This window comes from Furipterus horrens, unplaced genomic scaffold (genome assembly GCF_987537825.1).
Source record: "Furipterus horrens unplaced genomic scaffold, mFurHor1.1.pri manual_scaffold_7, whole genome shotgun sequence".
NCBI classification, from domain to species: Eukaryota; Metazoa; Chordata; class Mammalia; order Chiroptera; family Furipteridae; genus Furipterus; species Furipterus horrens.
The window spans coordinates 109,432,260-109,503,819 of record NW_028327177.1 but is presented as its reverse complement, the minus strand read 5'-3'; the positions used below and the strand labels follow the sequence as shown (position 1 = coordinate 109,503,819).

Below are 71,560 nucleotides of genomic sequence, written 5' to 3'. Positions count from 1 at the left end.
AGCTAGCAGGAACCATGTTCTGTTCCAAGCATTTTGCATGTATTAACTTGCTTAAGCTTCACAGTGACTCAGTGGAAGAGATGCTATTTTTGCCTTCTCCTCTTTATAAAACAGGAAAATAAGAATATGATCAACCAGCTAAGAAGTGGAGAGGTAGGACTTGAACTCAGGCTGTCTGGCTGTTCTTGGTGACTCCCCTACAGAGATGCCAGTCTGCCCAGGGCTGAAGGGCAGAGGGCTGGCCTCACCAAGAGCAGCTGGTATTGCAGCCCTGCAGAGGCCTTTAGAAGTAGCTCTGCCCATGCTGCTCAGGCAAAGTACAAACTGGAAGAAATGAACATGCTATCTAAAGGAATGAATATCAAATAGGAAATGTTTAAGAATTAGTAGGGTATGCCGTGTTGGTCAGAGAACATTTCCAGGTTAAACGACCCCCTAAACAAACTAACAAAAACTAACAAATTGCCTTGACTGGTGTGAATAAGTAGATTGAGAGCCAGCCTGCAAACTGAAAAGTTGCCAGTTCGATTCCCAGTCAGAGCACATGCCTGGGTTGCGGACCAGGTCCCCAGTTGGGGATGTGGGGGAGGCAACTGATAGATGTTTCTCTCACACAGTGATGTTTCTCTCCCTCTCTTTCTACCCCCCCTTTAAAAAATTAAATAAAATTAAAACAAAAATCTAACAAACCAAACTAAATGAAATTAAATATAAACAATAAAACCCCACAGAAAACCACCAGCAGGCGATCACCTCTTCTGCTTGTGGATAAAACTGACAGTTCTAGAAATAAAGGGAGAGAGATAGACAGGATTTCAAAGTATGGAAATGAGTTTTGTTTTTCATTTAATGCCAGGTTTCAAAGAAGGAAGAATATGTCTGTCACTGTTACACAATCATTCTGTTTGAAGCCCATCCAGATGCCTTAACAGGCTTTCTCAGGAGTAGGAGGGTCCCCACATTTGCTTCTCAAAGCCAATTAAGAACTCTTCAGTGGGAGTGTGGGGCAGGTCCCCTCACGGCCTTCACTTCTTTTTGAACACCTGATGGCACACCTGGTCACAGCACGTCAGCTCCTGCAACACCAGAAAGTAGATGAGTGACTGGGCCTTCCTTCTGCCCCACCCCTGGCCCTCTTGGTGTCTGTGATTTGGGTGGGGAGGGGAGGGGGCGTTATAATAAAGCAGACACTTATTCTGGGCAAAGTGCATCTCACAGACTCAATCAGCTGGCATGCCCTGCAGGTAGCAGTAATTTGATTTTGACACTTGAATTGAACAACTATAAAAATGAAAAATTCAAAGAAATTACCCTCTTGGGTGAAATTTTCTACTTTCGTGATTAAAGCAGTATTGTCTACTTTATAAAAGGCAGCAATGCCAAGAAGAAAAGGATCTAGTGGGGAGAAGAGTCCAGAAGACAAGAGCCTAGGGAGATGCTGGCTGGTGAGCTGTGTCCCTCCACCCCGTGGGCTTTCTGATCTCAGGAGATTAGAAAGTTGGTTGGTGGTAGCCCAGGTAATGAACGAGTGTGGGCTGCAGAAGGGCCCCCCAGGCCTGCCTGTGCAGGCAAGATGCTGTTTTCCATCCAGGCAGAGGAAGCCCCCAGGCTTTATGTGTGCCTCATGACCCTTTGAGGGAGGAGAGAAAAACATGAGTGTGGGGACCACCATGAAATCATTGCAGTTGACAATGAATCCATTGTCTCACCACAGGGACAGCTGGGTATGGTACTACAATTAAAAAGAGTCATCATCCAAACCAGAGCAAGTAGGGAAAATAGTCAATGGAAAACAAGGTGAATGCCTTCAATTTATCATCAGTTGTGACATTGCCTCTGAAAGAAAGATCTCAGGTGAGGCAAGCATGGCTCTGAAGGGTACCATGGTGACCTGAATACTGACATTGGAGCTAGGTACCTGTCTGACACCACAGATGAATGAATGAATGAATGAATGAATGAATGAAGAGCCATTCGTTGAAGGAACAATTCATTTAACAAATGAGCGAATGCAGGAAGGAAAGAATAAAAGATATTTTCGTTGTTTGAATGTTTGATCCATAAATTGCCTTAAAGATTGAAGAATCAAAAATTAAGCTACTTCTACAGATATAGTTTAAGGATATCAGCAATGGCCCCTACCACTGTTCTAGTACTGAAGAGCCTAAAATATGTGGGCATCAGGTGGACATACCTTATAATAAGAGGCCAATGCCTGTGGTCTGCCAGCAGTGCACAAGTCCAGCTGCCCTCCGGCCATTCCACCTGCACACCACTCCCTCTTTTTCCAGGCTAACATCACTGTGAGGAGGCCTGGTCCTACCTGCTTTTGAGACATCTTAATTCTGTGCCTCACATTTCTCCCCAGCTGGTCTTTAATAGGTCCCCTGCATTTCTCCACGGGTCTCAGCTCAGCTCCCTAACTCAGCATTTTGAACTTTCATTTTAATTGTAGCCATTCACAGAAACAGTCATATAAATTTCTTCCTGGAGTCATCTGAGCCAGATAGGAATGGCTTTCTGACTCTATGACAACACACAGTTGGCTGGAGCTCAGGGGAGGAGGGCAGAGCAATTTCTCTTGCCAAACTGCCTGGTTAGACGAACAGGCAGTTCGTGTGACCACAGTGGAAGGGAGCTGGGCAGACCCTGGGACTTACCAGGTGTAGCTTGTCCCCTTCAACCCACTGCTTCCAGCCACGGTTCTCCTTCTCCCCTTTCTGCACACACACAAGGACATTGCCATCCCAGGTGATCAGCGACTGCAATGACAAGTTCCCAAGCAAATCAACTATATGGTCTTGATTGGGACTGAACCAACCTGAACCTGCCACTGCAGCCCTGTTCCCGGGCTCCTGCTTGTCCACCAGGCAGAGCCCTCAGTCTCGGTCAAGATCTGTCCAGGCTCATTTTCCACGTACGCCTGCCATTGTGGCTCATTGTGGCTGGTTCCGTCTTCTTTTAAAGAATTCTACTCTTCCATTTTATCACATGGTAAAGATAGCATTCCAAATCAAAAGGGGGAAAGATGATAAATTTGACTGTATAATGATGTAAAATTTCTAGAAGGGGAAAATACCTGAGAGTCAACAGATGAATAACAAACTGGGAAAAGTAATTGTAACATGTGCCAGACAAAGACCTGATTCCCTTATATAAGGGGCTCCTATAAATCAGTAAGAAAAAGATCGTTAACCTAATAGGAAATTCAACAAAGAACACCAACCAACAGCTTATAAGGGAATAAAAATACAACCCTAGCAGATGGCTTTTAAACATAAGAAAAGATATTCAACTTCACTCATTATAAGGGAAATGCAAATGAAGGCTGTTTGTTTTTTAGATACAATTCATCTCACAGTCAAAGATAAAAGTGATAACACACTGCAGAGAAGCAGGCGCCCTCCTACATAGCTGGTGGGTATTCAATCAGTATTAATGTTATATTACCTTTCAAAATATAATATTACATATACTAGAAATTCTACTTCTGGGAATTTTCCCTACAGAAATCACATTGTGAGGACTGCGACCTGTCTACCTAATTTGCAAGGGCCAGACTTGTCATCCAGAAGTAGGAGGGTAGACCCGCTCCTGGTCCTGGGTTTCCTCCAGGCAGCAATGCCGACTGGTTAGTATCACAGGGACCTGTGCTGGCTGACCAGCAGGCTGGAGAAGCCACAAACCTACTAAACCCCAAGCGGCTCAAATCCCTGTACACATATTTACAAATCACACATCCCCCCAACTCTTTCTCTGTTCCCCCTTTTACCTCTCCTAGGGTGTGCATGGGACAACCTGTACTACCCATAGGTGCAGGGACACCCACTTCTGTGCCAGAGTTAGGCTTGCACCTGTGTCTCCTGAGATGATGGTGCCATTCCCATCCAAGCAGTGGTTTTGTGGGGTGCAATCCTCCCTTGGGGATGACCTTAATGCTAGTCGGTTTTCTTCCAAGTAGGTGCAAACCACACTCCCCTTCTATGAACAATATTAGGCTAAGGACCAGATGTTTGCTTTTTTTCTGTATCTCGTAAACCCAGTTGGTGATAAACTGAACTGTGCTTTTATATTTACTGTCCTTGCACAGTCAGGTCTGTTTTTTGGTATACATCTGTTTTCTACAGATTGTTTAAGTCTAGCTATTTCTCAAATAATATCTGACCTTGATCATATTATATATTTTTCAAACAATTTTTCCCTCACATTACTCGTCAACACATTGCAGCATTGTTTGTTACAGCAAAAGGCTGGAAGCCTCATAAATTCCGTCAGTGGGCGGGGTGGTTCATTCCTGCTCTGCAGCCCTTGAAAGAAGGAGGTGGTTCTATACTTATGGAGAAGAGCAGTCTCCATAGTGTGTAGTTGAAGTTTAAAAAGCCACAAGCAGGGCCATGTGCATAAACCAAGAGGGGCTATCTATGTATGTGTACATGTGTATGGGTGCATGTGTATGCATACATGTGTATGTGTGCATGTGTATGTGTATGTGTGCATGTGTTTGCACAGGTTCCTGAAAGGAGGTAGAACAACCCTTAACAGTGACTGTCCCTGGGGAGCAAACTGAGAGGCTGGGGGCCAAGGTGGGCAGAAAATTTTAGTTTTTATTCTTTAAATTCTTTTAAACTATCTGTATATATTAATAGTCCCCAAACTAACTTAACAATGAAATTCTACATGCTTTCTAAAGCCTCATATCTTGGAATGCCTTGGAGAAGCTTAATACACAGGTTGTTCTCCTAGATCTTTTGGGAGGGAGATGTTGGCTGGAACATTCCAAAGTCCCCTTCCAAATAGAAGAGAAAGAAATTTACATTTATTGTCCCCCATACTTAGTCTTGGACTCAGTCCCTTCCCAAATAGACAAGAAAGGACTCATGTCTTCTCTTCGGGCAAGAATTATATCTTCTAATCCCCTCTGTCCATATTGCCTTACACATCATGGACACCTAATACATGTTGATTGAATTAGTGTCTGTCTCCCCTAATAGAAAATAAGCTCCATGGAAGAAGAGGCCATGTCAGCTGTTCATTTCTGGAGCCCCAGACTCAGCACAGGCACCAGTGCATAGGAGGTGCTGGAGAAGCCTTGTTGAATGCATCTGTGTCTTATTTTGTTAAATGGAATCTTGAGGTGAACTCACATAGGGGAATAAATGAGCATGTGCATTCTTCCTTGATGATAGTTCTTGACAATGACTCAGTCAGCCCACCTTCTTGCCTTAGTTTCTGTGGTACCACCAGAATACACATATGTCCATCCATCTGGACACTGGATGGCATTGTCCATCTACTTGTCTACTTTCGTGAAGCTAGGAGATCTTTGAGGGCAGAAAAGGGGGTCTGATCTATCACTTCATCAATAGTTCCTGACCTGGGGCTTCACAAATTTGTAATAAAAACAAAGGAGAAAGATGTTGGTGCATGAGGACCCGTCCTAATATTTTCTTTCAATAACTCATATTGGGCAGCAAGATTAAAAGTTATTCTAACCCTAGAGCACATTGATTATTAATGAATCATGTAACACCTACATGTTACAGCCTTACTTTTACATAAAAGATACAATAGTTGGTGTCCTTTATCCCAGTACTAGAGGATGCTTTTAAAAGAGACTCAATTGCCTTAAAAGATCTTGAGGTTGAAGAATTGAATATAAGTGAGGAAAACCATTGCTTCTGAGGGCGGGGCAGGTGAATGGAAGAGAGGGGGAGGGGTGGGAGAGGGAGAGTGTTCAATGAGGATGAAGAGGATGCACCTGCAGTGAATTAAAGAAGAAAGTTGAGGCCATGCTGTGATTTCACTACCACAGTGTCCACAGTTAATATCATTAAAAACAGCTCTTTGTGGTAAATTAGATGTAGGTACTATATCAATGTTAAATTTATAAAAATTGATGACTATACTGTGGTTATATAAGAAAACATCCTAATTCTTAGAAAATACACACTGAATTATTTAAGGGTAGCACAACAGATTGTTCAGAAAAATATACATGTAATAGAAAGAGAGTATATACAAAAAATAAAGCAATCAGAGCAAGATGGTAATAATAGGTAAATCTTGGTAAAGAATGTAAGGATGGTCTTTGTCATATTCTTGAAACTTTTCTGTAGATTTTAAACACTCCCAAATAAGTGTTGTTGTTTTTTAAAGAAAAATATTGAGCACTGAAGAACACTATTAACATGTTTAAACCCTCCCTGGTGTACTTGCCCCCATGTGAGAGTTATTCCTGCAGGGCCCACCTTCCTCTCTGGCAGTCTCTGTGGTGAGGGACCCTCCTGGAGGTTGCTATTTCTCTTGGGCTCTTGGGTGACATTATTGGTTCTATTGGTTCTAATTGCTATCATTTTTATCTGCTTTTCCCTGTCCCAATTACTTATATTTTTTAATTGAGATATAATTCACATATAAAATTCACCCATCTAAAGTATATAATTCAGTCATTTTTAATATATTCACAAGGCTGCAAAACCATCACCACCATCTAAATCCAGAATATTTTCACTGCCCCCAAAGGAAACCCTGAACCTGTTAGTAGTCACTACCCATCCGTCTGCCCCTGGCAACCACGTTCTCTTCGTATGGATTTGCCTGTACTGAATATTTCATAAAAATCATACAATCTGTGGCCTTTTGAGTCTGACTTCTCTCACTTAGCATAATGTTTTCCAAGTTTATCCATGTTGTTGTAGGAATCAGTACTTCATTCCTTTTTTGCCTGCATGATATTCTGTTGAATAAATATCAATTACCTCTTTTAAAATCAATTTTATTTTGGGTAGCTTGTATATTTTTGAAAGGGACTTTAAATCCTCTTAGAAATAAGTCATGGCTGGCAGGGAGAAATACATATGACCCACAGGAAGGAAGAAGGGGGTCCCTGAGCCCCTTAGACAGGAGTCAACCCCATGATCAGTGTGGTTTTATTACTTTTGCTCTGGGCTGGCAAATAAATGGGCACTTTAGGGCCCTAGTGAACCTCTGCTGCAACCTGCCCCTATACCTCTCCTTCAAACTGCTGAGTGGGAGATTTTTGGAGGGTGTCATGGAGGTGACCAAGGAGTTGAGAAGTGGGACCCTGGAGAATAGGAGCATGGGGAGCACTACATAAACACACACATGTGCACACACACATACATACACATGTGTGCACAGACACACAGTTTGTGTCTGCACTCAAGAGTACCACCCACTCCCTGTTGCCCCTTTCTAGCTTAAGGGTTCCAGTCAAGTTACAGAAAGTAGGTAGTCCCAAGGGCAACTGCTCTGTGCTGTGATTCTCTTGGGAACAGCCCTTAGCTGGATACTGAGCAAACTCTATTGTGGGTACTTCTTTGCCCCCGCTAGAGTGAAAGTGAGTGAGGAATGAGAGAGAGAGAGAGAGTGAGCGCAGGCCCTAACTTTTTGCCATGGACAAGAAGAAACATAAGGTGGGAAAGGGGGTTCTCTCTCTGCAGGGCTAAGAACTAATCCTGGGAGCAGATGGGGTCTGAGGAAAAGGAGAGTGAAAAGCAGAGAGGCAGAAGAAAGTTAACAGACGGAATCCTTTAAGAGTCAGAAAGGGCCAAAAGAACATGATTTATTTCAGGAAGAGTGAGTTCTCTACCATCCAAGTTGATAAGAGAACAAGTCAGAGTGAACAGGCTTGTTTTCCAGCCCAAAACGGAAAGACCAGGGAAAATAAATCATTGTGAACTGATTAGGTTAGGACAGAAGAGTAATGCAAAAATTCTGAGCAAATTTTCTTATGAATTCTAGTGTCTGATGAATTGGCTTTCTAGCCACACAGTTCAGAAAAGCCCTGTCGATCCATCAACCTCTCAGGGAGGGATTCATAAGTGGCCATTCCAGGGCTTGGAAGCTTAGATTCTCATGCCAAGTCTGCTCTGATGGAAGCATTTCCAAAGTGCTTTTCATTTCCTACTTTTCTTTAGCAAGGAGCACTAAATATACTTCAACCTTGACGTGATGGCTGAGATTATCAATGCTGCAGGACAACTTGAGAAATAAAATGTGTCCTGTTCTCTTGGTTTTGGAAGTCAATAGCAAAGAATGATTACAACTTTTTCTTCCAAACCCAGGAGAGGTGCCAGAGCTCATGTCCCTTGTTTTGGGGGAAGAGCTGAGACCTCCGACTTTGAAAGAGCTCCTGGAAGCACGAGAGAAGAGGGACTCTGGGGAGAGTGGGGTTCATGGTGAACTGGGAAGGCCCAAGTGGAGGGTCCTGCTTCCTTTGGCACTCCAAGGGGCTGGCCTCTGCTGGGGGTGAGAGCACTAGTACCTGGGGACAGGATACCCAGCCTCACTGTCCCCGGCTTGGGAGCCAGGACAGAGGTCCTGGTGGCTGCATTGGCACAGATGGGGTGGGTGCTACCAATATTCAAGCTGTCTACCCTTATGTAAACTGTACGGGTACCAGCAGTGAGTGGTCAAGGGCAACCATGCTAAATGACAAACCAGAAAGCCATTCCCAGACAGTGTGACTCTTGGGGTTCTTGTATGATGCTAAGATTGGGGTGGGAGAATCGTTAAATCTGACTGAGATTGAATTTCTCCCCATTCCTATTTGCCAGGACTGACAAGGTGTGATTTGGAAAACCAAAGACAGGTACATTCAGTGTGAGTGTGGGCACTGTAACAGTTGGTCACTAGGCTACGACACCACATGGTGACGCTGGAGGAGAGGGGGCCTGCTGTTACCCCCACCTTCTCCACCACCTCACTCCTCCCTGCTGCTTCCACTCTCTGCCTTATTTACACACTGCTCCTCTGGGTGAGGGCCTGCTGCTTTCGAACTCCAGTCTTGGTCTGTGAGATAGCTCCCCTCAGGTGCACTCAGGCTTGTCTGCTCACTTTCAGAATCTTACCTATACCCAAACCGTTCAAGTGATTGGCAGTCTGGCCTTCTGAAGAATGGCAGGTTTCCTCCATTACGTCCTGTGAGTTCAGGGGATTTTGACACAGAAGCCACAAACTTGCCAGAGATTTCTGTAAGTTACTAGTACTGGAGAAACCTTGACTTCATTTATATAGCATACTGAATTTTTTGTTTGCTTTACATTGCATTTTAAAAAATCAGTGAGGATCATCTACAATCGAGATATTTCATATAAAAACATATAGTCTCAACATCTCTGGAAAAAGAAAAAATATATACTGACATAAGGTATCAGTCTTTCATGGAAATGTGTGGCTGGTGCTGAGCAGGGCTGCCCCTCTGACGAAGCTACACTATTGAGCTCACACAGCTGAGTCCTCCCTATGATATGCCACCTCTCCCTTTTCTCTTTGCCTGCCAGCCCATGTCAGACCCTGGAGAGGCCAGCATCCTTTAATCTCTCCTTTGCTTATAAGCTCAGTGCAGACACCAGCTTGCCTCTTCCTACCTAAAATAATGATGCTTATTGCCAGCATTATTAAGTTCATTCTGGTCCCCCTTTCCAGGTTGTTTCTGTCATTTTTTCTTTGTGAGGCCAAATAGCCAGCCCTTACAAAGTGTACGAGGGAAAAACGCCCACCAAAGTCAGTACCTTAACAGTCCGGTTGTCCAGGCCCTTCGTGTGCTCATCAAACTCCACTCCCACAGTGAAATCCAAGTCATAGTTGCGGAAGGTGCTGTTGGTTTTCGTCTTGAAGTTATCACCATCTTGAACAATGATCTTCGTCTGATTCAGGCGTACTGCGATCTTGCGGGTTGCAAAATCAATATCTGTTGGCAAAGGGAGTTGTGGAGGTTCTGATGTGCTCGACCAGACTCACTCATTTCCTTAACAAAGCCAAGCAATCAAGACTAGAGACACAGATTGGGGCAGGCCACATTTCTTTGCTTAAGTGGGAAACGAAAGTTGTCTTACACATGACCAGTATGAGCATCTCAGCCAATTGTTGGGGACCCTAGGGTTTCTCATGCTTTATCAGGAGCCCTGGTGGCAGGGGGAGGTAGCAGGCAGGGCTCGAACCTGAGCTGCAACTCTCCAATATGTGTTCATGTACACATGTGTATGCACACACACACACACACACCCCTCCAACCACAGCATCTCCATTCTATTTATTTGACATATTGGGTGTTTTTTTGAGTTTGCTGAACATAAGACTTCATATTTAAAAAAGAAAAAGGACTTTAAAAATAACCGGTCTAGATCGCGGGTAAAGATGGATTTTGTTAATGTCCACAGCAGGGAAGAATGCATACAGACTTCCATTTTTAAAGCAGAGTAGGGGCTTAGCTAGGCTGTGTTCCCTCGCTCATCAGACCCCAGGACAGCTTTAGGCATAGCCCAGACACTTAATAAACACTTGCTTAGAGATTTGTTTTGTTGTTTTCAAGGAAAAGATGGGCATTTGTTCATATCTTTATTGTGAAAAATTTCAAACAAACAACAGTAGAGAGGAGAGTACAAGGAACTCTGTATTTATCACCCGAGTTCAACAATTATCAAGATTTTGCTGCATTTAATCTATCTACAGCTTTTCTTTGTCTTGATACTTTAAAGGAAATCTTATTTATCTCTTAGAGACCATTAGTAAGTAAAAGGAAGTATGCCCTTTAATGGAGTGTTTCATTTCCCGCGATTTGCATCTTACAGTAAAAAGCTAAGTGCTGAGCTCACCTCCTTCCTAACCTCTGGTTATACGTAAAACACCCCCTGGGCCAAAAAGGCGCTATCCTGTGGAATAAACCTAGAAACAGAATTATTCTGGAACTACTAAATTTCTATTCTTGCTATTAACATCATTAAGCTCTTGGTCACTAGCCAAAATTATATTTGACCCCCTTTATGCCTGTAAATTCTCCAGATAGCTTTGGATACCAAACTAAGTCTTTAAAAAAAAATCCACCTAGAAGATTTCAAAAACAATGAGATTGATTCTATTATATCCCAAGGGTAACCTCAAGGGTAAGGACAGTTCCGATTTATTGAGTGCTGTTTCTCTGAGACTTCCAGCGCCATCTCTGTGATAGGTAGGTTATTGAACTTCACACTGTGTGCTGTCTGGTGGGGGTAAATACTGTTGTGTCATGAGAGAGACCAGCAGTTACCAACAGTTCAGGACTCCTGTCATTTTGGAGAATTAACACCTCCTCTGGCGGTCCCTACCACTTCTGCTGCCCTTCCATGGTAGCCAGGCATCACTTCCCTCATCCTTTCTCCTCATTTCCTTTCTGATGCATTTCCTTCTGAATCCCTCTGGGCTCACTGTCACTCCTCTTCTCCCAAAGAACCAAGGAAAAGCCCAAGCTGGCTGCTTGACAACAACAGAATCACACCTGCATGGGAAAGGGCCCTGGCTACACTTTTGGATGCAAAATTATATAAAGTCAGCTTTTATCATAAGAGAATAATTTTAAGTAACATCAGTCATCCCAGGAGGTAAAAGGATTTCATACCTGTATCCTAAGTTGAAAAGAGAAATTAGGTTCAAGTTGGCATGAACTGGTGCATGAATGCCAGTGTCTTGCTCAACTGTGGTTCACTACTCTTTGCTGAGAACCTGCCACATCTAAGAATTTACCATGAGTCCCAGAACCAGCTACCCATCAGTATCACCTAGGAAAATGTAAAAATACAGATTTCTGGGCCCTAATCTAGGCCCAGAATCTCCAGGTAGTTTTAGATCTTGGGTTTCCTCATAAGAAACTGTTTGGAGAAAGACTTCAATGGTTTAAAAAAATCTAAAAGCAAATGGTTAAGCATGTAGGTGATGGCATGGAGGCCTAGAGAGGTTAAATGACTTGTCTGAACACACACAGCTAAAACAGCAATCACAAGGGTGTGCTAATTGGAAGGACTTGTGGAACAACCAAGTGGGAAAGAGAAAACTGGTTTTGAACTTGGATGACCAAGGTGAGAGCCAGGGAAATCAAAGACTGAACTAGTTTTATGGGGAACACGAGAGATGAGCTTTATGTAAGGTGAATCTGGGGGCCATGCCATGTGGATCCCGGTCATATTTCGGGCGGTAATTAAGACATATCTTGGAACCACTCAGGAATGGTCCCCATGGTGGAACGTCCCTTGGGAAAACTCTTACTTCATTCTCTCCGCAAACCCATGAGACAAATATTATATTATCTCCATTTTACCAAAGAGGAAACTGGCTCAGAGAAGCTGTCACTTGCCCTGAGTTATCCAGTGAGGAAGCAATGGAGGTGGAACTTGAACCCAGGATGGCCTGTCTCCTGGGCCAGCACTGAGCTGCACAAGCTCTAGACTGGCCTGTCTCGTCAGGTCAGAACCCTAGTTTGGCACTTCCCATTGCTCCCAAGATACCAGTAACTCTGATTCTTCTTCTGTTTCCCCTGGAGCCATGAGTACTTCTGGATCCAGCTAGAAGAGACTTCCTTCTTTGGGACGATTTCTGTGCCTCAGCAACTAGTGCACTGTCCCCACCAGACAGCAATTGTTTTCAGGGCCCAGAGCTCTCTGACAGCTCGGTTAGCTTCAGCTCTGTGGCTTATGCAACTGTACCTGGGCACGTGCAAGCCTCACAGCCTGTAGGCGATAGGACATGGGTGAGATAAAGGCTCTCTCTGCTGCCCTTTGTGCTGTGAACACTTCTAGGCATCTCGGCCAGCATTGGCAGAGCCCAGGTGCCTCGCCATGTTGGCTATGGGGCTCAGACCCACGCAATATTTGGTGGTCAAAAAAACCCTCAGGATCAGCTAAGTTTGGGAAAACCAAGAGGAGCTTGTTCCTGTGCTGAAGAACTTCATGAAACCTTTAAACTAGGAAAAGATGCTTTGTAGCTCCAACAGCAGGATGTAGGACGTAGCCTTTCCCCATGTTTTGTGGCCGCAGAACGGCTGTGCTGGGACCCCCAGCTGGCCAGGTGTTCCACAGGGCCTAATACAAAAGGAGCGGAGGAAGCCCCTTCTGAGGCATTTATCTCAGTCCCTGGGCCCTGCAATTATGGAAACGTCTGTTTAATTTTTCTCCTCTGAGGCAACCACTGGCCTGTTTGGGAGGGAGAACACTAGACAGAACCAAGTAGACAAGGATCTCTGACTTAAGAATGAATCCTTTCTTAAAATTGCTAAAAGCCACAAAGGAATGTCTTCCTATTCTAGTCAATATAAACACATGTTTGCGGCAGGCCGAGGGACAGCATGTCACATTCCAACTAGTTTTTCTCTCCTTCTATGCCAGGAACACAGTCTAGTGCGTCAGCTGATGTCCACGTGTTTAACTTCAGTCCTGTTGCTGGACACTTGTCCAGATCTAGAAGCAGCAGAGTGCAGTGGCCAGAGTAGAGCTTTATAACTGCACCGGGTTATTTTGAGGATGAAATTGGACAGTGTTTGTGAAGAGCTCTGCCCACTGGCTGGTGGCTTGTGGTAATGGCCCCATAAATGGTAGCTGCTGGCATCATCATACTCATCATCACTAAGTCCCCTGATCTCACCAGCTGGCTGGCTTGGAGTCTTGCATTTTTCCAGGTGCTCGCTGTATGTTTGCTCCCTGGATTCCTGCCTCTGTGCTACCTGCTCTCCAAGGCTCATAAGTCCCAGTCTGTTCTGCTCTTTCTTGCCTCCTTCCTCACCTGCAATCCAGTCCATATGGTTTTACTCCCCAGGAGATACTGCCTAATATTTTCCTCTGACTTTTTCATGGGGTTCATTGTTTTTTTTTCTCCAAAGTCTCACCTCTAAGTAGACAAGGAAAGTGCTGTTTCCTTGCTCTGTGTTCCCACAGAACCAGACCCAGAGCTGGGCACAAAGTATGTGCTCAAGAAATACTTACGAATTGGTTAATGGGGGCACCATGGTCCACGACGGTGGTTCTCAAAGTGAGGTCCCTAGGCTGGCAGCATCACAGTACCTGGGACCGCTTAGAAATGTCAATTCTGGGCCCACCCTTGACTTACAAGGGGTTGGACTCTGCTTGTTTTTCAAGCCTTTGAAGTGATTCTGGGAATGCTAAAGTTTAGAACCACAGGTATAAGAGAGTGAGGGTCAGATCCAGGTACAAACCCTGGCCCTGATTTCCCAGCTATGTAAACTCAAGAGAAGTCACTCCCTTTCTGAACCTGTCTTTTGCATAGTAAAGTGGGGGAAAAGAAGGCCCATCTCATAGTTATTTAATGTAAAGATTCATTTAAAGTAATGGTAAAATGCTTTACACAGTGCCAAGGAGCTTGTGAGAATTTGATGCCTTGGCCTTTTCTGTTTGGGTCAAACACAGTGACAAGATCGACTTGCAGTCTAGAGTGAAATATTTGGGTCATGTTTATGCATCTGCTGCTCCATGCTGTCCCAGGGCCCTGGACTCTGAAGAACAATCAGAATGGCAGCTGATCCACCCTCAGTCACATAGCCCTGGCCTGTCACATGGGCATTCCAGCTCCTGCTTTGGCCCTCCACGCTGAGGTCCATGGTGTGCTACATCCTGCTGCTGGAATGACAGTTAGGAGATGGGAATAACCAGTCAACCACAGGTCTTGTATTAACCAGATGAAACAAAGAAGAGGTCTTCTCCAGGCAACACTACTCAGAAAGAATTGGGAATTGCAGAGAAATTTGGAACTGAAGTGTTCCTCAGACATCAGGTCTGTTTTTACTGCCCGGATATGGATAGCAAGGCCCAGAGATGTTAAATGGTGGTTTTGGAGTCACTCAGCTAGGCTGGAGCGCCAAACAGTTTGCCTACAAATCCATTCTGTTTGTCATTCACAACTCAGTCTTTCCTAACAGAAAATATTGCTTGTTCTTGGTTGCTTAGGAAAATAGGTCTCAGTTCAAAATGCCTATAGCTTAGAGAACGGGTTTGTCCTGGAGACACCATCCCTAGTCAATCTTTCTGAACAGCACCAGGGGGATCTCATTAGGTGATCTATGCAAATGGGACCAGGCACCACATCTTCTCCAGCTTGAAAAATGACTTGGCCTCTTGGCTACCCTTTAGGGTTTCCACAGGCTAGTTAATCATGTCACCTCTGCTCCATTTCAGGGAAGGGAGCCAAATGTTCTGTTGGTAGATGCGTGGTATTTCTAATCAAAAGGAAACATTTACCTGCAGCTGTAGAACACACACACACATGTACACACACACACCTAGGTTATAAAAACACTTTCTCTTCGTACTTAGCAGAGAAAATTATTTTCCTGATATGGTATTTTAACACCAGGGTTATCAAGTATGCTTTATCTGCTTTTGTGGATTAAAGGTAGCTCTGAGCCTGATTTATAGCCAGATGAAATGAAAAGGTCCAAAGGCAAGCTATTTCTAAATAATATATATGGCTTGTAGCTGCTGCAGAAGAAAACAACACTGAAGTGACTTTGTTAAAAGCATACTTTTCATAACTGCATTTTGAACAATGCAAGCCATAAAGTTGAAATATGAATATGTTACTCAACATTAAAATGCTTTGTAATGTGCTTGTGAAAAAAGCTAAAGTTGCAGGCTAAATGGGCAGGTGCTCTTTGTAAATTAAAGAGCAGTGATGCACATGTATTCATCATGTGAAATCTGAGACCCATTCCAAGTGCAGCTTTGATGGGGTTCAAACCTGGACTCCTTCCTTCTCAAATCATCAGCACTCATAGGCAGTTGTGAGAAACAGCGTAGGAGAGCCATCTTCTCCATTGTTCCATGCCATTTCCTCCTCTGGATAACACATTCAGAGAGGCATTGGCCTGGCCACCTACCTGCCTCCTCCTCTCACTCCTCAAGGGCATCTCCAAATAGGTTTCAAATTTTCCCTGGCCAGCAGAGGCAGGCTGGAGATCTTGGGGTGCTTCCCTGCCCCCCTTGCACTATTTCACCTCCTCACCCACAGTCAGTACTCACCACTGGGAAGGAGGTCACAGTGGAGGTGCTGCCAATACATGTAAGGAAGGGACCAAACTTGTCTCCACCTGGGCCTCTTCCACCCCCAGCACTGTCCCATCTGAAAGTGCAACCAGGCACCATGTGGTTTTTGTAAAGACTTTGGCAAAGTGTGTGACCTCATTGACTTGTGAGCACAGCAGAAATCCAATTTTTTGTGATGCTAACTCCACCTTGGTCATTAGACATTCTTCCTTCTCTCCTTCTTTCCTTTCTTCCTTCCTTCCTTCTTTCTCTCCCTCCCTCCCTTCCTTTCTTTTCACTCACTCATTTTAACCCAGAGACTCTGAGTGTCTCTCTTGCAATGTTTCTAAGGGTCCTACCTGTCTAGTTTGTGTATTCCCATCCTGATAAACTTTGCTCAGAATGAAGCCTCTCCTCCCCTAACCCTGTTCTTAGTACCTCCACCTAGAACAGTGCTGTGAAAAGAGCTTGGGTGTTAGAATCAGACGGACTGGGCTCCTGTCTGTGCTCCACCATTTCCCAGCACAAGGGACCCCAGGCAAGCCCCTCCACTCCTCTGGGCTTCAGATTCTTCCCCTTGCAAGACGGAAAGCATTCCTTCCATCTTTATCCTGACTACACTCTGTGGTCTAGATTTTTTGTCATTGTGCCAGTTTTAATACTGCACTTGGATGTATGAGCACCTAAAACCAAAATATGCTCAGCGCCTTTGCACTTGCTGTCTCCTGTGCCCAGAATAATACTTCTCGGCATTTAAGCTTCGGCTTCAATATCACCTCCACTCTCCACCCAATCATTGTTTCTTATTTTCCTGAAAGCACTTACCATTACCTAAAATAGTCTTAAACCAGCGATTTTCAACCTTTTTTTAACCTCATGGAGCACATAAACTAGTTACTAAAATTCTGCAGCACACAAAAAGGTATACAGTAGTCCCTCTCTATATCCTATATCGCAGTTCACTTATCATGGTCTCACTGTATTGCAGAATTATTAAAAATATTATATTTAATTATTTATCCCAGATTTTTCGTTATACCGCGGGATTTTGTGGTACTGTATCATATGTTGTTAAAGTTATGTAGGTTTAAGAGTGCAGAATAAATGTAAGGTTCCTACTTTGTGGGGCAGTCTAGAATGTACTACCCATGATAAGTGAGGGAATACTGTATTTTTTGCCAATTTGACAAAAATATCCATTTTTAATGAGTTATAAAAAATGAAAATACTAATTACCCTTTTTACTCCAAAATGATTTTTAAAAAGTCAGATGCCTATACTTGTATGTAAGGTTTTCTGGTACCAAGAATTAACTGGTTGGATGCAAACTTATTGTGCAATATGGCCAATAAGGTGGAACTCTATTATGTGACCTATATATTTATGGTTCAAGACAGAGCAGTCCCACCAGACAGCTATTGTTGTGTTGAGTGTTGTTATGTTTTTAATTTGATAATCTCAGGAAAAAGAGGTCAGTGCCCCTGACTAAATAGTCAGGTATTGCATGTTTTAAAAATTCTTGTAGCACACCTGTGTGCTCCAGCACTCTGGTTGAAAATTGCTGTCTGATACTATTTTCTCTCTCTCTCCCTCTCCCTCTCTCTCTCTCTCTCTCACTAGCATGCACCTCCACAAGGGCAGAGAACTTGTTGCCTGGGTTACCACCATATTGCCAATGCCTAGAGGTCTTCCTGGTGTGTCAGGTGAGAGCTGCCTGACTCCAGGCTCTAAGATTAACACTTTCATGGTGGAATTTTCTAGAGACCCACTAGGACTTTGTGGTGGCCACTGCTCTCTTAAATCTCTGTATGTTAATTTAAATGCAAAGATGGTCTTCATAGAAGATGACCCTTATCTTCTGTGAATTAAGAACTGAATTTTTCCTAATATTTACAACGTATGAAATAAAGATTTCCTAAAAGATGTCTAAATTTAACAGTAATTGAGCATTTTTAGGACACACATCTTCTCTTGTATGTCCCCATCTTCTTGATTAAAGTTACATGATGGTGTTTCATTATCTGGGCTGTCTTCCTGCCTTTTCCTCACCTAGTCTCCAAATCTAGTCTAGTTCCTGCTCTGGACATCCCCTATCCCCTTCTTGGAACTTCTCCCACCATCTCCCAGGGCCATCAACCACCTCTTTGGGTTTCTGACAGTCTCTGCAGATCTGTTCACCAGCTGGCTGTCAGAGTGAGTGCTCACGGCTTCTCTCCTGCACACAGTTCCTCTCCTTGCAGGATGGCATCCACATGTAACGGCAAAGCTCTTTCAAAATTCAGCCCTATCAGCTTCCCCGTCTCTTCTTTCATTACTTTCTCGCACTTAAACCTCTGGCAACACAGCTCTTTCTGTTCCCTCTGTGTACACCAGTCCGTACAAGCCCGACCCTCACACAGGCCTACAGAGCCATGCCTGACTCCATCTCTGAGTGGCACGTGCCTCCCCTTCCTCCAAAACCCTTCCCAGAAGTACTCAGGAAGTCTTCAGTGATCTATGTATTGCAGCTCCCTTTACCACCACACTGCGCACACTTCTGGTTACTACTGTTCTGTTGTTACTACAGCCCTTTCACACCCAGAAAACAGAATCACTCAGTGTCCCATTTGGGCCAGACTGTATTTCATTAAATGGCTGCAAGACTACTTCTCATCCTACATGCCATTCTTACAATGTGATTTGGACATTGCTCCTATTGAGAGGTATGGTCTGTGTATTCTTTCCCTGGATATGGGTGGGCTTCAACCAATAGAACACAATGAAATGATGTGAGGTGATTTCTGAGCTTGGGTCATAAAAGGTCGCTCAGCTCCTGGGTTCTCTCCCTTTGGACACAGCCAGCATGCTGTGAGGAAACTGAGGCTACAGGGGAACACCACATGTAGATGTCAACAGTCTCAGCTGCTTGTCATCCCCAACTGCCAGCCCCAGCCACTGTCCAACCACAGCTGAACCAGAGCTCCCAGCAAGAACCACCTGGGTGAACCTGGTCAGCCCCTATGACTATATGAGAAAATAATAAAATGGCTGTCACTGTTTCAAGACACTACATTTGGGGGTGATTCATCGCACGATATAGAAAACAGGAACATCATTTGTGCAGAGCTATAATGTGACTGTCTGCACCAGTCTGAACTCTTTGAGAACAGAGACTGGGCTTCGTTCCTCCTCCGATGGCACAGTCCCTGGCTTCCACAGGTGGCTACTTAAGCTTTGGTAGAGACGTTGAATGACTTCCCTGTATAGTACTGGCCTCACTCCTGGGCAGGGAATGGGCTCTTTCCCCGCCTTCTGTCATAGCACTGGGACCTCACTGTTAGATCTGCCTTCATTGGGCTCCCCTTTAAACTGAAGACCCCTCCTCCTGCCCCCTGGTGCCCTGATGAAGCCTGAAGGAGGACATCAGGACATGACACATTTCTTGGGGTCAATGAGTTTACCAGCTGCTTTCCCTGCTGTGAAAAAAGAATCTAGGGCCTCAAGAAACACCAGGTGTCTAAGAAGGCAGGAGAGGAGGTACCGTTGACCCTTGGCCCTCATTCTTTGAACAGTTAATGACTTTGATAATTTGGGGCAAAACCAAAGGTTGTCATGACACGTACTCAGCGGAGGCTGGCAGCTGAGTCATGTGCGGAGGCTGGTGTGTGCAGTGAGTCACTGGGAGTCTCTCCTTCCCTACTGAGCTACCAGTCATGCCCACAGAGAAAGCCCACTCCCTGGTGCTCAGGACTAAAGCCTAAGAAAGGGATGGTCTTTTGACAGAGTGTGGAGTTATACTTAATGGTATTTACATATTCTGGGATTTGCTGATATCTCCACATGTGTTCTCCCCAAATGCCAAGGGCCTCAAAAGGGCAAGGAAGGCAAGCTTCATTGACTTGTCAATTCTGGGAAAGCAACCCCTGCCTGGCAGGGTGGGTGTGGAGGAAATTGTACCGATTAGCTGGGTTACTTCCTGCAGGTGAAATACACAGGATGGCCCCACCTCAGCTGCTTCCTGCTGAGATCCTTGAGACCTGGTTTGTTCCTGCTAGTGTCTGTCTCTCCCCCCACTGTGGTCCCCTTGGCAGGTGAGAGGGATCAGGTGTCCTATCTCCACTGAGGGAGCCAGCGTGTCAGGGACTCAAGCTGGAGCAATTTCCTGGGGCCCTATGACTGTGGGCTGTCAGCAGATTGGTAAACGGAGGCATCAAGCACATCCACATTTTGGGTTTAACTAGTACAACCACCTATGGTGTTAACCTTAATCAGGAAGGGGTCAGCCTACCTTCTCCAAACTGCAGAGACTCTGGTACAAAAAGGTCCAACAGCTTCCTCATTAAAGTGAAGTCAATGGAGTTTGACGCTAAATTGGAAATTCTGACTGACGTGCTAAGACACAATAGGTATCTGATACTGAAGATAACTTTGACAGAGCCGTCCAAGTAATACATTCATGTGTTGGCAGCCCCTTGCCCACACTGAGGGTGTAAATTGGTGTGGAGGAGTCGAAATACAGGTTGTTTTTAGAAAGAGGATTTTTTAGGAGAGTAGTGGCATAGAGTGGCTCACCTCTCTCCATAAACCTAGCGAAAAGGGGTTTAGGGGCCCATGCTTGAGAGGAAAAAACTACACTGAGACTATATTTTATACCTAAAATCACTGCATGCTGCTAAAACTCTAAAGCCCTCACACAGAACTTTATCAAAGTGCTTCCCATCATTCCAAATGACAACCACTTCCAACATCATCTGGAGAAACAGGCAAGGCTGGTGCTATTATTCCTCCCTGGCAGATAAGAAAACTGGTTCTGAAAGGCCAAGGTCAGAGAGAAAACCTCAGCTATGTTGGCTCGTCTGGTTTGGTTTCCTCCTCTGATGCTCTTGTCCAGAATTATAGCTAAGCTCAAGACCACTTATTTACCCACAGATAGAATCAGACTTCAATTTCTGTTGCTCAAGCAGTGCACTGAAAACAGGTGTAACAGGGTTATGATCTTTGCCTCCTCTCTCCTCTTCCAGGTATAATATATTGAGGTAAAATTCTGATAGCCAGGAGGGAAAAAAATCTATCTAGTGTTGGAAACATGTTTAAAGTACATGAAGAAAGTTCCAGTCTCTATAAACTGTCAAACATGTCATAGCCCTCCTTGTTCACTGACATGGTGGAAATGTGCATGAAGCTAGAAGTTAACTACACAGAAAAATCCATGATACCCGCTCTTGATGAGACTTCCTATTACCATATCCAAATTATTGGGCCTTTGACCCCACCTGCAGCCATTTTTCTCATGTTTTGTGCGGGTAAGTTCCAGCTGGGAACTCCTTATGTAGAAGAGAATGCCAAGCTGGAAAAGTGATCAGGGGGGTGTTGCAGGATGAATCAGGACGGGCAGCCAAAGTTTCTTGCTCAGTGCTGGATCATGATAGCTTCCCAGCAAAGTGAGCTCCTCCCGGCAGGCCCAGTTCCTCTGGTTTCCAGTGTTTCTGCCTGCGAGCCCCACAAGAGATCCCACAAGAGTCAACTCAGGACACACATTGATGGAGCCCCTGGCATGGAATCTAGTTAGGAAGTCAGGTAAGCAGTACTATGTTGTTGGATCTATAGGACCAAAGCCTTTCCTAGCCTTCTGCAGGCTTGATGTTCTCTAGCCTGAAAGCTTTGTTAGCCACTGCTTCCCCACTACAAGACTGACAAATGAGCAATGCAGGGTCATTGTGGATAATATCAGGTGCAACTGATTATCTAAGAGATGGCAGTCACAAGGCAGGGGAGCTACTGCATTATCCTCTCGAGTTTGGCTTTACTCTCGTATGCTTGCGTGTGCGCGCGCGCACGTGACTGTGTATGTGTATCCTCCATTCAGTGCATCTTTTCTGTGCCAGGTACTATGCTAAGAACATTCTAGACATAATCTCATTTACTACTATTCCCACTTTGCAGACCAGGAATTTGAGCCTCAGAAAATGTGTATCCCTTGCTGGATATCACAGAGTTAGTCAGCGAGGAGCAAGGCTTGCACTCAGGTCTGCAGAACTCCACAGCGGCACTGTCTGGAGGGCCAGACTACCATCCTTCCGAAGTTGCCCTTCCTTTTCCACCCCCAGCTGCCCCCTTACCCAGGGCCTTCATGTAGCCTTCGAAGTTCTCGTTACTCTCCATCTCCCAGGTTCCATTCTGGTCCCGCGTCATGGTAGTGGCCTGTGGTTACTGTGGGTGTGTGGTGTTTGGTGGATGTCAAGGAGCAGGCTGCAGGGAGAATATGCTGAAATGAGCCACTTTTATAGGCTAGTGGATTACGTGTATGGCTGTGAAGATAACAGGTTCAAAGGTGATCAGCACAGCCCAAAGGAACGTTCCTTTGCCTTGCAAAGTTCAGAAGGACTACAGGCAAGCATCCCATGTTCAAAGTCCTGGCCTGGCCATGCATGGGTGTCCTGGTGAACCTCGCCATACGCACAGCCCTGGGACAGCTCATTTTTGGCTGGCTGGGCTCCCAAAGAGCCCCTGCCCACCCACCCCCTGCCCCCCGTCTCTCCCCCAGAACACTCCATTCAGCATTGGAGGGAAACACATCCAGTACCCACCCCCACATGCACTATAGGCCCCCAGCTCCTAGCCCTCAAAGTTAGAGGTCAGCCTCGTAGCTAGCACTTCCTGTCTGGCTGATGAAGCCAAGAAGATGAGAACTCATACCTGTGGAGCTCTGCTCTCTCTGTGCTGGCCATTGCACATTTTTCATCCTGTTTTATCTCGCAAGAGCTCTGAATTACATTCAGCCATATCCATTTTACAGATGAGAACAGATCAAGGAGTTTAAATCTCATGCCTAATAACAACTGGTAAGTGGCAGAGCTGGGATTCAAACCTAGGCCTGTCTAGCTCCAAAGTCTTTCCTTAACAGTGTGCTAAGTTCAGCTTGGAAGAGTTAGAGTTTGACTTGGGAGCCTGACTCTCACTTGCTTCCCCAAGGGCTCTAAACAGCAGGGTTACTCAAGAAAATTATGTTCTAGGAGAAGGAATCTGCTGAAAGCAAGCAGAACATGGAGGGAGGCCAGATGGCAGGCAGAGAAGCAATGGGACTACTTCAAGACCCAGGAGCAAGCAGAAGCTCACCTTGACCAAGGCGGGGCATAACTGATGTTTGGATAAGGGCTCTTGCTTCAGGGCTGTTCTTCAAATTGGCTGTCCCGGTGGGTCAAAAAATGGGTTGATTTACTGCTCTGCCACATGGTTCTGAGAGATGGGGCCTGATCAGGGGCCCCTATACTCTGAAGAATGGAGGTGTGGGCTGGTGTCAAAAGGCCAATGTAGGATAAAGGGAGGAGGGGAATAGAGGACAATTTCCCCACAGATGGAAAATGAGTGAAAGCAGAAGTAGAAAGAAAGGGAGCCTTGAGTTTCAGCCTTTCAGGTCCATCAGAAGCTGCTGTAGGCTGAGCACTCATCCTGAGTTGGAAGAGTAGGTATTCCCCTCCAGGTTCAGATTCAAGGGCCTCCACACTGCCCCTCCTACCCCAACTGAGTCCACATAGGTCTCTCTTGCAAGAAAATAACAAAAAGTTGGCCTGATAGGGGAGGAGGTTAGGGGCAAAAATGGGGTTGCTAATTGCAATAAGTCAAGGACTTGAGTTTTAATGGACACCTAGGCTTCTTCACCCTTTGTAAGGCATGAAGTTGAAACTGAGCTGCTTGTATAAATGCAAAACACTTGAGGGATTATCTCTCCAGTGAGCATGTGAAAGAGTCAAAGCTGCCCAGAGACAAGAATGTTTATCTATTTGGCCTAGCATCTATGTGAGCTAAAATAAAGTTCTGCCCTGTTCTAACTCTGCTTTGGGGTTTGAATATATGCTTGCTGCTAGCCAAAATATTAAAATGAATAAAGTCCTGAGCTTGCAATCCTTATAGACTGCTGGAAAGAAGTAAATGTAAAAACTGTCTGGAAGGACACACCTTTGAACGAGGCAACCAGAATTCCCTGTATTAAAGCCATGACAAATATGATTTCATAATCTCAAGTGGTAAAACACACATGAAAATAATCTGCCTAAAGCAAACATCAGCAGAAATATGTAGTCAAATTAAGACTTCCTAAAAGTTCAGATTTTAAAAAAATGATCAGATACAAATTATAAAATAAATACTGTATGTGTAAAGTGAGTAAAGAAAATTACAAGTACTTAAAAGCATAAAAATGATAAAGCAATGTTTTTTAAAAGCTAGATTAAAAAATAACCAGAAAGTAGTTGTAGAAATTAAAAAATATAGTTATAGATGGGTTAAACACAGCTGCAAAGAGAATTAGTAAACTGGAATGTAGAGCCAAGAAAACTACCCCAATGTATGTAACACAGAACACAGTGGTGGAAAATCAGAATATCAAAATAAAAACAAAATTCTAAATCTTCCAGAGAAAACAAATGAATTCTATAGCTCACCTATTAAGAAACAATACAAAACAATCTAATTTACAATTGCATCAAAAAACCTAAAATACTAAGGAATAAATCTAACTAAAGAGGTGAAAGTTATAAGACATTAAAGTAAGAAATTGAAGAAGATACAAATAAATGAAAGAATATACTTTGTTAATAGATTGGAGGGATTTGTTAAAACATCTTTATTACCTAAAGCAATATATAGATTTAATGCAATCCTATTAAAACACCAATGGCTTTCTTCTCAGAATTAGAACAACTAACCCTAAAATTTATATGGAACTACCAAAGACCCTGAATGAAATCTTAAGAAAGAATGAAGTGGGAGGTATTATGCACCCTCATATAAAATTATACTACAAAACTACAGCAATCAAAATAGTTTGGTATTGGCATAAAAACAGGTATAAAGGTCATTGGAATATAATAGAGAGCCCAGAAACAAAACCTCACTCGTATATGGTCAATTAATCCACAACAAGGGAGACTGGAATATACAATGGAGGAGAGACAGTCTCTTCAGTAAATGGTGTTGGGAAAACTGGAGAGCCACATGAAAAAAGAAAAAAAAAGAAAAAGAAATTGGACCACTTTCTTACATTATATACAAACCTAAACTCAAAATGGATTGAAGGACTGAAACCATAAACTTCTAGAAGAAAACATAGGCAGTAAATTCTTTGACATCAATACACACACAAACACACAATGCAATATTATTCAGCAATATCTTTTTGGTAAGTTTCCCTGGGCAAGGGAAACAAAAGAAAAAAAAATAAATGGAACTGTATTAAACCAAAAATTTTTTGCATAGTGAAGAAAACCATCAATAGAATGAAAAGACAACCTACTAAGTGGGAGAAGGTATTCACCAATGATAGATCTGATAAAGGGTTAATATCCAAGATATATAAGGACCTCATACAACTGAACACCAAAAATAAATAAATACATAAATAAATAAATAAACAAACAAACAATCCAATTTAAAAATGAGCAGAGGACCTGAATAGACATTTCTCCAAAGAAGACACATACAGGTGACCAACAGACATATGAAAAGATGATTGCCATCACTAGTCATCAGGGAAATGCAAATTAAAACCACAATGAAATATCACCTCACACCTGTCAGAATGGCTATCATCAATAAATCAACAAATAAGTGTTGATGAGAATGCAGAAAAAAGGAAACCCTCAAACACTGTTGGTGGGATTGTAAATAGGTGTAGCCACTATGAAAAACAGTGTGCTGGTTCCTCAAAAAATTAAAAAATAGAACTGCCATACAATCCAGCAATTCCACTCCTGAGAATTTATCTGAAGGAAACAAAAACACTAATTTGAGAATATAGAGGCACCTCTATATTTATTGCAGATTTTCCAGTAATAGTCAAGATATGAAAGCAACCTAGGTGTCTATCACTAGATGAATGGATAAAGAAGATGTGGTACGTATATATACAATCAGATATTATTCATGAATAAAAAAACAAAATCTTGCCATTTGTGACAACATGGATGGACCCAGAAGGTATTATGCTAAGTCAAATAAGTCAGAGAAAGACAAATACCATATGATTTTACTTATATGTGGAATCTTAAAAAACAGAACAGAAACAGATCCATAGATATAGAGAATGAGCTGATGATTGCCAAAGAGAAGGGGAGTAGGAATGGGGGGAAAATAAAATAACTCAGACATTAAAAATAAGAAGCAAGACAAAAATCAGACAGATATCAGACTTTTTAACAAATGAAGGAAGACAGCAATGGAACAATATCTTACAATGATGAGAGAAAATTATTTCAAATTAGAATTCTAAAACCTAGCCAACTTCATTAAAATTTGAGGGTTTTAAAAACTAAAGTATTTTCAGATATAATAGCCCCAAACTGGAAACAACTCAAACATCCATCAACCAGTTAATGGAGAAGCAAACTGTAGTATATTCACACAAAAGAGTACTACCCAACAGTAAAAAGAAACAATCTCCTGAATACAGGTAACAACATGGATGAATACAATGACATTATGCTGATGGCAAGCAACCTGACACAAAAGATCCCATACTGTATGGATACATTTATATGAAACTCAGAAAAAAAAAAATCTAATCTATAGTGATATGAAATAGATCAGTGATTTGGAGGGTATAAGGAGAGAAGGTGGGGACAGATAAGGGCACAAGGAAATTTTCTTGGGGAGGTCAGATGGGAATGTTCTACAGTTGAGATGGTTGTATGACTATTGTGAAAGCTCAATTTCTACAAATGATACCAATTTCTTTTCACTGTATAAGTTATACTTTAATAAAAATGAATACAATTGTTACTTATTCATTCATGATTCTTTAGAAAAAAAGATTTAGTATCAACCCAAACAAAAATCCCATATTATACCCACATGAGAAGTTAGCTGATTGACATGAAGTACACTGTGCTAGAGAGGCTGTCATTAGCAATTGACCAGATGTTTGTAAGAAATATAAGCTTAAGTGTTAGTTTAAAGACTCAAGAGGAACCTCTAGAGCAGTGGTTCTCAAACTCTAGCAAGTCAGATTCATCTGGGGGAGCTTATTAAAACACAGATTGTTGGGCACTACCCTTGAATTTCTGATTTAATGAGTCTGCGGTTCCCAGGTGGTGCTGATTCTGCTGGGCCCAGACCACAATCTGAGAACTACTATTAGAGAGTAATGAAAATAGAAGAGGAAACAAAAAATAAACTATTTAAAAAGTTTTGGATTGTCCACACCTAGTTTTGAATCCAGATTTCACTACTTCTTAGCAGTGGGACCCCTGGGAACCTATCTTCTTTGATTGTCAGGTTCATTCTTTGAATCTCAGGATCATTGGAAGAACTAAAGCTGATAAACATAAAGCTCTCAGCAGAGTCCCTGGCACATAGCATACATTTATTCCAAAGTAGTGGCTATGGTATGGGATTGTAGACTAAGCTCCTAGCAAGTGTTTGACTTGTCCTCAACAAAACATAGCTTTAGCATGTTCTTTGGTCTCAGATCTGTGTGTGGAGAAGACAGGATGGGGGTGAGGGGGAGTTCTGGAGGCAAAATGTGAGGGACAGTGGATGAAAGAGGGCAGTTGCCAATCAAAAACTCAGCCAGTGTTGTCCCCTACACCCTCCATTCAAGGATGACCACCTATCTTAGAATTGACAGCAGAGCCCCAATTTCAAAAGTTCTGTCCCAGGTCTCCTTAACTCTCCACTCATACTAACAAATCACATACCTGGGTGTCTCGTGTTCTCAGCTGCCTGTCTCCACTTCTGAACTTATTTGCATAGCTCTGTGGAATCCCTTAGGTGACTCTTAAGACTGAGAAAACTCTTCAGCCATAAACCAATCTTTCTAGGTTGCAGGAACCTCTCTGTAGACCACATTAAAGAGTGAAGGTGTGGGTCTCTCAAGATGCTTGGGTCTGAGATAAATCTGTCAGCTAAAGGCAGGCACGGCAGAGATCCCCAGACAGTTACCTGCAGTCCTCACCGGCATCTGACTGCGGCAGCTGGGCTCCTCTCTGGCTCCCGGAAGCCAGGTGGCTTCTCAGGCCCAGGCCTGCAAAGACTTTTATTCAGCAGGCAAATGGCGTCAGCTGGACACTGACTCAGCTTCTTTACAGAACCCACTGCTACCCCTCCCTGTGACTTGCACATCTGGCCCAACTAACTGTGCTTGTTGTGGGAACAAGATATTCTGTCAGATTTGTTCCTCCTGAAGACTCAGGAGGCTAGGGACTTGGAGTTTCTTCAGCTGCAAGGCGGCACAGGGCCTTACTCTAGTTTTTACGTAAGTTGTGCTTCTTCTCCACTTTTGCTCCCAAAAGGCAGACAGGGAGAGCAGGAAGTCACAAATCTTCATCTCTTCCAGGGTCACAGGGATCAAATTGCGCTGTCCCAGGAAGGGGCCCATTTGCAATCCCCTGTGGCAGGGGTCACTGCAGACCACCCCTTCCCAAGGGGGCTGTCCCTGCCTCTTCCCCAAGGACTATTGGAGAGCCCTTGGCAGTCCCACCCATAGAAACTGTAGACGAAAAGGGGCCACATGCTAAACCTGATAGACTCAGGGGCGGCCTGTGTGGTGTCCTTACTAACCCAGAGACCTAAAGTAACCACAAAAGATGGTCTGAAATTAAAACTTTTTAACTAAAAGCAGTTTAGGGCAGGTAGTCATGTCCTAGGATAGAATCTTTGCTGACAGAAGTAGATCTTTACCTCAATTAAGCCTGTTTATTGTTTTTTTTTGCATCTACAATTACATAACCTTTGGAATGTCAAAGTAATTCTCCTTTTCCAGACCCTTCAAAGCACAGATACTGCACCAGTGCACCAAAGCGAAGACCACAAGTCCCTTCGTTGTTATTGAGTTAATTGTTGACTGTTATCTATCCTGTACCCACTTACGAACCCTGGCTGGTTTGGCTCAGTGGATTGAGCGTCGGCCTGCGAGCTAAGTGTCGCTGGTTCAATCTTCCAGTCAGGGCACATCAGAGAAGGAAAACTCTGATTCCAAAAATCCTCCGCTGCCTTGCGGCATACCTCTTCAGGGGAAAGGCTAAGGGAGTAAACCCCGACAGAAAATCCGGAGCCGGAGTCCCTAAGGCGGTTTGACGTTGTAGTCAACACCGGCAACTCCTGCGGCGCACCTGAAGCCAAGCTGTATTGACTCCGTCTTTCCCTTGGATCCTTCAGCTGCGAAGAGAGGGGGGGTCTGCTGCATGGGCAACAGCAGACCCTCCATATCACCCTGCCCAGGCTCTGTAGCTTCAGCTCCACTGGAGAGGACACTCCAGCGTCATCACAAGATGTCGATTCAACACGGGAGGAGACAGATACCGTGTCACTCCCGAGTCGGACTGCACAGCCATTCTCGGCGGTGCAGATAGACTCTTAAGAAGCTACACCATCGTCTCTCGAGACGGACGGCTGCCGACGACGACGACCCACTTACGTAAAAGAAGTATGTGTCTGTCATTTTACTTTTTATCCAATCCCAGAGGTCTCCCCTGCTTTATTTTCTCCCACCTCCCTAATCTATCACCAATGGATTTCATGTAACCCACTTACAGTCCTCTTTTGATTGTAATGTATAAAGCAGGGTGCAGAACTGCCATTCTCAGGAGCATTTCCTTAATCCATTGAGGTTTTTCTTCCCGGTAATTTTCATCAGTTTGGCTCAAATAAACTCATAAAAATTCTTACATTGACAAAACTCTGTTTCCACCAGACCTAAGGAATGTCTGACATTTCCCAGATTAGGCAAAATCTGTTTATTTATTGTCTCTCTCCCTGAGATTAGGACCATTTCCTGTTTTACCACAATATCCCTATGCCTGTGGCAGTGCAGATGAGGAATAAACAAATGGTTTGTGGAGTGAAGACTGCTTGTTTTGAGTGTGAGGGCGGGCAGGCCTTCCCACAGCAGGAAGCCCCAGTTTTCTACACACTTTGAGAAAGGTAGGGCAGAAGGACTTGGACTGCACGTGAAGCTGTGAGCTACCAGCAATCTTTCTTTTCACAACTTCAAATTAAATAAAAACATTGGTGAGTTAATCAATAATACATTGGTCCATATACTCTCCCACCATTTATCAAATAATGTTTGATGTATTAAAATCAATGGAGATGTGCCCTTTCAAAAACTTTTATTACATAGTGTTTTGTTTTCAATAAGTGGTTTGACCCATGATTGGAATAACAATTGTGATCTTTTGCTGTGAGTGTGAGCACTTTTCCAGGCTTGTTTTATATAACTCTATTAACAACTCTTCAAGGGAGTGGGTGTCAGTGAAGTCCTACTAGTATAAGGATTATGAAGGTGAGGTTCAGAGAGGTTAGGTGCCTTCCCAAAGGTCACACAGCCAGCAAGATGGTGGATTTGAACCCAAATACTCTTCTCTCTGGCCTGTTAAGCCTTTGTTTTCTAATTGAGGAACATAATATTTATCTTTTAAGGTAGTGTTGAAGATTAAGTTGGATAATGTTTGAAAAAAGTTTAGCACAGTGGTTCTCCTCCAACTGTGGTCCTATCAGAATCAACTGATGAACTTGGTAAAAGCACAGTAGCCAGTTTCTATGCTATTGAAGGGTGCTAGGCCTCTGTGTGCCTTATCAGCTCCCAGGTGACTCTGATACCCACCAAAGTGCATGAACCATATGTGCAGTACATTGTACAGAGTGGGGCAAAAGTATTATAGTTCATAGTTGTGAGTATGCAAAACACAGAGTTTATTCTTATATTATTCTTATTAATTATTTTATTATTTTCCATACAAATAACCATAAACTGACTTTTGCCCACCCTGTATACACTAAAATGTGGGGGAGCTAGAAAACAAACAAATACAAAATTCCCATGAGGTCCAGCTGTAAGGAGAAAGCCGAGGGTGGCCCAAGGTGTTGGACCAGAGAAAGCATCAGCCTTTTATGGTCTTCTCAGTGCCCCACATTCTGCAGATGCTGCTTCCGGGACTTGGAAGGGCCAGGCCTCAGGAACTAGTATTAGTAACGGCCATGATCTTGTGGCTGCCCTGTGCCAATGATAGCCACAAGGTAGCCACTGCAACATGTCACTGTGTTTGGGCCATTGCTGGACTGTTGGGGAGGGGCACCTGGCTGTGCTCGCTTCTTGACTGGGCAGGTTGCCCACCTCAGCCTTGCTTGTGAGTCTGATTGAATGTTTCACAACCACAAAGCCCGCTGAGGCTCCCTGGGTCAGGCAAGTCTGTTGTTTCCTGTGCTGAGAGAGGTAAGACCCCAGGGCTGCTACTCAGGCTGGGGTCTGAGCCATCAGGCCTGTTTTTAGCTGGAGACTCAGAAGGAAGGGGGCCTGGAAGTTCCTTCAGCTACCAGGCAGCACTGGGCCTTGCTTTGGTTTTATGTAAATTGTGATTCTTCACTTTTGCTCTCAGAAGTCAGGCTGGGAGAGCAGGTCACAAACCCTCATCTCTCCCAGGGCCACAGGGGCCAAATTGCTGTGGATCAGGAAAGGGCCCATTTACAAGCCCTTGTCCTCCCCACCTTCTCCCACACCACTACCGACAGCCACGAGGAGGGAGCTGGCAGGGGTCACTCTGACCACGTCTTCTTCCCAAGGGGCTGTCCTCGCTTCTCCTCCAAGAATCCTTGGACCGCCTTTGGCAATTCCACCTCATGGAAATTTCCTTGCATCGACCTTTCCTTCCACTGCCAGCCTAAGGAATGTCTGACATTTCCATTTAATACACCTTGGAAATATTTTCAAATCAGAGCATATTATCTCCTTCATTCTTATTTATTTATCTATTCATACTTTATTGCATTTTTGAATAGGTAACATATTCACATAGTTGGAAATTCAAATAGTATAAAAAAATATACAGTGAAAAATCTTGTTCACCTATGCTCAGTTCCCACTGCTGCAACTGCCAAACAAGAAACCATTTGTATGAATTTTTTTGTATCTTCAAGAGTTTCTTTATTGCACATGAAAGTCAAATATGAAGATATTTTCTTCCTCTCGCTTTTCTATCCAAACAGGAAAATATAACACACTTGGATTTACATTTTTCTTTTTCCTTATCTTGGCCAACTTTCCATATCAATACAGAGAGAGCTTTCTCATTTGTTCTGTCTGCTACCTAGTATCTCACTGCTTACAAGTAATTTATTTAGTCAGACCTGAGCTGAAGGTCATTGGGTTGTTTACTATTACTTGTAACTATAAACATTGCTATTCTAATCTATCTTGTACATGTGTTTTCTTGTGCTTGAGAAAATATCAAAGTGGTTGTCAAGTAGGCTGTCCCAATATATTAGAGTTCTTGTTTCATCATGTTCTTGGCAATCCTGTGTATTAACAAATAATTTTTAAAATCTTTGTCAATCATATAAGTATATAAAAATTTATTTTACTGTTTTAAAATGGATTTCTTTTATTATAAGTACAATTGAGCTTATTTTCAAGTATTGGTGAACCTTTTTTCCTGTGCTGCCTTTTCATAACCTTTGTTCATTTTGTTTTTTTTTTTTTAAAGATTTTATTTATTTATTTTTAGAGAGAGGGGAAGGGAGGGTGAAAGAGAGGGAGAGAAACATCAGTGTGAGAGAGAAGCATTGATCGGTTTGGTTATCTTTCATATGTGCCCCAACTGGGCACCAACCCCCCAACCCGGGCATATGCCCTAATGAGGAATTGAACCTGCAGCTGTTTGTTTTGTAGGACAACACCCAACCAACTGAGTCACACTGATCAGGGCTCTTTTGTTCATTTTAAATTGGGTTGTTAGTCCTTTTTATTTATTTATAAAGAGCTTTTTATTATTTTTTATTATTTATTTATTTATTTTATCATTTTTATTCCTATTTATTTTTTAATATGCTTTATTGATTATGCTGTTATAGTTGCCCCAATTTCTCTTCCCTTTGTTCCCTTCGACCCAGAGACCCCCTTCCTTCCACTGCCCCCCCCTTAGCCCATGCCCATTGGTTGTGCATATAGTTCTTCTCAACATCTTCCTGTCTATTCCACTCCCTCCTACTATGCTTCTTAATTCCTGTACCATCTCCCTCCCTTTCCCCACTTCCCCCTCCCCGCTGACCTCCCCTCAATATGTTCCTCATACCTATAATTCTTTTCCCACTCTCATTGCCTACTTAGTTTGCCTTTGTTTTGATTCCCTAGCTTCTGCTGTTGGTTGTTGTGATACAGTTTTCATTTTAATGTTCATAGTTTTGATTCTCTTTCTCCTAAACAAGTCCCCTTAACATTTCATATAACAGTGGCTTGGATCTGATGAACTCCTTCAGTTTTACTTTGTCCTGGAAGCACTGTCTCTGCCCTTCTATCCTGAATGACAGCTTCGCTGGATAGAGGAATCGTGATTGTAGGTTTTTGATTTTCATTACTTTGAATATTTCTTGCCAGTCCCTTCTTGTCTGCAGAGTTTCTTTTGAGAAATCAGCTGATAGTCTTATTGGGACCCCCTTGTACATAATTATCTTCTCTCTTGCTGCTTTTAAGGTTCTCTCTTTATCCTTAATTGTTTACATTTTTATTCTAATGTGTCTTGGTGTTGTTCTTCCTGGGTCCAGTATTTTTGGAACTCTCTGTGCTTCCTGGACATGTAAGTCTATTTCTTTCCCCAACTTAGGGAAGTTCTGCTTCATTATTTTTTCACATAACTTTTCAATTTCTAGTTCTTCTTCTTCACCTTCTGGCAACCCTATGATTCCGATGTTGGCCTGTTTATAGCTGTCCCATAGGTTTCTGAGCCTCTCCTCATTTTCCTCACTTTTTGTTTCCTCTTTCTGCATTGGTTGACTGTTTGTTCCTTTTCTATGTTCTGATTTGTCAATTTGATCCCTGATTTTCTTTCCCTCACCACTTATTTTGTATGTGTTTTCATTCATTTCAGCAGGACTAGCCTTCATTCCTTCCCTGTCTTGTTTAAGATCTTCTCTTAAGTCTGGTAAGCATTCTTATAACCAAAGCTCTGAGCTGTGCCTCAGAAAGATTTCGTATCTACTGATCTGTTAGATCAGATATTTGCTGGCTGGTCAACTGTGTTACTGGGATCTCTATCATGATCCCTGCCATCCTGACAGTTTTGTGTTTACCTTTGCTTCCTGAGTGGCGCTGTCACACCTCCTACGCTATAGGGGGTGGAGCCCCGTGCACTCATCACTACCGGGTCACCCTTCTCACCATGCTGTGGCATTTCGTGTGGGGGCGGGGGTCCAAGATGGATTCTTGCCATTTACTCTCTGCTGCGAGACCAGGAGATTCTTCCTCCATCCCCACCCTCTCCAGCCTTCATAGTTTGAGGCAATGGGGGTCTGCCTTCCCCAGCATTGGAATCGCGAGCTGATGGGTCTGGTCTGCAGCCAGGGGTGCCCCCCAGGTGTTTCTCACCTCCCTTTAAATACAGGCATCTGTGCTTATCACCGCCCTGCCTCCATTGCCACAGTTGCTGCCACCAGCACAGCTTGACCTCTCCACCCCCACTTCACCCCTCCTACCCATCTGGACAAGCACCACTTCTTTATAACTTCATATGTTGGACTTCCATGTAGCTTTATTTTCTGGAACTTCTGGTTATTTATTGTTTTGCGGTAGATGTAGTCCTTCTTAGTTGTGGAAGGAGATGGAGAGTGTCAGTCTAGATCTCCATCTTGGCTGGAAGTCAAGAGCTTTTTATTAAGGAAATTAATCTTACCATATAACTGTTGTAAATATTTCCCCCAGTTCCTTATTTGCCTTTTAACTTTATTTATTACACTTCCCCTCATATTTTTCCAGTTTTCTCAGAACACTATATTCAGATATTACAAAAGTCTAAGCACTACAAGGTATTAAAGAGGAGAACACAGGTCCCAATGGGCTTCACTTGTACTAAAAACCCATGATACCAAAATGTAGATTTAATACCTGAAAGTAAATGTTTAACTCAAAACAATCTGCATACCATAGGGAGCACATCTTGGGTGATACATTCTGAACCTCTAAAGTTAAAACATATGAAATTGATAACATTCAATTGTTTTGTACCTACCCAAACTAACAATTTCAAGCATACAAAAAACTGAGGCAATTGTTAACTCCAGAAAAACAAAGATCTATACAGGAATGGAAATTTAATCAGTAAATTATTCAGCTCCATTATAACCAGTATTTAAATAATCAAAATAATGTAAACACTAAATATTGACCTAACTCAAAGTTGGAATATAGATACATAAAGAGAAAGAGAGAGCAATTAGAGAAGATAAAAGGGAAGAAGGAGCTGATAAAAGCATACTTAATCTTCAGTGGCCATTAACAGAAATCATTAGAAAATGTCTATAATTGATATCATAAAGAAAAGTGATATAGGTTTATTTAGAAAAATGGAGGCAACTGCTAGTGAAACAGCTAAAAGGGGGTGGGGGAGAAGAAAAGAAAAGAAAAGCAAAAAGTTGCTTCTGAGAAGATCTAATTGGCTTTATTTGGTGATCCATGAATCTAATTTTTAGAGAGTAAACCTGTAGTTTTTGATGGGATAAGGTAAGCGTAGTCACTTTTCTGGATGAAATAGAGGTAAAAATCCAGGATCCTAGGTGCTCCTTTTGTAGATATACTTGTAATTGATCCTTCTGCTTTCAGTCTTCCCTGCCTTCTGGGGCATTCTGCGCCCCGCAGAAGGTTCTGTGGGTACATTGGATTGTTTTCCGTGGCATACTCCTCTGTGACACTTGAGTGTCCTAACCACTTCTCCATTTTCCCCATCACGTAACTGCTCTTTCACTTTCTTCACTTTTGTGGATTTATACCCTTTTTATTATTTCCTGAAACATGTAAAAAAATTGAAATGGACAAAATAGTATGAGTGGATGTTCTGTCTACCCCACCCTTTTAGGTTGGCTTTGCCTTTGGTCGTCTTTCATTAGACTATTTTCCAACTTTGTAAAGATAGAAGTTACCTTGTAATGCAAATGTTTCTGGTCTGTAGCCACACAATTGATTCCTGATCATGGCAATACAAATGAGTTTATCCAGTAAAGAATATAAATCTCTGTAAATCAAATCCTCATTTGAACCAGTTGTAACATCTAACTGGTTGCCTGATTAATTAATGAGTTAATTAAAAAATCTTTGCTAACTGTTCGTTTTATATTTCTATAAGGTTATTAAAAATTATCTTTTAACAATTTGGGAGTTCCTGCTGAGACGCACAATAGACTCACCTGAAAGAACCAGGTAGGCTGTGTGCCCAAAGAGGTATAGTTCATGAGCAGTTTGAGCCAAGGCATACTTTTTCCTTGGCTATTATAGGTGAATCCTAAGTGTCAATAGAACTTTAACTTTGCCAAGTCTATATTCTCTGGTAATTTCTCTCTCTCAATTAAATTTCTTTTTTGATTTTGGTTCATTTATAACCTATAAGTTATACCTCTTTCAGGATAGCAATGACCGGGAATTTTGCATGATGGTGACTTCAGTAGATAAATGATAGATATGTATTTCTCGGCAAGGTAGAGAGAAGAGAGTCTGGTTTGTTAGTTTTTTTTTTTTTTTTTAAATTGTTTGCTTATGTGTTTGTTTATTTTAAATACAAATTAATTAAAAAATTCATGTCCGCTAGGAAGAAGAACAGCTGTCTTTGTCTGTGTCACTTTACCTGTGCCTAAAATTATAGAATTAAGCTCTCACTGTGTATGTGTGCATTTTCATATGTCTGGAAGGTATAAATAAATTAGATTACAAAGTTTTCTAAATTAAAGGAGCTTTGTTCTAATTGGTTTACAGAATAAATAAGTGCCTACATAAAATTCTGGAAAATAAGATAAACTTCTAATCCTTTAAATGGGTTGCAAAAATGTGATAAAAATTGTTCTTCCTAAAGCCAACTTAGAAAACCTTTAAGAATCCAAATTTGCATAAAGTAAGTGTTAGGCAAACAAGATCCATTTACTAATGTGCAGTTAATAAAAACAGCTTTGCCTTCTCTGATTTATGACTGTTAAGTATAATACAAGCAGATTGGAAGTGAAGACTTAAAACTGTCATTATTTGAGGTGATATAATCATTTACATAGGAAAAATTAGAATAAATACACAATCTGATGAGAGTTCAGAAAGTCTGTCAGATATAAGAGCCAATTATAAAATCAGTAGCATTGCCTTATACTAGCCATAACTTACTAGAACATATAATAAAAAAAAGAAATTGTTCACAAGGGTAATAAATCTATAAAGAGTATATGCATTAACAGAAACAAAAACATACAAGATCTTTATGGAGAAAATTAAAACATTTTTAAAATTTATTTTTAGAGAGAGGGGAAGGGAGAGAGGAAGAGAGGGAGAGAAATATACATGTGCAAGAGATACATTGATCCGTTGCCTCTTGCATGCCCCCAACTGGGGACCTGGCTTGTAACCCAGGCATGTGCCCTGACTGGGAATCGAACTGGCAACCTTTTGGTTCACATGCCGGCACTCAATCCACTCAAGCCATACCAGCCGGGGCTCTATGGAGAAAAAAATTTAAATTACCTCTTTTACCCCTCATTCTTATATGGAAGAGGCTATTTTTTAAAATACAGAATTTCTCTTTCATTCATAACATGCAATGTGCCTAGCAGAATTCCACTAATGAAAAAAAGTAAGGAAAAACAAATATGGTAGTTAATCAACAATAGAAACTACACCTGGGGAGGAATGCTGACTTTGGTCCCCCAGCAAAGATGGGGGCCAGCTAAATTTGCTGGAGACTTAGTCAAGGACTATGAGGCCATCCATTTGGTCCCCTTCTTGGCCTTTTCTAGATGCTGGGATGAACTAAGAGGAAGATTTCCTCTGGAGAAACCTTAAAACCTCTATTTAAGGACATACAATATGGGGAAAAGTAGTTTTTTAATAGTGAGTATGTGAAACATAGGGTTAATAAAACTATTTAATAATCATAACCTACATGTATTTTCCCATATGAACAGCTATAAACCTACTTTTTTGCCCACCCCCATACAAGATGGTTAATTTAAAAGGGAGGTATTTGGATTAGATAATATAACATTCTGAAGTTTTCTCACAAATTCATCCATAAGTTGAATGTACTCCCAAACAAAATTCCAGGTGGAATTTTTTTGGTTGGTGGTAGGGGGGACATGATAAAATTGCTCTAAAATTTATATGGACGAATAAAAGGCCAGGAATAGCTTAGTCTAAAATTTTAGGGTGGGAATTTGTTTTAACAGTATTAAGATATACTACAATATCAAAGTAACAAAAATATTGTTGTAGTAACACCAGTGTAGAGAGACAGACCAAAGGAACAGAATAGAGTTCAGAGACAGATTCATTGATTTGTTGAGTAATATTAATTAAGGGTATATGTATTTCCTCTGAGCTCTGTGTTAATAGCATCCCTTAGATTTTATATGTAGTATTTAAAACAAACTTTTTATTTTGATATAACCATGGACTCAAGAAAAGTTGCAAAAAGAGTATAGAGAGGTCCTGTGTACCAACCACTCAGCTTCCTCCAATGGTGACATCTTCTATAACTACAGAGCATTATCAAAACCAGGAAATTGGTTGGCACAATTAATATAACTGACTACAAGTCTTACTCAGATTTCACTATTTTGCATGCCCTCATTTTTTGTATGTCTTGTGTACAATTCTGTGATATTTAATCACATGTATAGATTCATGCAAGCACCACTACAATCAAGATATGAAACTGCTCTGTCCCCATAAAGGAACTCCCTCATTATTCTGCCCCTTCCTCAACCCCTGGCAAACACTGAAGTGTCCTCCATCTCTCTAATTTTGTCATTTAGATAATGTCATATGAATGGAATCACAGTGTATAACTTTGAGATTGGCTTTTTTCACTTTGCTTAATGCCCTAAGATTTGTCCAAATTATTGTAAATATCAATAGGTTGTTTCTTTAATTGCTGAGTAGTATGAATGTACTTCAGTTTGTTTAACCTTTCATCTGTTGAAAGACATTTGAATTTTTTGAGTCTTTGGTTATTACAAATAAAACAGCTATGAACATTCATGCACGGGTTTTTCTGTGAATATAAGGTTTTATTTCTCTGGGAAAAAAAATACCCAAGAGTGTTATTTCTGGGGTATATAAGAAGCAAATGTTTAATATTTTAAAAAAATGCCAGGTTCGTTTCCAGAGTGGCCCTACCATTTTATGTTCCCACCAAAAATGTATGGGTGATCTAGGATCTCTGGATCCTTGTCAGTACTCGGTATTACCAGATTTTAATTTTAGCCATTCTAACAAGTCTATTGGAGTATGTTATTGTGATTTAATTTGCATTTTAATATGTTTATTTGCTATCCTTATGTCTTCATTGGTGAACTATCTATTCAAGCCTTTTGCCCATTTTCTAACTGGATTGTTTTCTTACTATTGTGTTTAGAGAGTTCTTTACATATTTTGTATGTAAGTCCTCTGTCAGATGTATGATTTGCAAATATTTTCTCCCATGTAGTCTTTTCTTTATTAATTTCTATTTTGCTATTTCAGTTTTGATTTAACAGTTGATCCAAAAGTTTTTAAAGAGAGATAATGGGAGACAAAAAGAATGGAATTTAATAACACGACGTCAGCCCATGGAGAAGTCATCCAGGGCTGAGGGGGAAAGCACTTTGCTTAGGCAGGGCCTTTAGCTGAATCTTGAAGACTCAGGTAGGGCTTGGGGGAAATAGCTGCAGTGATTACAGCAACCTTGAGGATTATCAATTAGGAGCTATAAAATGGTGAGAGTCCTAAAGTGCAAAATAGCAGAGATTTTCTTAAGACATCCCAGGCATTATCTTGATACCCCAAATAAGGTGATGCAATCAATGCCCACCCCATCTGAAGAGCAGCACCCTCTCAGATGTGGCCTCTATTGTGGGTCAAAGGTCCCCACCAATTGCTGCGTGGCAGGAAGATTTCTTAACACAGTCTGGAGGTCTCCTTAGAAGGGTCATAAATGAAAACGTGGCCAAGGTTGGGCTGATAATCACAGTGTATGGAGTGCAGGCTATTAATTAACTTATTTGCACAGTCCAGTAACTCAGAGGACCCAGGGTGAAATGAGGATGGAGAGATTAGCATGAGACCAGGTCCCACTGAGCTGGAGAAAGTCTGAGGAAGGCCATGTGGTGATCAAAAGAAAGAACTCCTGGGCTGGGCAACCTGACTTGGCCCTTCTCTACCAAGATCACAGCAGCACCAAACCAATCAAAATTGAGCATAATCAGTTACGAACGAGTCAGTCAAAGGAGGCTTCTTGGAGAAAGGGCTTTTTGAGCAAGCTCGTAAGAAGTTGCTAGAAAGGGAAGAACTGGGCACTTGCGGGGAGGGAATGAGAAGAACGACAGTGTAGTGCAGGAACCACCACATTCACTTCGGGAGACAAGCCTGACTCAGCCAGAAAGGGTATGTCAGGAGCTTCAGAGAGGGACTTCTTCAGGAGGCCTTGAACACCAAAACGTGGAGGGCAGATGCTACAGGACAGGAATTAAAGTGCCCCTTGTGGGCACAGGCAGTTTTCCACACTCTCTGGCCCCTGCTCTTGTCATAGAGTCTGAGATGTCAAGGTCTAGAAATATTTCTTCAGACGAAGACACTGCCCTCTTCAGTTTCTTCTTTTAGAAGCACAAAGTCTAAAGTTACTTCATTACTCTCATATTCCACCCACACAATGGACTGGCCCAAAGTGCATCACCTGGGGCTACAGCTGCTAAAAATCCCCCCAAACCCGATTATGTTTCCAAGTATCTACCAGCTTGCCAAGCCTACCCCCTGCGGGGGTCTTCCTAGATTGCTCTCTATATGCCAGGAGCGCCTATAGCACTGGTCTTCTGAGGAACTCATTGACCCTTGGACCTGATGTGACATTTCCCATGTGAATGGCCCAGTCATGGACCTGGCTTGATCATGTGATCACTATACATTTATGGAGGAATGAAAGACAAGAGGGGACATCAAAATCCACTAAGGCCATTTTGAAACTGGTATCTGATATTGCCTCATCTATTTAACATCATTGGTAGTTTTTGGGGTATTTTTAGCTTAAAACAACAGAAATTCACTTCAGGAGGCTGGAAGTCCAAAATCCAGGTATTGACAGGGTTGGTTCCTTCTGGGGCTTCTTAGCTTCTTAGCTTCTAGTGGTTGCTGGCAATCCTTGCCATTCTTTGGCTTGTAGACACATCACTTCAGTTTTTGCTTCCATATTAAAATCCCCCTCTTCTGTGTGTGTTCCTTTCTATGTCCTATAAAGATTAGAATCTTGTTGGATTTAGGGCCTACCCTAATCCAGTATGATTTTATCACAATCTTTACCTTAATCATATCTCCATTGGGCTTTCAGTAAATTATACATCATCTTATTTTATCCTCTAATTCTTGGCCTCTCTAGGATTCAAAAGAGCAACCTGAGGTTTGTTAGCTCTTCCCTCCTCCTCTTCTAGCTCCCTGACATCCAGATTCTGAAATATGGCCTGATGGATGAGCACAGTCTTTGGTGCCAATCCCAGCACTGTCTCTTGGTTCTGCCTGTAAAGCCCTATAAAGAAGAAAGGGAGTCTTGCCATTGGCTGATACGTCATACTTGTGAGGTCCAGAGGATGGAGCACAGCAGTGATTTCTACTGAGATCTTGTCACTCCATAGAGACCACTCTGATCCTGTATCTGAACTCCTGTATTTGTGATTGATTGCTGTGTAACAAATCAACCAATAACTTAGTGGCTTGAAACAACATAAACATTTATTATCTCATGATTTCTATGAGTCAAGAGCTTGAGAGTAGCTTAGGTGGGCTGCAGGATCTACTTTTAAAGATGGCTGTTGTGAAGGGGACTCCGGCTCTGCTGCCGTCCATGTGGGCCTCTCTGTAGGGCTGCTCCAATGTCCTCATGACATGTGACTGGCTTCCCTCAGCTCAATGATCCAAGAGAAAGAGCAAAGAAAGAGTTCTATTTTTTTATGACCTAGCCTCAGAAGTCACATATCATTACTTCTGACACTAGTTCACATTCAAGGAGATGGGGAGGAGTGGGGGAGAAATTAGGTTCTGCTTTTTAACAAAAGACATGTCAAAGAATTTTTCAAAATATTTAAACACCACCACAGATCTCTGGTGAGGGGGAAATACCCTATTTTGACACATGCAAATGCCTAACTTTAAGCAGTTTCACTAACTTGTTAGAAATATTCAATTTTTATTCATGAAGAGGTTGGGGCTGATAATATATATCTCACAAGGTTGTTATATTAGGACTACTTCAGTCACAAATAACTGAACTCCAACTCATACTGGTTAAGGAAAACAAAGGATTTAATTGGCTCAGAAGTAAAAAGCCAAGGGTTAGGACTGGCGTCAGGCAGGGCTGCATCCTAGTGCACAAATCATGAAGCTTCTCTTCATCTCTTGCCTCTGCTTTCCTCCACAAAGGCTTCATTTAAGTAAGGCTCTCTGCATGTGATGGCTTTCAGGCGCTCCAGCTGACATCCGACCCTGTTAGCATCATCTCTTCCCCAGTGTTTTAAACTAAAAACCCAAGGTGATGTACTTGTGCCAGGTCCAAAGACCCTGCGTTTGATTGGCTAGACCTATGTGTGTGCCCAGCCTGGGAAGGGGCTGGGACAAGGGAGGTAAGTCCCATCTGAACCACATGGATTGAGTGTTACTACCAGAAGAAGGGGGACCAGATTTGGAACAAGCAAACTGACAGTAGTCTACTATACTGATGAAGACTGCAGGAGATAAATGTTTTTATGGCACTTGATGGAACATGTTTGGGATTTTTTTCTAGATTTTTCTCTTTTCTTCCCTGTCCATATCTAATCATTTGATAATTCCATGGATTCTCCCTTAGCACATTGCTTGCAACTGCCCCCTTCTCTCCATCCCACTGCCTTGCCATGGTCTCTGGACTGCCACTCTCCTGGACTGTGTTGGAATGCCATCTCACTGACCTCACTCCAGCTCTCTCAGAGTACCGAACCCGGATCTAGCTCTGGAACATCCATCATCTCCACGCACTTTCCAATGCTCCCTTGGCTACAGATGTCTAGGTGGAAGGTTATGTCAGAGAAAGCTGACTGCAGGTGAGTGCTAGAGCAAGCTAACTAGCTGGGATGGAGTGGAGATGCATAGTAGCCATGTTGGCTGGGCACCATGGTTCCCAATGCAGTGCTGGAGATCAGAGGGAGACCAGATGGCCAGTGTGCACTACAGCTTCTGAGCCTGCACATCCAAGCAGCTTCACCCACCATCTCCCCCAGAGGAGAAGCAATTGCTTTCCAAGCTTTGATCTAAAATGGGAAGTGCCTGGCTAACCCTGCTGATCAGCTCTGCAAGGGTATTTATAATTAAACCAGATGGAGTTTGATTTTATGTGGGTCATTTATTTATTTAAATTTTATTTATTTTACTAATTTTAAGAAAGTTTTATCACTGTACACCTGAAACTAGTACAAAATAATGTTGAATGTAAACTGTAATTGAAAAATAAAATAATAAAATAATAAAATTAAAAGTAAAAGAAAGGTGTTTTTCTTTCTTTTTTTAAATCATGGAATATTTCAAACACCTACACAAGCAGAGAGGGTAATTGAAGGAATTCCATATATTCATTTCCCAGCTTCAACATTTATCAAGTCATGGCCAGTCTTACTTCATCTCCATTCCTACTATTTCTCCACTCCCCAATTATCTTGAAATAAATCCCATATATTATGCCCTTTACCTATAAATATTTCTAAAGGTAAAAACTCTTAAAATACATGACTATAATGCCACTAATCACACCTAAAAATTTAATAGTATTTCTGGTAATATTGTCAAATATTGTCAGTGTACAGATTTCCCTAATTATCGTGTATCCTTTTGTGTTTTAGTTTGTTTTTACAGTTCATTTGTTTGAATTTTGATTCAAATGAAGGCCCTATAGTATGGTTAGCTGATATACTTCCCAAGTTTCTTATGGACTACAGATTCCTTCTCTGTGTCTTTCTTATTCTTTGTGATTTGTTTGTTGAAGAAACTAGGTTGTTTGTCCTGTAGTTTCTCAATCTGGGTTTTCCTGATTACATCCCTGAAATGTCCTTTAACATTTCCTGTAAATATGTAAATTAAGAAATTTGACCAGGTTCAACGTTATTTTTTGACAAGACCCCTTCACAGGTGGAGTTGTAGAGGAGGTGCGTAGGTCTGATTCCCTCTCCATTCTGCCTCCACTACCAGCAGGTAACACCCATACCACTGGGCACCAGGAGCCAAAGCTCTGCCGCTGAGCCATCCCGAGGCTGATTCCTCTGCTGCCACTGTTTCCAAAAACTTGCATCTGCATCAACCACCTTCCTCACATGGTGCTCCTTCCAAATCTCTTCAATAGGGCACATTTAACTGAAGGAAACTCAGTCTCATACGGGGCGCCTAGAAGCAAGGGAAGCTGGGGAAGCTAGTTTTCTTTTTATGACTACCTCAGAGACATGGAATTCCTAGGGAAGGAAACCCCCCCAACATGGGGTAGGTGTTCACAAGATGACAGACAGCCACAATATGACAAATGCTGAGTAGGATTGCCCAAGACAATGCTAAAACTGAGAGTTAAGTGTTAGGGGTTCAAATAGAGCCTCCAATGAGGGTCTGTGGTGTTAGGAAAAGGATCCATTTGGCCCAGACATCACATTTATGAAGGACTTTTCACCTTTGACATTATCACCAAATGATGTGACGAGTAAAAATCACAGAGAGACAGTAATGGGACAGTGAAGTTCATTCTCCAGCTTTAAACTTGTGTAACATGATTAGACTAGACTGCTTTGGATACACTACAAATTCATAAATTTTCTAAATCCTGTAATTATCTTGGAAGTAGCACAACATAATTACATTACGATGTGTGTTTGTGTGCTAAACTATTTGTTACATGCAACCATTTAAAATGAATCTCAAGTTTTGTCATTCTGATCTGGTATTTCTCAAAAAGGGGAAACAGCCAGGATCAACCTTGAGAGAATCAGAACTCAGAGAAGGGGAGTTTGTGGGCTGTGGCGGTGGAAGGAGCACCCAGCCCATCTCTGAACGACTGGGAGGGTTTTGATTATTGAAGGGGAAATGGAGATGTCATCATTGATAAGTGTCCTTCCCAAAGCAAATCAACTCCTTTTTCCAAAGGGCTTTACAAAGTCATCCCTGTCCTTGTCCCGACTGTCCCTGAAAAGAAAGCCCTTTCCTGTGACCTGGGTGATTTATTAGGTTCCCACCACCTATGCAGACCCAGCCCTGCAGGTCTCCAGGTCAGGGTGGGATGTGAAGCTGGGGCTGAGGTGGTGAAGCCCCTGGGAACTCAGTGCAGGTGGGGGTGGGTGGTGTGGGGGGATTGCTCCTGTCAGTGTTGATTTTAGAGAGAGGGGAAGGGAGGGAAAAGGAGAGGAAAAGAAATATTCATATGTGCCTCTACTGGGCCAGGAATTGAACTGGTGACTTTTTGGTTTGCAGGATGATGCCCAACAAATTGAGCCACACCAGCTGGCTGGGGCGAATTAAGCAGACTTTAATTGCAGTGCAGTGTTAAGTTGTTTAATTTGCACCTGCAGCGGTGTCCTAATTAATCAAAACAGAGGTTATAAATTAGGGCTTCCAGAGAGGTGCTTGGGGTTTGCCTTGTCAGGATTTTCTTGTGGGAGGGTTTTGGAGGTAGCCCAGAGAATGATGTTGCAGGGGGTTTGGGGGTTTAGGGTCCAAAGTCCATCCTCCTATGAGCCCTGGAATGGAGGGTGACTGTGTCTGTGCATCAGAGACTCCAGCATCCCGATCAGTATCCTGTGTGTGTTGGTGGCAAGTGTGGCATAGAACCTACAATGAGAGGTCAGAGAGGCCCTACTCTAGCCCCTCCCTCTGCCACGGAGGCTACCAGCAACCCCTCATTTCTGTTAGATGTTTCCCTGCTGCCCTTGAGCTTTGACTCTTCCTGCTCTTGTCACCTGCATTGCGCCACGAAGTCAGGTTGATTCCACCCCTGAAGTGCCTCTCAGATCTCTGTTTGAACTCACACATAAATTGGCTTATTATATGCCTGGCGTTGTTCAAATTTCTTTGTAAATAAAATGTACCATGTATCTATTCTAAGTTGCTTACCTGCATTAGATTCATTTAATTCTCACAGACTCTGTGAAGAATTGTCAGCCCTGATTTACACATGGGTAAACTGAGGCACAGGGACGAATGATCTGCTTTAACCTCACAGAACTAGGAAGTAGCAGAGTTGGGATTTGAACCCAGCTGCATGGCTCTGGAGCTTGAGTGCACAGCCACGTGCCTTGCTCAAAGGGGCCTGCCACAGCCTTCAGCTCCTGTCTGAGTTGCTGCACATGGCGGTCCCAGTTTTTGAAAATTTGAAATTGTGTGATGTAAGTATATCAATAAGTTCTCACTTAAGAGTGTATTTTGAAATACTGTAACATCAGATAAAGAAAAAAATGTCAAAAGACTTTCCAAGTGGGCAGGCCCAGGGAATTGCTAGGTATAGTACCACTATTTCCACAGCCTGTGGCACCTGGTGAACTGGTCAGGCCAGTGCTGTGGGCATCACCGGCTGTTGCCATGCTTTGGAAATTCAGTGAGTCCATGACTAGTGCCAGGTTATAGTATCAGGCACTTTGTTATAACTGAAAATCTTTTTTATATCCTGTAATGATGGCATCCAAGTGACAGTTAAGTGGTGGGGCCTGCAGGAGTGTTCCAAAAATGGAGCTAACATCAATCGCTTTGGACCGGAGGTGAGGTGTTAAAATGCCGCAAAGAAGGCTGAAAAGGCTGACACATGCTGCTGCCAATTTCTGGAGCAGGCCCCCTGCAAAATGCTGAGCAATCAAAAAGCACTTTACAGCCAGGGGCCTGCCTCTGTGGTTTTAGATTTAGGCACAAGAAGAAACATCCCTCCCACTTCACATACACTTCTTTGGGAGGATTAGTCTCATGTGAAGTGAATTTGAATTAAATGTTACTGCCCTGTGCTAAGCTCCAAATGGTATTCTTGCTCTTTTCTCTTCTTACCACTGAGAACAGCTGCCAGATTAGTTTTTGCTGAAAGGCTGATCATGCCTCTCCTGCCCAAAAACTTTCTATGGCTCCCACTCCCCATTAAAATAGGTCCTGTTATTCAAGCTATTCCATCAGAGTGGAGCTGAGTCTCCCACTGGGACAAGAGGCCCCCAAGGGTGGAGCCGTGTACATCACATGCACACTCACACTAACAGGGCCACCCTATGAGGTCTCCATCAGACTAACTGCTGAGGGAGGTATTGGGAGTGGTCTGATGCGGGTCTCAATACCTGGAATGCAATGGGAACTGCTGAATGCCCAACAGGTGTGGCACTAGCTCAGTGCCTGGCACATAATAGGTCACCATTAAACATTGTGTAATGAATGGTCTTTACAAGAACCTTTGTCTTTGAGTTCTCTGTGCTCAGGGACAGAGACCAGGGCCGCAAAGGTAAAGGGGTCTCCCAAATCTTAGGCAATTCTGAGTTTTCACTTCCTTGATCACAGGTAGGGAAATGAAAATCATTAGATATTTCTTATGTTTGTCTAGAGCAGGGCTTCTCAACCTTATCACGGTTGACATATTGGGCTGGGTATATCTTTGTTGTGAGGGGCTGTCTTTTGCATTGCAGGATGTTTAGCAGTATCCCTGGGGGTCACTACTGGCATCTAGTGGACAGAGGCCAGGGATGCTGGCAAAGGCCCCACCATCCAAGTCGTTAAATGTCTCCAGACATCGCCAAATACTCTGGGCAGAGGCAGGCTTACCACAGGTTAGAAACACTAGCCTAGAGCAGTGATTCTCAACTGCAAGGGCACATTGGAATCACCTGCGGAGCTTTAAAAAAAATACCAATGCCCAGGTCTCACCTTGAGACATTCTGATGTAATTGGTTTGGGGAGTGGCCTGGTATAGGGAATTTTGAAAACTCCTCAGGTGGTTCTCATGTTTAGCCATGTCTCAGAGTCACTGGCATAGTGCTTGGCAGTCTACAAGTTTTATATGCGTTACAAGCTGCACAGGCTCTGTAGCTTCAGCTTCACTGGAGAGGACACTCCAGCGTCATCGCAAGATGTCGATTCAACACGGGAGGAGACAGATACCGTGTCACTCCCGAGTCGGACTGCACAGCCATTTTCGGCGGTGCAGATAGACTCTTAAGAAGCTAAACCATCGTCTCTTGAGATGGACGGCTGCCGACGACAAGCTGCACAACCCCCCTGTGAGGGAGGTGAGGAGGATCGTTCCTGTGGTTTGCTGATTGGAGCAGGGAGGTCCACAGAGGTGTGGTGTTGCCCTGTAAGTGGTGGAGGTGGGATTTGATCTCTGCTCATCTGACTCCTAACCCAGTACTTGCTCCAAGGGGCAGAGCACAGCTTGGGCAGACTTGAGGTTGAGGGGGTCCTCAATGGAAGTCCTCCCTCTCCCTATCCATGGTCTCCCACCTCCTCACCCTTCAGTCTCCCTATGTTTCTTTCTACAAAGGCACAGCTAGCAATCATTACACTTTAGTATGAACATGAGGTTGCTTTCCCTCTTCTAGGGGATTTGCAAGTTACGTCTCATCTATAACACCGAAGGAGGGTGGGGGGCAGGTAGAAGAGGGTCGTCGTCGTCGGCAGCCGTCCGTCTCGAGAGACGATGGCGTAGCTTCTTGAGAGTCTATCTGCACCGCCGAGAATGGCTGTGCAGTCCGATTCGGGAGTGACAATCCCTGCCGCACTTGGTACAGGTGAAGGCAGATGGCCGTTGTTGCTGCTGTTGACGCTGCTTCTGCCTCGATCTTTTCTGGACCGCCTCCTCGTTGCGCGCAGCCTCTGCACGTGACGTACCTTGCCTGACCGCGAGCCTCCAGGCTAGGCGGTCGTCTGCTTGAACTTCCCATGTGTTGAGATTGATGGAGCATTGTGTCATGTCCTTTTTGCAGATGTCTTTGAACCGCAGTTTTGGGCGCCCTGTCATCCTCTTGCCTTCTGCTAGCTCGCCGTAGAGGAGGTCTTTGGGGATACGGCCTGCATCCATTCTTTTAGAAGAGGGTAAAGCGGGGATAAATGATGATGAAGGAAGACTTGACTTTGGGTGGTGAACACACAATACACTATTCAGATGATGTATTATAGAATCGTACACCTGAAACCTACGTAAGTTTATTAACCGATGTCACCCCAATAAATTCAATAAAAATTAAAAAATACATAAAACAGTGAGAAGGAAGACTTATACATCAGCCCACAGGTGAGGTGGGGATGATTTTGGATTGGTTCATGACACCTCTGAAATAAAATCCAGTTGGTAATTGCCTCTGGTTAAGGTTCACTTTATTCTAGCTATTTCCCATCTGCTTTCCAGTTCCATTTCATTCACAAATAATTTTTAGAATGGCTCTGATGTGTGCCTGCAGAGTTGGAGACCTCTGTTGGCTGGATCCCCTTAACTAGGCTCTAAGTTCCCAGGGTCAAGAGCATTTTCTCTGGCTTCTGGGTACTCACTGCACTTTGGCCCTCATTGGGCAAGTAATGTAGTAGGTACCTAGATGACTGAATGTCAGGCCACACACCCCAGACCCAAGCCAGTGCCCCCAGTGAAAGATCACAGAGGTGCAACGTCATGACTAAATCTTCAGGCGTGCAGTTGAATTTTTCACTTCTGTCCAGGGGTAGGATCAGAAGAAACCAACTTCCGAAGCCCCAGAGAAAAAAATGAGCACAGCAGGGTTGTGAAGCTTCTCCAAAACAGACGTCTTGAGAAGAGATCACTTTTATTGGGATGGTTTTAAGAAAAGAAAAAGGGATGAAGCCAAGAGACAGGCCGCTAACAGAGACCTGGAAGTGGCCGGACGTTTCTGCCCCATGCTGTGCGAAGAGTGGGATCCTGGCCCACACGCCCTTGCCACTCATTCCTTGAGACCGAGGTCTGCCTGGGCTTCAGTGCACCTTCTTGAACACTTGCTTGCAGACCACACCCTGCACTCTCATCTCCTGAAACAAAAGCAGATGCGTGTCGTTGGCCAGAGCAAGGTCATACTTGGGACTCAGTACATCTAGGGGAAGGAGCCTTGAAAATACTCAGTGGCTGCTATTTCTCCCAAGAGTTGGTCTGAATTAAATGATTCCTTGGAAGGTCAGTTGAACTGGATGGGTGGAGATCAGGCTATAGCCTGTAAACTAGCTGGGAACCATGTGGCTCAGAGCTGGCCCTCTGATGTTCCCACTGCCTCTGTAAGGGGCCCCCAAGGCTCTAGGAACTTCAGGCCTAAACCCAGGACAGAGTCTGTGCCCAGCCTTGAAAGAAATCAGGTCCAGACATATGGCTTGATCCCTCCCCTCAAAGGGCTCAATAAATTGTTGCAGACTAGGATGGCAAGCTAGCATGATGGTTCCAAGTTTTAGTTGTACATTGAGGGGGTTGACAAATGCCTGGGCCCAGGCTAGACAAGTTTATATCAGTATCTCAGTAGTGAAGGACTGGTGTTGCTAGTGTTAAAAGCTCTCAGATAGTTCTAAAATGCAGCCAAGAAAGCCTATGCCCTGCCTGCAGGGAAGCCCCTGCCAACAGCCACCAGGGAGGATGACAGCATAGTGTTGCCATACCGCCCAAGTTTTGTTTTGTTTTTTAATGGAAGCTAGAAATCAGAATATTTATGTGACATCTCCTAAGTTTTAAACTGTTGGCTGAAGAAGTTCGAAGTCCATTGATGGCCAAATAAAAGAGGCCTGTGGCCCCCAGTTTGCAAACTCTGTCACAGAGCTGCAGAACTATTGAGCTGAGAAGGTGAATGGAAATCACATAATCTACCCTCATTTCTGTGCAGCTGAGGAAGTAGAAGCCCAGGGAGGAGAGGCTCTAGGTCCGGAATTGCAGCCTAGGCTATTGTGTTATCCCAGGCTGCCTCTGAAAACAACGTCTTCATGCCTGTTAGCCTGTACGCACCCCAAAGCCCTTGAAGACCCTAATCTTGGAAGAACTTGTGTGATAGGATGGCATTCTGCAGATGAGGCTGAGGGAAGGAAGGTACCTACTCAAAGGCACCCAGTGAGTTAGGACTAGAAGCCAGGTCACCTTGACCAGGCTACTTCCTTAGAAAGAAAATAGTTGGGGAGTTCCAAGGGGACAGAAGGAGTGAGGAGAGGGCTGCTCTCAGAGGACATGTGTTAGTTTAGCCCTCCAGGTGCTAAGGCCCCTACTCTTGACTTGTGCGTGCTTTTCCCAGGCAATGCACGGGGTAGAGGTGGCTTTGACCAGAGGTCCCAGGCTGGAAGACAGAGTAAGGCCCACGCCTGAGCTGAGAAAGGTTTCTTCTCCCCTGACCTAGACTGTTAAGATCATGTCTTAGAGAAGCTCAGAGAATTCTCCTAGGTTCTCATCTGCCACTATTTGGCATGGTGAAAATAAACATTATTTGGGAATAAATTAAGTTCTGCCACTTTCTAGCTGCGTAACTTGGATGTGAACCTCCCCACCTTCATCTCAAAAACAGGAACCGTAAAAGCACCTGGCCCACAGGGTTGCTGAGAGAATAGAAACAGGGAATGCAAAAGGGCTTAGCTCCATGATCAGCTGCACCTCCTCACGTCCTCCCTCGGATTGGACAAGTGGGTCAGCCTAGCCCTGGAAAACACACACCCTCAAGCATCTTCTCCAAGCCCTTGAAAAAGAAACTTCAGAGCAGAACCAAGGCCTAGCCAAGGGGCATTCTTCCAAGGTCCATCTGGACTAAAACAGTGACCAGGGCCCCTAGGGCCCAGCCTGGCCTCCTCCCTCCCCCTCCCCAGGAACCTACCAGGTGCAGCTCATCACCCTCGATCCACTGGGTCCAGCCTCGTCCCTCCTTCTCACCCTTCTGCACACACTCGAGCTTGTCCCCGTCCCAGCTCACTGTGGTCTGCCAAGCAAAAACAGAGTTGATGTTAGTCTTGAGCAAGGAGCCCCTGGAGGTTGGAGGAAGAACAGCCCCAACCTTGATAATCCAATCAATTTCATGATAGAAAATTTGCAGCCTAATGCTCCCTGTCCATCACATGCTCTTATTAAAATATACAAATCTGTTTAAAAATTACAAAAACCTTAATAAATTTCACTTAAAAGGGAAATTAGGAGAGAAGATGTCATTGGGTGGGCTGTCAGTGCAAAGGCTGAGAACGGGGCTGGGAAGGGAGGAGGGGCTTCTGAGGGCTGAGTGCACAGCAGTTGTGGGTGGGTGAGGGCTGCTGTCCTGCGTCTTGCTGGTCAAAGGCAGACTTCATAGCCTTCCCTGCCCGTTCCCAGAATTCATTCACTCATTCATTCATCCACTTGCAAGGTCTTGGGTCACCAAAAAGACCCCATCCCTGCCCTCGAAAAGCTGTTCATCTCATGGGGAATGGCCTCAGATATAAATAACCAACTGCAGGTAGAAATGGCTTTTCCAGGCACTGCCTCTGCCATCTCTAAATCCTCCTGACTGTCCCTTTGGAGGGATTAGCACCTTCATTTTACGGATCAGGTTAAGAGTCTGCTTGCCAAGTTCATCCAGATGGTCAATGGCAGAGCCAGGTCAGAACACAGACCTGTGGGACTCTGGAGTCCCCCTCCCCAGTGAACTCGCTGCTTCCCTAAGTGGTCTGGGTCACCAGTTACAGACCAGGGTGGGGGGAATCCAGATGAAGGTCGGGGAGGGAGAGGCTCTGGGAGGAGGAGGCACCAGCGCTGGGCCTTGAAGGACAAAAGAATGGAGTTGAAGCAGAGGAAAGGAGGGGCTGGGGAGAGGGTTTCTGGGGGGACCACCACGAGACCAAGGCACAGAGATGAGACACACAGACGCGCTCAGGAAGCTCCTTGGGAGGGTTCCAGGGACCTGTGGGGGAAAGAGGAGAGAACCCCTTGCCCTATCAGTGCTCGCTACCACCCTCACACACCACCTTTGAGCCCTCACACCTTCCCTGACCAGTGGGCGCCCTGCCAGGTGCTGGGTGTGCTGAAGGCAGAGCAGATAACAGGAGGCCCAGCCTGTGCCAATGGGAGATAGCAGTCTTCTTGAAGCAGCAAAAGGCCCACCCAGAAATACGGGGCTCAGAGTGTTGGAATTTTTGAGGTGAGCCAGCCCAGGGGCTCACGGTCTACCCTGGGACCTGTGTGCAGGTGCAGTGGGCATCTCCCATTTGCAACCACCCGCCTCCCTCCCATAGGGGGCCTGCCTCCCTGCTGCAGCAGTTAGAACTGTGTCTGCGTGACTCTGAGCAAGTCCCTCCTCCGGGTCCCAGTGTTTCCATCTGTCATATGATGGGGTCAGAGGTCCTGGCTTTACAGAGGTAAGGTCCTAGGATTCTTGTGTTCCCAGTTTCGCTCAGCTGAGTCAGGACAGTCAGCAATAGCCTGATATGGATATTGGAGAGGAGAAATCTGGGAAGTGGGCGTGGGTTGAGTGTGGCCACTCACTATAGAAGGACCGCCTTCCTCTGCCTCCTGACCCATCTCTGTCCTGGGTGTGCTGATCACTATTGCCCTCTGCTGTCAGGATGAAACCTGCAACAACACCCACACACAAGGGTGAAGGTGGAGCCAGCTGTGTTTCCCCAGCTTTGCACAGGAATGAATCCGACTTCTGCTCCTGGAGCTCGTTCCCTGGGGTCAGGGTGGCTCGTCTCCCTGCAGAGCTCACTCAGGGCACATATCCAGCCCCAAGCCAGAGAGAAGGTCCCACCTACTACTAATAAGGACACAATGAAGTTAATGTCTGACAAGGTGTGTCATGGGTAACGACCATTAATGACCTCAAGCTACAACACAAGATGCCACCTTGTCCATCCCAGGCCTGTGAAGGGCAAAGGGGACTGAGAAGTCAAGACAGTTCTCGATTCAAGGAGCTCCTAAGAACACCTGGTTTCATCATTAACTGAGCTTCTCTTCACGTGTTTATCCCAAAGTCTACTCTGCACACTGAGGGCTCCAGACTCAATCGGAGGCCAAGAGAGAATCACTGGTTCCCAGCTATGATACACACACTTCTGCCTCTACTGGAAATATGAGTGTCAATGAGCACTTCACACCCTCTGTACTGGAAAACACAAGAAACGCTCAAAAAAGAATACAGTGAAGAAAAGAATACCTGTAATCTTGCTTCTTCAGAGATAATTACCCTAACATTTTAGTGTACTTCTGTCTAGTCCTTTTTTTCTCTTGGTACACACATATTTTTCTGTTTTTTTAAAAAATTAGGATTACATCACTTTCAGTTTTGTACCCTAGTTGTTTCATTTAATAGAAGCAATCACTTCAACAAATATCCTCCATTGGCAGTATTTTAACTGTTACATAATATTCAGGAAATGGCTACATCATTTGTGGGGCCCAGCACAAAATGAAAACGATGGGCTTTAAAAAAAATGATTAAGAATTTTAAGACGGTGACAGCAGAACATTAAACCAAGCAAGGGGCCCTCCTGAGCCTGGGGCCCTGGGTGACCGCACTGGTCGCAGGCCCACGAGGCTGCTCCCAGTACTACTGCACTGTACCATTAAGTGGCCCGCTACCTATTCTTAGACATTTAGGTTATTTATAACTTTGTGCTCCTAGCAATAAGACTTCCTTGTATACACACCGCAAAACACATCATTTCCTTAGAATAGATTTCCTGAGGAAGAACTGTTGCGTTACAGAGAGTGCATATTTTTAAGACTTTTCATAAGTATTGCCAACTTGATCTCCAGAGAGCTCACACCTGTTTACCTTCTAACACCGATGTCAGAAAATGAGCATGAAAGACACATTCATTAACGGTAAATCAGGCTTTGCTCCTGGTTCATGTGTCCCCCTTTCCAGATCATTTGGCAACTTTTAATGGGGATCATTGAGATAGGAATAAAAATGCCTTACAAAAAGGATGACTGATGCAGAATTTCAGACATCGTGATAGAGATACAGGGAGCAGAAGGCTCTTTGGGTGTAGAGAATCCTTTCTTAGAGCCACACAAATCAGAGCCCTTAAAGAGAAGGATCCTTAACACAAAGCCTATGTCATTTTCTGAAGGATGCACTTTCTCAACCGCAACGCCCTGTTGACCCTAGTGAGCTGGACAGAACAGACTCTTCTCATCTGAGTTGGATATACAGGGGAGGCTGAGCTCAGAGAAGTTAAGTGACTTTCTCAGTGTCACTCAGCTAGTGAGGGAAAGAATCTGGACTAGAGCATGGGCCTTGCCTGACTCGGTTCCCCCTTATTTCCCAGCCAAGGGCAGGACACCTAACACATGTCTCCTAAAGTCTTTGGGCGCTGCAGACAAAAAAACATGGGCATTGTGCTAAGACCTGGAGTAGCCCCCAGAAGAAACCCCTTTCAGTGAAGTCCAACCATTGTTGCGAGTGGGTGCTGGGAGCCAGAGGTGGGTCCTAAAGAGATCACCGGCAAGAAGGACCGACAGAGAAGTGCCAGACAGCTACGGCCCAGGCGGGCAGCTGCTGGGACTGGGGGAAGCACAGGGGCAGCAGTGCCAGGAGGGCTCCTCATCTCATGGGAAACAGCTAGTTTTTAAAGTGGGAAGCATTCCAAACATAGTGAACAAGGACAAACAAGCCAGTGGGGCAAAGCTATCCTGGACGTAAGATGGGGGAGAAACAAGGCTGAGGGGATAGAAGGGGCCACAACCCCACAGTAAACACTTGCACTGTGGCCTGGAGCATGTTTTCAATGCCCCCAAGTGCTGCCTGTGGCCTCACACAGCCCCCTGGCTCTCATCTGCTGGAGGGAGCCATTAGGGAGAACATTCACCAGGGAGGCCGGGGAATCTGCTGGGCTGACCTCTGGGTTAAAGAGGTCTGGAAATTCAGCTATCATTGCTGTCATTTACACTGGGCTCCTGGTACCTGCCCCCTCCTACTGTATACCTGTATCAGGTTAAAACCAGTATTATCAGCAAAGAACATGTTCCCTGGAGTCAACAGACCTGGGCCCTTGGTCCCTAGCCATGTGGAATGACTTTGGGCAAGGGGATTAAGCACCCTGAGCCTCAGTAACCCTCATCTACAAAAGAGGGGTTAGTGGTACCTACTGTGCAGACTGTTCCATTTGGCGGTCCCCAGTGGATCACATGATATTCCCCCTTCTATCATATTGATTGTGGGTTTGGCTGTGGGACTTGCTTTGGCCAAGGGGACATTAGTAAGCATGACTCAAGCAGGGCCTTCATAGGCACTTGAATGTTGGAGGCGTGTCCTCTCAAGACCCCCTCTTCTTGGAACCCAGCTGCTGTGCTCTAAGGGAGTCCAGGCTATTCTATTGGAGGGAAAGGCCAACTGGAAAGCCCTGGAGGACAAGAAAGAGAAGCGACTGCAGAAGAACTGAGTCCCCCAACTGAGCCTTCAGCTGAATAGTCAGAGAGCTAAAGAACTGCCCAATTAACCCATGGAATCACAAAAATAAATGGTTGTTTTAAGTTATTAAGTTTTGCAGTGGTTTGTTATGTGGCATTAGATATCTGAAAAGCCTACTTTACCAGGTTGTGCTGAGAATCAGAAAAAAAAATCCATCAAATGCATGGGGCTGGCATATGAAACATGAGGTAATGGTCATCATGATGTCCAGAGCTCAGATATACATGAGATTTGCTTGCTGAAGTTGAACAATAACTAAAATTTTTTTCTTATTTTTTGTTTTTTTTTAAGTTGGAGATTCGTGAAGAACTGATGGACATGTTATTTATCATGGCTAAATATTTCAAAAGCTCCTTTCCTTCCTGGAACTTGGCTCCAACTGGGGACCTTGCAGGGCTGCCCGCTGAGTGGGCACCAAGGAGCGTGACCATGCTCACTTACCGTAACATTTAATTAGTCTTTGAGCATGAGAGCTATTTGGAGACTTCCCACAGATAGCTGCGATGACTCCAAAAATGTGACTTAGTTTACCTACCTTGCAACTCTACATTCATTCGTGATGTGGAAAAACTTTTTAGGCTTTGTATCTCGTGGGAATAAACCAGCTATTGGCCAGAAGATCAGATTTGTTCTAACAACAAAAAAGGGGGCTGTGGAGCTGGGGAGCAGGGTGATCACCTGAAAACAACGGAGAGGAAAGAAGGAAGGAAGCAATGTGGCAAGGGGAATGGGTAACAAACAATGGCCACTTGTTTTCTTATGATACAAAGCATAACTTCTGATAACAACCTTCCCCAGGATCCAAGAAGAGATCATGCTGGGACCTGCCTCTGCAGCAGCCAGCCTCCTTTGCTAGACCAGGAGCAGTGAAGTCTGCGTCAGGGATCCAGCTTGTTCTCTGAATGGTCCTCAAGATCTCATTCAATCTAGTTTTCTAGCTTGGACCTTCATGACTACTTAATCCATTTAATCAGGGTCTAATTGGGGAATTTCAGCCCAGAGGATGTTCCTGATGCTTTTCAAGTAGTGAGGGGAGGCAGTTACTCTGGGGGCTGAGGTAGACGGGGGTGGGCAGGGCTGCCTCCAGTCCCCGACCCCCATTAACTCTGGGACTTCATCTTGGAAATGAAGCCCAGAGAAATCCAAGGACAAGGGGGTGGTATGGTCATACTCAGCTCGCCTCCTAACAGTAATTCTTATCACATAGACCACCTACAAGTCTGCAAATGGGCTGGGCCCTGGAGCAGATGGTTGTAAAGCAAAGCCAGTCTAACTTTTCCATTAACCCTTTGAGAGCCAACGTTGCTGTGAGCGATGCTGACAAATTTTCCCAAAAGTGCCAGCATCGCTCCCAGAGACTCTTTTTTCGATAGCTATAAATGTAAATAACAATGGCATAATTAGCATTTTATGTTTTGTTCTCTTTTTGTGTGCCTCAGATTATATGTTGATATAATTTTTTCTCATGTTGATCCAAATTTCGAATTACGCAGGGCACTCAAAAGGTTAAAAAGCTTATAACTCCTAATACTTTGGCGTTGTCAGCAGCAGAAAGACATGTACCTAGGGATGAATGAAGACAGTTTTGCCCTCCTCTGATAAGAGACTGCTGCTTTAAAAGCCATTATCTAGCTCTCCTGACCACTTGGAAAGCCCAGCTGGCACTGCTGCATGGGACCAGTGACACAGAAAGCCCAACTCCCGCAGGCTACCTGAGAAAGTATGTCCCAGGAAAGTCTTGAGGCCCCCTTGCCCCATGCAAGAGACCTAGACTGCAAGTGACTGACTATTCCCACTAAACAGAGCCATCTCTTGGCAGTGACCTGGCATGAACCACAGCTAGTGGATTTCAAATTGCCTGCCAAAAATGTGTGACATTTGCCACGGCTCCTATATGCTCAAACACCACTCCAGTGAGTGGGGCAGGGTGGATGATCATTCATTCATTCATTCATTCCTTTAAACTTGCCCACCCAGCTCTAGGAGGCCCTCTGCTTATGGACCTCCTGGAGGGCTGGGACTGAATCTTGTTTTCACTGTGTTTCTAGAGTCAGGTCATAATAAAGCAGGTCTTGTCCATGGTGATTTTGCCTGCAAAGGCCAGAACCAGGAGTGACCCAGGTTGGACTCCAAAGTCTGTGCTCTTTAAATTGGCACAAGTCGGGGTGGGGAGGCTGTAAATTGGAAAACCAGACAGTGTACTTTCTATACATGATGTGAATCACTAAATGATGCAAATTCGCCATTCCTCCTGGAGTTTGACTTTTACCCTTTGAGGGTTCCTGGGACAATAAGGAGGTTCTCAGTCTCTGGAGCCTGTGTTAAATCAGTGAGCAGATGGGAAGGGCAAGGAGGGTAACAGAGAACCTGCCAAATGCCTAGTAATGTGCTGGGAGGATTCCATAATGTTTCACTTGATCTTTAAGCTTTAGAGCAAATAAAAATGAGGCTCAGTTAAGTAACCAGCACAAGCCACCTAGGGGATAGGAGTTGAGCCATCACTTAAACCCAGTTCTTTCTGGCTGAGAGGTCTACTAAGCTCCCTGCAAGGCCGCTGCTGCCTAAGTGGATCCGCTGGCTCCATGCATTTGGATCCATTCCTAGGGGGCTGGCAATTACCTAAAATCAGCACATTTAGGGGGGAAAGCCAATTTACTCTAAAAGCAGATTAAAACTAAATTAATAAGGCCTTAAAATGTGAACAAGTAATTAGGGACATAAAAGCTGTTAAAAGCAACTACTACAAACCAGTAAAGCCACAGAAAGGCTCTGTGGGCACAGAAGAATGCAATACTAACACCATGAAGAAACTTACAGCAAATGATAATAAGTTCATAGGATAAACAATATAATAAAATGTTAAGACTTGTCTTGGCATGTCATTTTTTAAATTCCTTAAACATTTAAGAAAATACCCAGAATCAATTTTTAAACCAGAAGCTGCCAGAGAGCTCAAGGCCCCATGAGGCCAACGTTCTGGATGGGGAGGAGGAAAACAGGGCTGAGGATGGTCACAGGGCTCCTGTGGGACTGCACTCAGTCACTCTAGGGGACCAGCACTGAGGGTGGACCTGAGGCTGGGCTGGACCCAAGCTCTGCCCGCAGCTCAGCCTGGAGGGAAGGCAGACCTGTAAACTGACATGGACCGCACCTGTGCTCTGTGCTGGGATGTGTGATAGGCATGCGACTCAGCCTGGGGCATAAGGAAAGGCTTCCTGGTGGAAATAAAAGGATCACTGTCACCACTCATCATCTTAAGAACACGTATCGAATACTCACTAAGTGCCAGGCAGGATATTAAACAGAACATGAGTCATAACAAGTTGATTCCTTAAACCTCCCGGAGCACTTATGCAGATGTGGAGCACTTATAGATGTGGAGATGATGCTTAAAGGTCACCTACCCCGTGAACAGGCAGATGAGATTTGCCTCTCGTAGCAGTTTTGGCTACTGGGCTCTGCTGTTCCCTGATCTAAGCTGACCCTCGCTTGAATGAGAGGTAGGATTTTGCAGCACGGTTCTGTGCAAGGAAACAACAGTCAGCAATTGTGGGTTCCACACCTGCACACCAGCATTGCGTACCGGAAACAGAGGCAGGTAAGCAAGCACCCTGCTCTCAGAAGCTTGTACACTCTTGGAGAAGAAGATAAGCAGAGAATTCCAGCGGAACGGGAAGTGCTGGTTAAAGGCAGGGGATGGTAGTTATGCTGGTGGGAAGGCACAGTCATCAATCAGCTTCTGAGTGGGGACAGAGCTCCAGCAGCGAAGGGTTCCTGGAGGAGGTAATATTGAAAGTAGTGCTGGAATTGATACCAAAACACAGCGTGTAGTTCAGGTTAAAAAGTAAACACTGGCCCTGGCTGGTGTGGCTCAGTGGATTGAGTGCCAGCCTGAGAATCAAAGGGTCACTGGTTTGATTCCCCTGGGTTGCAGGCCAGGACCCCAGTTGGGGGTGTGCGAGAGGCAACCGCACAATGATGTTTCTCTCCCTCTCTTTCTCCCTGCCTTCCCCTCTTCTAAAAATAAATAAATCTTAAAAACAAATGAACAAAAAAACATAAACACTGAAAAAGGAGGCATAAAGGACTTCCAGGCAGAGGGAACAGCCTGGACAGACGGGAGGTCAGGGAGGCGTCTAAATGAATCTGCCTGGCTGGGCTCTCTTGGCATGACCCTCCCCATGAAGCCTGATCCTGCACCTCCAACCCTTGTATTTACTGGGGAGATCACTCACAGCCTCTCTTCTTCCTCAACCTCACATCTCTGTGGCTCCAACAAGCCAAACCTAGTGCAATGAAAAAATCCAGATGTTTGCTTATCTGGCAGGCAGAGCTGGCAGTGCAAGGATTATTAGGTCCATTGTAAAGGAGGGGCTGCCCTGCCTGAGAGTGCTCAGAGGGGCTCTGAAGGCAGAGTCTACCTTCCAGTTTTGATCTTTCAAGGAGAACAGAAACAAACAGCTCCCAGATGAGTTGCTAGTTGGGTAACTGGGGAAGAGTGTGCAGGTTAGGAGCGCTTGACATAGGGCTCCTTGGGGTCTGGCACCCTTTCAGTGACAGCAGGATACCAGCTCCCACCTTAGAATCTATGGCAGAAGAAATGGGCATGCATTACCATTTGTTGAATGAATGGCAGGTAAACGTTCTAGGGGTACTCTTGTAATTTTTTAGATGGTGAACACATTTTTTAGACAAAATATCCCAGGCAGTGCGGCTGTTTATTCTTCCATAGATTAGCCTTATAAAAGTGGGTTAGCCACTGGAGTGACAGAGGCCCCAATCTTCTCAGGCCTGGAATGCTTGGTCATCATGCCCAGGGCCACACAGCCAGTAAGGGTATCAGTCATGGCTTAAACCCCCTTCTGCCCTGCTCTGAACCCATGGCTTGCCCTACATTCCTACATGACCATCTTGCTGCCATGGAGGCTGTCACCGTGGAATAGTACCTATCTGGTAGGTTGTGGGCCTGAATCAGGCCCAGCTACTAGACAACAGTCCTGCCTTTGCTGGGCATTCAGAAGAGGACCAAAGACAACCTTGGATAGAGGCAGGTCTGAGCTCCCACCCATGCCCACCTCTTTCTAGCAATTTACTCCACGTTCTGAGCTCCATTTCTTCATCTGCAAAATGTGCTTATGAGTTTGCCATAGGAGAAATTCATAGGAGAAAATGAAACAAGGGGCTGCAAGGACCCATTTCAGTACTGTACACATAAAATACTGGGTAAGCAGTAATTCCCCTCTTGACCTTGCCCAGCCTGTTTCTATGGATGTGGAGAAGCATGTGCCCCTTCAAGCGGCCTCCGCTCATGTGACCCTGCCAGCTTTGCTCTGGATGGCCAGATGTCCCTTCACATGTTACCACCCCCAGAATTTGTCTTTTGGAGGACATGGTTTACAAGGTGAGAGAATTAATAACAACTCACATTGCCAGAGAAGTTGAGTGCAGGATTTCCTGCATCTATGCCTCACCTTCATAATTATCCCCATTTCACAGACACGTAAAGGCAGAGAAGTGAAGTAACTTGCTTTTAAGGGCAGTAGGTTTTAAGTGGCAGAGATAGGATTCTAAAGATGGCAGTCTGGCTCCAGAGCTAACTGGTTACAAATCAGCCAGAGTGCCAGGCCTGGCCTCCAAGGGAATTGGGCTGTGGACAAGAGAGAGCCTGAAGGAGGGGCGTAAGAACGGCTCTCAGTACTTGAAGCTGGGGTTCTGGGCCAGCAAAGTAGCCTCCATGGTCAGGGAGACTGGAATTTAAACTAGACGTCACTCCCCTGCACCTGACGGTTCCATCCCTGTCTGGACACTACCGTTTCATCAGGAGATACTGCCTTTGTGATTTCAAGAGCTTCACAGAGAAATTAATCCAGAGCTTTGACCCCTTAACATACCAATGATTCCACCTCTCTCTGGCAACATTCTAGAGTAAGACCACCAGGATCCAAAGCCTGCTCTGCCAGCTACCTGATTTCAGACAAGAGAGACCTGTTCTGCCTTTCATTTCCTTCATGTACAATATAGAAAGAATTTTGGCATCTTCATCAGGGAATTGTGAGGATTAAGGATGAGTGCATGGAAAGTGTTTAGAATGGCTAGCACACGGGAAGTACCAGACTTCTAACTATTATCAAATGGCAGGTGGACCTTGCAGTGACAGAATCAATGGCTACCATTTATATTGTTTGAGGGTCTGCTATTTTTACTTAACATTCATTTGGCCAACCCATTGGAGCCCACTCTAAGCACTGGAGATAAAAGGTGTGGGGCCCACTGTCTGGAATCTCAGATGCATTAACAAACGTCACAGGTGCCCAGCAGCAGCACCTGCAGAGAAGCAGTGAGGCAGAAGGCGAGGATGAGGGGGATGGACAATCAGGACAAGATCGATGGAGCAGTTAAACCTGGGCTGGTCTTGGCCAATGAGTTATTATCCCCCTGGAGAAAGAGGCAGGGCCTTATCCCAGGGCAGCAAGCAGAGAAATTCCAATGAGGATGGCAAGTGAAGGCACCTGCAAAGGGTGAGACGGGACCTAATGCGAAGTGTAAGGTAGAGATTGGGGCCGGAGAGGCCATCTGGCTGCTGGCTGTCAGCGCTGGGGAGTCTCTGGGGGTTCTGAGCTTGGAGGAGCATGATCAATTCCCTTTTTAGAATGGAAAGGGGGGGCTGCAGGGTTGAGGACAGTGGAAGGGAGATCGATGTGAAGATACTGCAGTCATAAAATGAAATAATCCATGGAAAGTGCTACGCTTGGCACACGGCGAGCACAAGAGATGCTAATTGTTATTATTATTACAGGCAAGAGATAGGCAGAACTGTGGGGATGGGGAAGGGGAAGGAGATGCTAAGCAGTAGAATCTGTGGAACTTGTTGACTGATTGCCCATAAACACTCTTCATTTATCTTTGCAGTGATCATTTACACGGCTGCGTGATGGTTTATGGAATTAAAACGCCACCGTCACTACCTGCCCGTGGTTATTTGGCACTTAGGAACACCAGCAGGAGGCAGCCTGTTCTGTAAACCATACAAAGCAGGAATCAAGAGATCAGAAGGCGAATCACCAGGGGGCAGGTCCCCTAGGTCCCCGTCTGTGAAGTGGGAGCGCAGCAGTCCCTCTGGAGTTGCTGGAGGATTACGTGAGGTAGGCAGTGCTAGGGCGAGGCCTGCCACAGGGCAGCCTCACGTGGCGACTATGCTCCTGTGCGTGGTTGAGACTTATTACCACACAGCTATAGAGACCTTCTTATGCACAGACACTGCTTTTTCTTTTGAATGATTTTCCTGGAATATGACCCCATAAGTGGGATCTCTGAGTCAAAGAGTAAGATGGCTCTTCTGACTCACTGCACACTGTAAGATGGGAATTTCCCCCCTCGTCTTCTAAGTTCAAAGCCAGGCTGTTGCAAGGGTGGTAAAGATGGTACAGCCTGGATTCCCCTCCATCCCTGTCTCCTGCCTTCACGCCCATCTTCTCCATACAGTTCCTCCCCAGAGAACTCCCACAGTTTTTGGACCCTCAGCCAGGAAAGAAGGGGGAAGGCAGGCTGGAAGGAGACTCATTAACAACCAGGTATCAAAGACAGCTAGCTAGCACTCCAAGGTATTCGCATATTAAAGGAAACACCTAGAGAAGTCTTTGGACAGTTAATCAAAATAAATGTGCTCTAATGGAGGCATTTCAGGCAGCACACAGAGACCCTGAGTTTCCCTTTGGAGGACAAGGGTGCGCTCGCGTCTGCATGCATGCAAAGCGTCCTCTGGCACAACTCAATTTATACAACAGAGACAGCAACAAAAATGCTCCCCAGGGAGGGAGCTATTGTGAACCAGGCATGGTGCTTGCTCTCAAGAGATTTCAATCAACTCAAGTCAAATATGAATAAATCCCGGTCACATGTGAAATGTCTGCAGGGGCTGGTTTCTAAGGACTTCCATGGGGAAAAGGGACACTAAGGACAGTCATCAGCTTACAGACTCTGGCTGCAGGAGAGGGTAGAGGGGTTTCCTGCCCCACCCACCTCTTCTGGTTCCAGGCCCTATGGAGCCAGGGGTCTGGGTTGCCTGTGACAGTCTAGAAATCCTTAAGAGAATGGGATGGTAAAGCCTCAGTCTAGTGTATCAGAAGGGCTCTAGCCCTTTGCTGCACACAGCATTGTGGCTTCACAAGGTACTGTCCCCTGTACTACCTCCGTGGCCCTCAGAATTTGCCCTGTAAGCAGCAATCATGATGCCCATTTTGCAGACGTGGAAACAGAGGCATTGTGTCCTATCATGTAAGGTCTCTCTTCACATCTTCATGCCTTGTCAACACTGTCTACCTCCAGGTTGCAAGGAGGCTCACAGTAAGTGCCGGCCCTGGGCAGAGCTCCACCGGAGGCCTTGGGATAGAGACCTTTATGTAATTAGGATACTTCCTCTGCCACCAGCTGGCTGGGGGACCTTGGGTTACAAACGTTCTTAATCTCTCGCAGCCTCAGAGTCTCATCTGTGAAGTGGGCATGATGCTAGTTACAGAATAGCAGTTATTGTGGGGACCAAAAGAGACGAGCTAAAACCATTTGGTATAGGCATGGCATGTAATAAGCACTGAGTGCATGTTATTTTCCTTTGTTTCAGCCTAAGAGAAAAATGAAGCCTAACACACCAGTGTGATTCTTGAAACCTACTTTGTGAATTTTGTTTGGGTTGTTCTAATTCTTCTTTCAGTAATCCTCAAAAGCATGCTGCTGACACAATTTCAAAGGTCGGAGAACTTTAGCTACGACATAAAAAAAACTCCATGTTTCCATCCTGGAAAGGACCCAGCTGAATGCAGGGGGCCTGATCTGGGCGAGGTAGCTCCCAGAAACTGCCAAATCCAATGGTGTTTTCAGCTCAGCAGCCCAAGGATTTATTTCTGCCCTTAGCATTGTATGTTTTTTAAAACTAAGAACAACAAAAAAATCTCTTTAATGAGTCAAGAACAGGATCAGAAAGCTGCCAAGAGTTTATACCAAAGTGTTGCCAGCAGTTGGGTGGATTTCATGTATACCACATATAATTAGACGGATGGATGAATGGATGACGGACAGGTGGAAGTAAGAAAGTCAAGGAGTGAAGAGAAAGAAAGGTAGATGGTTAAAAGTGTCAGAATTCAGAAAATCTGTTAAGTGCTGATATAAAAAGATGTCTAAGAAATATCACGGAGTTAAAAAAACATATGCAGAGAAGTGGGTCTCTCTTTCTCTCTCTTTCCTTCCCTCCCTTCCTCCCTTTTTGGCTTTAGAGACTTTGACTAAGTGATCAACAGAGAAGATTTCCAGACAGATCACTAGAAACAGCAACAGGGATAACCTCTGGGGAGTGGGAATCTGGCCAAAAGAGGGACTCCCTTCTGTGCTATTTGAACTTTTTCCTTTTACACTAAAAACAAAGAACCCCACAGAGGGGCAGAGGCCTAGAAGGGAAGGCAGGCTCTGTGGAAGGGGTCATCCTGAGTTCAGAGCTGGATATGAAGGCGAGGCCGCAGCCAGGGGAAGAGGTGCCAGGCTCCTGCGTGAACAAAGCCACCCTCTCTGGGGAAAACCTGTCCCAGTGTCCATGGTGGGATGACAAATGGCCCTTCACCACCACCATGCAGGCGGAGGGCTGTGATTCCTGGTGAGGCTCACTCTTCTCCCACAAAAGCTGCTCATGCTGGGAGGAGTTGGGAACAAAGAACCCAGTCATTCCTCATTCTGAGGGACTCCTGGGTCCTGGAGTGGGGAATGCTATTTGAAGTTGAGGAGCACCTTCCTTTTTCAAGGTTCCCCACCCTGCCAAAGCCCACAGCTTAGAGATTCAATAAATGATAATGGTTTCAAACTGGGCTGCAGATTTCATCTGAGTGAATAATGGCAGGCAGGAAGCGGCTGAGAAAAACCGGGTCTAATCTATACCGTTCAACCAAAGCGATAGCTTCCGTTGTTCATGGGCCATGTAAAAGCTGAATAGAACAGACTGAACATGTGAGCTGAGGGACTGACTCTGGGCCACACAGACCTGAATTCCTCCATGCCTCGGCCTGGCGGGAGACCGCAGAGCCGTTTCAGGTGTTCTGGGCATGGATCACAACGCCTACAGGGGTCAGATGATGGACTAAACTGGCCAGCGGCACATGGATCTCCACACCTGGTTTTAGAAAGACACAGGCAGAGATGTTTTTTTACTCCAAAGCGGTGGATCGAAAGCTTCAGTTGCATCAGAACCAACTGGCGGGCGTACTGAAACCCAGGCTGCTGGCGCCACTCCCAGAGCCTCTGATTCAGAGGTCAGGGGTGTGGCTGGAGAACCTGTGTTCCTAACATTTTTGTGCTGCCGTTGCCACTGCTGGCCTCTGCTTAGGGAACCGCTGCTCTGCGGAGCCCACAGCGCCAAGCGATGATGATGGCCAGCTGATCCTAGACTTCAGGTAACAGGGCGGGGTGAGTGCACTTCCGTAAACTGAACAATGTCCCATCTGAAGGGAGCAGTGTCCCAGGGGGCCACATGGCACAGAAATAATCAGGCACCCAGTAGTTTTAGCATCTTGGTTTTTTTTTTTCTTTTTTTTTTTTCGTAAGAACAGCCAGAATTATGGATTTTTTTCCCTATGAAATCTTACAATCTTTGGCAATCATTGGTAACTGGCTCTGATATTTTTCAAACACTGTGCAGGCCAAACAAAATACATCTGCAGGCCAGCTTTCACCCTCTGGCTAGGAACCTTATTTGTGTTCCCATGGGATAGAGGTGGGTCAGAAATCTCTGAGGAATGGCAGCCTGACCACGCCACTCCCACCAAGGTCTCCCTGTGGCTTGTTGGCGCCACGTCTAGGCTCCCTATCATGTCCTCATCATTCTCTTCTCCTCTGGCCACATTTTGCACTCCAGCCACACTGAAGTCTTCCGGACTGCACCTCTTTCATCTCCTTAAACCTCCTTCCAACAGGCCTTGTTTGACCTTTGGGCCTTTGTGCACATAGTTCCCTCTGCCAGGAATGCTTTTATCCCTTCTCCACACCTGCCCTAAATCTTACTTGTCCTTGAAGGCCCCACTCAGCTGTGATCTCTTCCAGGGAACCTTCCACGACCACTGCTCCCCGCAAACCCCCAGCCCTATGCTCCTCAGCCCACTGTGCTTCCATCACAACCCTGGGCTGTAATGGCCTGAAAATGCCTCTGTCTCCTCCACTGGCCCGGGTGCTTGCTCCAGGAGGCCTTGCTGCCTCCATGTCCCCACACTGAGCGCAGGGCCTGCTGTGGGACAGGGCCAAAATAGCACGTACCAAATGGGGCTCTCTTGGCCGTGGCTTCCTGTCATCCCCTTCCTGTTTGCCTGGTTACTTCCTGTCTATCCTTCAAGCCACAGCCCAGACTCCACTTCTGATGGGAACTTCCCCTGGCCTCCCAGACCCAGGAGGGGGTCTTTCTCTGCCTGTCCTTTCTCCATGGCATGCTATTGCAGTATGATTGGCTGCTTTGATCTGTCTCCCCCAGTATCCTGAGCTCCCTGAGGGCAGGACTCTCATGTGATTCATCTCAGTACCGTACATAGGGGCTGCAGAGAGAGAGCAAGCACCTTGGAATGCTTGTGGGACCAAGACAGGAATGAACAAAACATGAACGATCCCCTGTGAGAAATGACACCTTTGTAATGTGCTGGGAAGCACACATCAGAATGAAATCAACCTGATGCTGAGAAAACACTGGCTTCCTCCCAACTGCTGCTTTTCGATGGTGGGTACAGAGCATGTGGGGCAGAAGAGGTGGCCCCCTTGCTCAGGACCCCTGAGGGCCCCTCCATGCACAAGCCTCAGGCTGGACAACTGCTATTATTCTGTTATCCTAACCCTTCCACAGCCATGCTCTTCCCTAGAGTCTACCATCTGGCTGGGCAGCCAGGACAGAAAGGTGAGGCGGGGGCTAAGGGAAGCCTCAGCGGAGGGGGCTGTCTCTCCCCCAATGGGCCATGGCAAGGTAAGTGAGCAGCCATCTAGTGAGTCCTGGGACAGCAAAAGTGACCAGGAGTCCTTCCCAATTTCATCTAGTTTTCCCAGCTGCTGGGCTCCCTGATCTGCTCACCTACCACTGTCCTACCACTGGGTTAAGAAAACAAGGTGGCCATGTGTCCCTTCCTTTGTGTCCAAATCCCTCCCTTCCACCTTCTTTTCTTTTATAATAAAGTACAGAAGTGACCCTCTCCAGAACTCCTTCTGGGATCCCCTCCTCTGGGTGCTTCCTTTTGTCCCCACTGACCTCGCTGTGTTTGGACTGTTCGTGTATCTCCACCACAGAGACCGTGGGCTCCTGAACATCACGATTGTGCTGTGCTGTGCTGTGTCTCCACCCCTGGGGCAGCAACTGCTAGCATGTCAGGAAAGCAGTAGGTATAGTGCAATGGTTAAGGGCAGCCACTCTGGTGCTGATGGACCAAAGTCAAATCCTCCCTCTGCCATTTACTTTGCTGCCCCAAGACCACACAAGTCCTGCCTCAGCTTTCTTATCTGTAAAATGTTGTGAAAATTGAATTAAAATAGAATGTGAACAGTACCTGGTACATAGTAAGCACTTGATGAGTATTAGTATTCCTAGGTGATCAGTAAATATCTTACCCATTAATGGAAGGAATAAAAGTGTGAAGATAATTAGCCAAGGACAAGCCAATACATTCCAGATGTTGTGGGTGACTCAAAATAAATAGACATGTCTTCTGCATTCTGTGAGTTCCCCACGAGTGAGCTGGGACGGCTGTTCTAACAGTGCAGTTCCATGCAGCAGGCCAGGGGCAGGTCTTGGACAGTGGTCTGAGAGGCATGGCTCCCACCTCACCAAGACAGACCTTTCCCACTGTAAGCCTCTGGGAAGATTAAGTGACCTTGGGTCTTTAAAGGCACAACTTGACACTTCCCTACAACAATAGTGTTTTTTCCCACTACTGGCCTCCCCAAGGACACTACCATTGTGCTATCCCCTCTTCTGCCATCATTCCAAACAGCAGGCTCACAGTCACTCCTGACTGCCTTCATATGAATCAACAAAAGAGGATGACTCCTCCAGGCCTGTGGCTCCTTCTCCCCAGACACTAGCACTCCTCAACCACAATCCTAATAAACCTCAGCCATCTGGTTTCTGCAAAGCCTACCAGCAGAGAGGAGCTGGCAGGGAGCTTCAAAGTCCAAAGACCTAGGGTTCAAATCCCATCTCTTGCAAGTCTCTTCCCCCGTGGAGCCTGTTATTGCATAATACGGGGTGACTAATCCCTCCCTCACTGAGCTGTGCACAGTGCAGGGCATATTGCAGACCCCCTCTCCCCCGTATATAATGGAAAGGGGCGGAGGGAAGGACGAGGGGCAGGGCCTCATCCATAAGCATAAACTGTTGATAGCTCTGGACCCAAGACTGTGAAAGGGAGGCTGGGAGCACCCTGACCTCCCAGTGACCTGAGAATGTTGATGGAGGCGTGGGGCTGACCTTCCGGAGTTTGTTGTGACAGCACTAATTGGGGTCTCCAGGTCTCCAGCTTCCCATCCTTGGGAGAAGCCCCCCTGCCCTGCTCCCCTGCCCACCACCCATTGCTGAACCTCTGGCAGGAGCTGCAAAGGAGCAGACCTTCCCAGTAGGTGTTGGCTGCAGGATTCAAAGGAAGCTCAGCAGCACACAGTGGAAGACAGGTGGGAAAGGGGATGATCAGGAGCCAAATCCCCATTTTGGAATGGGAAGGGGCAGGTCACATAGGAAGTTTACACTCCAAGAGGGCTTCCTGTGTTTCTTCTTTATTTCCTCCCTCCTGCTCTCCTTCCACCAGCCCAGAGTGCAGCCAGAGAACAGTCAACAGACTTGAGTGGAACTCCAGCCCAGCCCCTCCCTAGCTGTATTACTCCAGGCATGTTACCTCATCTCTTTGAGACTGTTTTCTCATCTGTTAAATGGGTGTACGCATACCTCCCTCAGAGGCTGCTGGGAGGAGGTGGAGTCAAGTATAAAGCACATGACTCAGTGTTGGGACACAGTAGAAACGAAACAAACCTGAGTTTTTATAACTATAACCCTCTGGTCTGGACGGAGGAGGATACTGGATGAGTAGGTGCTGTTGACCTTGGGGGCTGGGAATGCCAAGATCCCTGGTTCTTAAGAATACAAAGGCCCGTGTTCCCCTCTCAAATTAACTAGCCTAGCGTTTGGTCAGGCCCCCTGAACAAGGGGTGCCCAGGTGTATGTAAATCCTCACCATGCACTTGCGGTCATCTATGCCGGTCAGATCCTCCTCAAACTCCTTCCCAACCTGGAAGTCCATGATGTAGTTTCTAAAAGTGCTCAGCGTCCGGATGATCATGTGGTCGCCGTCCTGCACGATCTCTTTGTCTGGCTTCAACAAGTTGGCGATTTTGCGCAAGGCCACATTGACATCTGCAAGGGTGCCAGGACAGACAGGGGCCAGGAGTTGGCCAGAAAACTCAGAGACCTGTTTCTGGGGTAGAAGGATCCCCGGGGCCTGCTCCCCAGGGAAAACAGCTGGGGTTCCCTCTATCTTGCACTGTCTGTGCGCAGCCAGTCTGTGCCTTTTAAGACTTTTCTTCTTTTTTTTTTGCACCAAAGTTTCCTGCCCTATGATAACCCTTTAAAAACAAAAACTAGAAAACCAAGTTCAGCTTTCCTTATGAAACTATCCAGGTCTAGAGCCAAGTATCAGATAGTTATCACCAAGGAACCCTAGCAACCCCCGCCTCCAATAGAAAGGCTGTTGACCACCCTCAGAGCCGGGGCAGCGGACACCCTTTCTGCGCAGGCTCTGGGGAGGGGCCCGTCGGAGGGGTATGCGGGGCAGCTGCGGGCCGAGCTCCGCGAGCAGCGGCTTACCGAGCGCACGCAGGTACTCCTCGAAATTCTCGTTGGCCAGCATCTTCCAGTACCCGGTGAAATCGACCGGCATTTCGGAGGGGCGACTGGGGCCGGACGGCCACGGAGCGGGCGGGAGCTGCTTTTGGCTCTGCCTGGGCAGCGGCTACCGAAGCGACCCTGCTAGTGGGCAGCCCGGAAATGTGCGCCCTCAAGTGGGGCGGCGACAGCTGGATTCCGAGGGAGCGCGCACAAAGCGCGCAGGAGGATCCATTGTAGCCGTCGCTCCTCCTTCCTTAGCGGGGGCGGGGGATGTTGGAGGGCTAGGTTTGTCCCTGGCCCGCGGCCACCTTCCTTCAGACCTTCATTTCGCTTCACTAAGAAGGAAAAAGTGGGGGCGGGGCGGGGACTGTTGCCTTATTAGCCCCAGCTCTTCGGTTTCTGCAAGATTCCTTCAAAAGCCATGAACTTCTCACATTCAGCGATCACTCAAGGGTTGGGAAACAGTTTCCAGTTTGCTGGACCGATTAAGGAAAGAGGCCACTTTATAGGCCTTTGTCTAAAGCCCGGGGTGCAGGGGGTCAGGCCGCTGAGCACCCAG

At 45.0% G+C, this 71,560-nt stretch overlaps 2 protein-coding genes across 2 annotated transcripts; both read right to left on the bottom strand.

Moving 5' to 3' along the window:
* Window positions 1–813: 813 nt before the first annotated feature.
* On the bottom strand, window positions 814–22,053 carry RBP2 (retinol binding protein 2). The gene is made up of 4 exons (XM_090284262.1): window positions 21,902–22,053; window positions 9,537–9,715; window positions 2,661–2,762; window positions 814–1,076 (listed from the first exon to the last, which is right to left on the bottom strand). Exons 1-4 carry the CDS (start codon window positions 21,972–21,974, stop codon window positions 1,026–1,028), a joined length of 405 nt encoding a protein of 134 aa, XP_090140388.1. The 5' UTR covers window positions 21,975–22,053; the 3' UTR covers window positions 814–1,025.
* Window positions 22,054–49,516: 27,463 nt separating this feature from the next.
* Window positions 49,517–71,258, bottom strand: RBP1 (retinol binding protein 1). Its single transcript, XM_090282979.1, has 4 exons — window positions 70,981–71,258; window positions 70,352–70,530; window positions 51,558–51,659; window positions 49,517–49,755 (listed from the first exon to the last, which is right to left on the bottom strand). Exons 1-4 carry the CDS (start codon window positions 71,051–71,053, stop codon window positions 49,702–49,704), a joined length of 408 nt encoding a protein of 135 aa, XP_090139105.1. The 5' UTR covers window positions 71,054–71,258; the 3' UTR covers window positions 49,517–49,701.
* Between the last annotated feature and the right edge of the window lie 302 nt (window positions 71,259–71,560).

Bases quoted from the DNA above. Each gene is read 5' to 3' on its own strand.
- RBP2 (XM_090284262.1), bottom strand. From the start codon at position 21,974: ATGACGCGGGACCAGAATGGAACCTGGGAGATGGAGAGTAACGAGAAC. The intron at 9,716-21,901 runs GTAAGGGGGCAG...CTTTGCCAACAG, and splicing joins AGGCTACATGAAGGCCCTGG to ATATTGATTTTGCAACCCGC. The intron at 2,763-9,536 runs GTACTGACTTTG...TTGTCATTGCAG, and splicing joins TGGACAACCGGACTGTTAAG to TCGCTGATCACCTGGGATGG.
- RBP1 (XM_090282979.1), bottom strand. From the start codon at position 71,053: ATGCCGGTCGATTTCACCGGGTACTGGAAGATGCTGGCCAACGAGAAT. The intron at 51,660-70,351 runs GTGAGGATTTAC...TTTGCTTGGCAG, and splicing joins TAGATGACCGCAAGTGCATG to ACCACAGTGAGCTGGGACGG. The intron at 49,756-51,557 runs GTAGGTTCCTGG...CTTTTGTTTCAG, and splicing joins AGGGTGATGAGCTGCACCTG to GAGATGAGAGTGCAGGGTGT.